The sequence below is a fragment of the Rhopalosiphum maidis genome, chromosome 2 (assembly GCF_003676215.2).
Source record: "Rhopalosiphum maidis isolate BTI-1 chromosome 2, ASM367621v3, whole genome shotgun sequence".
In the NCBI taxonomy this organism is placed as follows: Eukaryota; Metazoa; Arthropoda; class Insecta; order Hemiptera; family Aphididae; genus Rhopalosiphum; species Rhopalosiphum maidis.
Window position 1 is genome coordinate 11,347,759 of NC_040878.1, and position 72,089 is coordinate 11,419,847.

General features: G+C 27.7%; 8 protein-coding genes and 1 non-coding gene across 14 annotated transcripts in view; 2 read left to right on the forward strand and 7 right to left on the reverse strand.

Moving 5' to 3' along the window:
• Positions 1-1,363: 1,363 nt before the first annotated feature.
• LOC113551223 (ATP-dependent DNA helicase Q5-like) lies at positions 1,364-8,357 on the reverse strand. Its single transcript, XM_026953336.1, has 12 exons — positions 7,996-8,357; positions 7,038-7,162; positions 6,812-6,976; positions 6,554-6,730; positions 6,261-6,461; positions 6,094-6,199; positions 5,676-6,027; positions 5,381-5,587; positions 5,102-5,303; positions 4,248-4,433; positions 2,230-3,490; positions 1,364-1,672 (listed from the first exon to the last, which is right to left on the reverse strand). The coding sequence occupies exons 1-12, from the start codon at positions 8,135-8,137 to the stop codon at positions 1,566-1,568; spliced, it is 3,231 nt and encodes a 1,076-aa protein (XP_026809137.1). The 5' UTR covers positions 8,138-8,357; the 3' UTR covers positions 1,364-1,565.
• Positions 8,358-15,092: 6,735 nt separating this feature from the next.
• LOC113554007 (RNA 3'-terminal phosphate cyclase) lies at positions 15,093-18,538 on the reverse strand. Of its 2 annotated transcripts, none has more exons than XM_026957634.1 (10): positions 18,034-18,538; positions 17,789-17,906; positions 17,036-17,168; positions 16,856-16,979; positions 16,724-16,782; positions 16,500-16,659; positions 15,805-15,917; positions 15,589-15,742; positions 15,383-15,487; positions 15,093-15,295 (listed from the first exon to the last, which is right to left on the reverse strand). In XM_026957634.1, the coding sequence occupies exons 1-10, from the start codon at positions 18,070-18,072 to the stop codon at positions 15,218-15,220; spliced, it is 1,083 nt and encodes a 360-aa protein (XP_026813435.1). In that variant the 5' UTR covers positions 18,073-18,538; the 3' UTR covers positions 15,093-15,217. The 2 variants fall into 2 exon arrangements, with proteins under 2 accessions (XP_026813435.1, XP_026813436.1); XM_026957635.1 differs by having other exon boundaries at positions 18,027-18,538.
• Positions 18,539-20,335: 1,797 nt separating this feature from the next.
• On the reverse strand, positions 20,336-20,539 carry LOC113555329. The gene has a single exon (XR_003405353.1). It is a non-coding gene; the product is annotated as a small nucleolar RNA U3 (small nucleolar RNA).
• A 1,194-nt stretch (positions 20,540-21,733) lies between these two features.
• On the forward strand, positions 21,734-28,728 carry LOC113551508 (cytosolic 10-formyltetrahydrofolate dehydrogenase). The gene is made up of 16 exons (XM_026953777.1): positions 21,734-22,007; positions 22,065-22,206; positions 23,663-23,897; positions 23,959-24,124; positions 24,219-24,323; positions 24,392-24,616; positions 24,733-24,944; positions 25,011-25,290; positions 25,430-25,764; positions 25,847-26,040; positions 26,114-26,307; positions 26,376-26,495; positions 27,081-27,331; positions 27,425-27,624; positions 27,704-27,776; positions 27,905-28,728. Exons 1-15 carry the CDS (start codon positions 21,954-21,956, stop codon positions 27,757-27,759), a joined length of 2,769 nt encoding a protein of 922 aa, XP_026809578.1. The 5' UTR covers positions 21,734-21,953; the 3' UTR covers positions 27,760-27,776; positions 27,905-28,728.
• A 1,681-nt stretch (positions 28,729-30,409) lies between these two features.
• On the reverse strand, positions 30,410-36,983 carry LOC113551002 (cell-death-related nuclease 7). The gene is made up of 8 exons (XM_026952990.1): positions 36,830-36,983; positions 33,934-34,114; positions 32,346-32,520; positions 31,635-31,878; positions 31,353-31,556; positions 31,045-31,150; positions 30,828-30,972; positions 30,410-30,745 (listed from the first exon to the last, which is right to left on the reverse strand). Exons 2-8 carry the CDS (start codon positions 34,038-34,040, stop codon positions 30,641-30,643), a joined length of 1,086 nt encoding a protein of 361 aa, XP_026808791.1. The 5' UTR covers positions 34,041-34,114; positions 36,830-36,983; the 3' UTR covers positions 30,410-30,640.
• Positions 35,586-44,180, forward strand: LOC113551003 (UPF0547 protein C16orf87 homolog). The gene is made up of 4 exons (XM_026952991.1): positions 35,586-35,980; positions 42,560-42,735; positions 42,848-43,087; positions 43,818-44,180. Exons 1-4 carry the CDS (start codon positions 35,860-35,862, stop codon positions 44,055-44,057), a joined length of 777 nt encoding a protein of 258 aa, XP_026808792.1. The 5' UTR covers positions 35,586-35,859; the 3' UTR covers positions 44,058-44,180.
• LOC113551000 (protein arginine N-methyltransferase 5-like) lies at positions 37,476-42,292 on the reverse strand. 4 transcript variants are annotated; one of them, XM_026952988.1, is made up of 3 exons: positions 42,076-42,292; positions 39,207-39,505; positions 37,476-39,071 (listed from the first exon to the last, which is right to left on the reverse strand). In XM_026952988.1, the coding sequence occupies exons 1-3, from the start codon at positions 42,096-42,098 to the stop codon at positions 37,732-37,734; spliced, it is 1,662 nt and encodes a 553-aa protein (XP_026808789.1). In that variant the 5' UTR covers positions 42,099-42,292; the 3' UTR covers positions 37,476-37,731. The 4 variants fall into 4 exon arrangements, with proteins under 4 accessions (XP_026808789.1, XP_026808787.1, XP_026808788.1 ...); XM_026952986.1 differs by having other exon boundaries at positions 37,476-39,505; XM_026952987.1 differs by lacking the exon at positions 42,076-42,292 and adding an exon at positions 40,293-41,169 and having other exon boundaries at positions 37,476-39,505.
• A 2,331-nt stretch (positions 44,181-46,511) lies between the features above and the next one.
• Positions 46,512-58,136, reverse strand: LOC113554402. 2 transcript variants are annotated; one of them, XM_026958228.1, is made up of 6 exons: positions 57,814-58,136; positions 57,517-57,739; positions 56,631-56,894; positions 52,698-52,824; positions 49,478-49,657; positions 46,977-47,973 (listed from the first exon to the last, which is right to left on the reverse strand). In XM_026958228.1, the coding sequence occupies exons 2-6, from the start codon at positions 57,608-57,610 to the stop codon at positions 46,977-46,979; spliced, it is 1,662 nt and encodes a 553-aa protein (XP_026814029.1). In that variant the 5' UTR covers positions 57,611-57,739; positions 57,814-58,136. The 2 variants fall into 2 exon arrangements, with proteins under 2 accessions (XP_026814030.1, XP_026814029.1); XM_026958229.1 differs by having other exon boundaries at positions 46,512-47,973; positions 57,517-58,135.
• A 12,830-nt stretch (positions 58,137-70,966) lies between these two features.
• The window catches only part of LOC113551497 (monocarboxylate transporter 12-like), a 21,107-nt gene continuing 19,984 nt past the window's right edge, over positions 70,967-72,089 (reverse strand). Inside the window, exon 6 of the mRNA XM_026953765.1 lies at positions 70,967-72,089. This exon is cut by the window's right edge and continues 3,222 nt beyond it. The gene's annotated coding sequence lies outside the window, so the exon portion shown is untranslated.

Sequence of the window (72,089 nt, forward strand, 5' to 3'; positions counted from 1 at the left end):
AGACAAAAAATTCAAATTTGCAGACATAGGGGCGTAGAGTTGTAAAGTATCTCATATAATAAAAATAAGTATAAAATACAGTTAATGGTGGGAGGCATAGGCCCCTCCCATCAATACGCCTCTATGGACTTGTAACCCCTATAAATCTGCTTAGGTTGCCAAAAGTCAACATTGTTAAAAAAAAAATATATAATATAACAAATACTTGCGTACCTACATGATAATTGATGGAACATAAACAGTAGATATACTAACTTTTTCTAACAATGTAGATCCCCAGATTGAGGGCACTATTATCAGTCCATTTCTTTATAAATATATGGGTCAAAAACAACTTATTATTTATTACATATATTTATTTATAACAATTTAATTTTTTTAAATAACCTACTAATACAATTTTTAATTTTCAACTTATAAATCAAAATATAATTAGGTACTTATTTAAAAAAATTGTTTTTATGTAAATAGTTAAACATATTTAAATAGTAATTATTATAAAGGGAACATTAACAAAATAGATTGAGAAACTATGATTTGAAGATTAAATATACAAATAAATTTTTTGGTCAGTATTTTGTAGATTATTCAGGTTCAACCTGTTTTATCTTTATTCCTATAATTCAAACATTTTTATTGTTTTGACATCAGTAAGAAAACCTGCATGTAACATAAGACATATATATATATATATATAGAGAGATATAGATATAAATATTAAGATAGTGTATCAACAAATGAACTATGGCATTAAAATATGATTTATGCCTTGCATGAATAGATATAGCTTACCAGATGATTTGTGGTGAAGTCATCTATTATAATAATTATAGAAAATAATTTTATCCATATTCATAAGAAATTTAAATATTTGCATTAACAAGTTAAATAATTAAAAAGATAAAAGTAAAAAAAATTAAAAATTAAAATTGATCATAAAAAATGCAACCATTAAAATAAGGATATCAATCATAATTCATGTTAATCTACATTTTATATTAACATGAACAAGTATTGACTATGTGCCAGTAAAATAAAATTACAAAATATTTTTAATGACAAATAAAAAACTGTTGGAAGATGTTTTAATTTTTATTAAATCATATAGATATGTAAAACATGATAACTGATAAACTGATATTGAAGTGTAAAAGTATTTAAATTTGACAAAGTCTATGTCCATGTTACCAATATAAATTAATTACTGGACTACCAATTTACCTATACATAGGTATATTTTGATATATTACATAAATTATGTCCAACTATTCAAACATCAAGTCACATAATAATATTACAAATTTATAAATAAATTATACTTATTTTAAAAATTATAGAAATATTTAAAATCGTCCTTTTAACTCTTTCATTACAAAAAAAAAATTAATTAAATATAACTAATATAAGTCTTTTTTCAGCAAAATAAAATAAAATTAAAAAATATATAAAAATAAACTTAATTTTATCACTTAAATCTGATAACACTTACTAAAGTAAAATTATAAGGAACAAACACATTATTCAACAAAAACATCATAACAATTTATAAAATTAAATATGAAATATTAAGGAATTGATCTTAATAACTTCAATATTTGATCTTCAGATTCAATCTTTATTTTCTGTTCCTTTGGAAATAATTTTCTGATAATTAATTTGATGTTTTGCTCTTCTGTAAAAATAAATAATTTATTTTATACAAATATAATTAAATTGCTAAGTCAACAATACATACATTGCTTAAACTATTAAAATATATATTTTTTTAAATAAATAATTGAATTTAAAATTTAAAGTACAATGTTTGATAATTGATATGTATTATCAATAAATAAATAAATAAAATAATAATTGCTTTCATAAATAGTTATTAAGTATAAATATACATTTAAATGTGTACATTTTTTAATTTTAAATGTACACGCCCTCAAGTTTGGGAACCAGTAGTCTAGATAATAGTTAATATAACTTAATAATGAAGAATAAAATTCAATGATGAATATAAATTAATATTTACCATAAGCAAATAAATTCTATTTTTATAAAATGTTAAACAGTTTTTTCATTTTAAATAATTTTAAACATTAATGGCTAATGCATATAACAATTTTATTTTTTTTAAAGTAAATGTTACCAATTTTCTTTAAAATATTAGTAAACATATTTGTCGCAATGATGCTTATATACACATCATTTAATTTTTCACTTGCATTAAATATATTAATTTACCTGGATGACTAGTAGACTCCAACAGTTTATGAACAATTTGTCTTGCCATAAATTTAAATAATTCTTTAGTTTTAAATAAATTATTTTTGTAGTAAGGATTTAATAATTTTACAACCAAATTTGACAGTTCAAATTTTTTTTGTTTGTTATTCGGATCCTCAGTCTTATTTTTATTTATTTTCATTGACTCGTGTGAATTTTTGTTTGTCTTATTAGTAAAATTTACATTTGATGACATACCAAGTCGGACACCTAAGGATTTTTTTTTAACATCAACTAATGCTAATTTACTTTCATCATCACTATCTTCACCGAACAGATTATTCATATTCTTTATTGCAGATATTTCAGCATTTTGCTGAACATGTAATCTATGTTCAATTGATGATTGTTTTGTATCATTTTGCTTTTGCTGTATCAGGAGTTCATTGTTTTGTATAGTTAAATCTTTTTCATTTTCTGATGGAGTTAAAATTTCTGAAATTTCCTTAAAAATTTCAGAAATATTTTTTTCTGACATAAGTGATTTGTTACTTTTAGACTGAATATGTGATAAACCATTTTCAATATTTTTTGTACTATTTGAACATGTGTTATTAGGAGTAATAAGAATTTTTTGGTCTTGTTTTGTTGCTGGCATATTATTCATAGCTAAATAGTCACTTTCAACGTTTAACAAATCTTTAGAAGAATCATATGTTGAACTGGATTCATGGTTGTTTTTTATTAAGTTAGAAGCCATAATTATTTTGGGTACTTGTATATTAGTAGATGTAGTTTGATAATATGATTCATTAAATTTAGGTTCAATGTTAAATGCTACATAGTTTGTTTGCTGTTCAGGATATAATTCTTCTACTTTAATTGGAGTTTCTGAGATTTTAGGATCATTTATATTAGTACTTTCTATAATATGAACTTCATCATCTGAAGATATTTCCATGTCACTATCAGTATTCTCTATTCTAGGTTTTTTTGTAGCACATTCTTCATTCTCTGTTACAGAAGTAGAAGTAGTCGAAAATACAAATGATTTCATTGATTGCTGCATTAAATGATCTCGTTTAATCCCTCTTTTGATTTTTGGCTCAGGCGTTTTGTTTTTTATTTGAGCTTGAATAAGATCTGAAGCTGTAACAATAGGAGGGAGTTCAATATTTGAATTAACTTTAGATTCTTCTTTAATTTTCACTGGTCGTGTATAATTTTTAATTTTATCAAATATGTTTGATGCTCTTGTTTCTGCCTTAATAAGGGATACCTAAAATAAACAAAAAATAAATATTTAATGCCGTTATTTAAAAAAATTATTTATCACTTCATACTATCTGAGAGTATAAAATTAAATTTTCTGTTTGCCCTTTAATAATTTTAAAGAATCAAGTTTATTACAATAAAAATTTAAAAAATTTATGACAAATAATTTTTCAACATTAAATAATTTGTTTTTATTAAATATAAATATGTTTTTTTGACTATAAAAATAAAATTATGTCAATTATATCTCCTTTATTCTGTACATATTGATTAACAAATGCCAAACAGCGACATTTTGATTAAAACTTATAAGTTATATTATTGCAAGTATTAAATTTCATTAGCTATCTTGAATTTTTAAATACCTCATACTAATAGTAATAATAAAAATGTCTTTTAGGTTTGCCATACTTAAATTTAAATAGGAATAATAAATTTATAATATCAAATTTTTGTATTTACCTGCAGGTTGTTTTAACTAAGAATAGGTAATTATTTATATATTATTAAAGGTTAAGTATGAACATATAAAATTATAAATGTATAATAAATTATAAAATAATTGATAGTAGTACACTATAAACCATAAGATCAGCCACTTTTTTTAACCAATTAACTTTATTAGAAATACTTTAATACTATTATTCTTTGGGATAATTGACAGAAATACTACTTTGGAAACTGCTGCCATATAGGTTAGATGTAGCAAAATGATACATTTTTCCAAAATAAATAACTTAAATGTTTTAATTTTACTCAACTGTTTTAGCAATTTTTTTCCGATAAACAGCTACAACTTTTGAACTAGTAAATGCTTCATATTCTAAGTCCACTGCAATATTATGAAGATCATCTTTTGTTATTTCTGTTAGTGAATCAAATAAAGAGCATGCTTCAATATTTTTCTCCAAATACTCTTCAATGAACCTTAATAATTCTTCTCTTACCTTAATTAAATAAATTCACATATAAATATATATATTAATTATTAAATTAAATTATAGATTAACATAAACAAATTATGACTATGGTTAAATTATAAACTAAGTAATTTATTCTTATTAAAAATTATTTTTAGTTTTCACTTACAATCAACAAGTGACTCATTTCACTAAAAACCATATTCATTATATTAGGTATATTTCATTAATTTATCTTTTGACTATTTATATTTAATAATAAACTAAAAAAAATGTTCAACCAGGAACACAGTGACAAAAAATAAACAAATTAAGACTTTATTAAATAAAAAATATTAGAAAGCCTCGTGAAATTTAATTTCAATTTATATTTACTACTATAACTATTACTATTTTATATTTTATATTGCTAGTTATACTTATTCATATGAGTTTAATATTATTGACTTATTGAGTAACTAAGTAATTAACATTTTAAACGTTTAGGTGCATAAAATACATAGATAATTTGACTTTTTTAATATAGTTAGAATATAATTGATTGTTTTAACCCAATCTTCAGAATTAGAAGGATTATTATAAGATTGTATATTGAATTCAAATTATAACTACAATTTAGATTTTTATATTATTATAATTTATAATACATCCATATATTTGTATTAAAAGTGTTAAAGAATAATTGAGATACTTACTGATAACTGCAAACCATTAACTTTTTTTATTGTAGATGCAGCTGCTCTAACTTTTGAATTTTTTACTAATTCTTCATTTTCTTTGATAATATTTTGTATATTAGCTCTTCTAATTTCAAACTGCCGTTTTATTTCTAATTCTAGTTCTAAATTTTTTTTGTGCTCTTCTCTTTCACCCTCACGTGCATATTCTTCACTTTCCCTAAACAAATATTTACATTTATATAATAAGTAACTAGATCAGTGATTGAAAACTTTAAGGTAAGGAGTAAAGTATACTCATTAATAGCATTGCGTCCTCCTCCATAAAAATCACTAGATACTAATTGTTCATTTGATACAATTGTATGATTCCTGTTATTTATTCCATACATAAATACATCTAAATCTATTTTTACAGCTTCTTTATTTGAGCATACATCACATTTATCAATGCATTGGGGTTTGGTATCTCCAAAAAAATCAGCAAAAAATTCATGTCTACATCTAGTTTATCAAACAAAAGTTAAACAATTATTAAAATGTGTAATTAATTTAGTCTTTAAAAATTATTAAAATACACTGTAAAACATACTGTACACTTTCACAGAACTGTATCATCTTAAGAAACATGCTATAACTTCCTTTAGCTTTTTTTTGTTTATCTTGAGTTTTAGCTTGAGTTATTGCAGATTTTAAAATGAAATCTAATGAATTTTTTGCTTGTTTTGAATGGTAAATTCGACATCGAGCTAATTTTCCATCTCTTCCAGCTCGGCCAGACTCTTGATAATATGCTGGTATGCTAGATGGTATACCCCAGTGTACGACAAACCTTACAGTTGCTTTATCAATTCCCATTCCAAAGCTTACAGTTGCTGTTATAACTTGAATATGTCCACTCATAAATGCTTCTTGCACCACAAGTCGTTCTTTATCTTTTAACCCTATATTAAATCATAATAATATGCTGATTATTTTAATTTATTAAACATTATATTATATGTTTTTACCAGCATGATAAGGGGCAATGGAAACACCTTTCCGACTAAGAACTGTGGCTATTTCTTCAGTTAATTCTCTCGTTCTACAGTATATTATACCACATGGTTGATTCAACTAAAATATTTGTTATTATCAATATTTTATTTCAATAACTATACATTTAAAAAAAAATTACCGGATTTATATTTGGAGTATTTTCCAAATAATTTATATCATCACATAAACATTGATCAATAAAGTCTTTCAAATGTTGATAAGAATTTCCAATAGAATCATCAAATATAACATCATAAAATAAGTTAGATCGAAAACATGGTGTTGTAAACTTTGAGACTGGTTTTTTTAGGCATAATACATCCATAATGTCCTTAACAACCTAAACAAATAAATTTTAAATTATTCTAGTAATATATTACAGCCTACAGGATAGTTTAAACAATTTAATAAGCATTTATTTTTATAATTTACATCGGCACTAGCTGTAGCTGTAAGTGCAATCCATGGAATATGAAGATAAAGTTCCCTTAACAATCCCAGTTTCAAATAGTCGGGTCTAAAGTCATGACCCCATTGGCTTACACAGTGTGCTTCATCTACCACTATATAAGCCAATTTATTTTTTCGTACTAAATAGGATAATAATCCCTGAAAATTAAATTATATTATAAACATTTTTATTTACTATAAAATATTAATATAAATTGTAAAAAAATAAAATTTACCAACCTTAAAGAATTCTGTAGCTGCTTGTTCAGGGGTTACATAAAGTAATGAAGTAGATACTTGTACAGAATATAAATCATTAATAACACGTTTTCGTTCAGATTCAGTCATTTTTGAATTAATTGTTTCAGCACGAATTTTTAAATGTGTTAAATGATCAACTTGATCCTGTAAAAATTTTGAAAATTATGATTTTATTGAAAACTTATGTAAGAAACTAGATTTATACCTTCATTAAAGCTATAAGAGGAGAAAAAACTATTGTAACTTTAGGCGAATGAAGTACAGCAGGTAGTTGATAACATAATGACTTTCCAGATCCAGTTGGCATTGATACAAATACATCATATTTTCCTTAAAAAAAAAATATTAAATTTATTAGTGTTAGCTGTATCATTAAGATTGTATACATTATTCTCACGGTAATGAATGAGTGAACTTATAACTTTTTAATAATTTTTACTACTTTAGAGTAATTTAATTATTACCTACATAATATAATATTTATATGAATTTAGTGTTTATAAATAATGTTTATAACATCATATCTATAGCTGTAGAGTATAAGACAATATCTCCTCAGGAGTTTGGCGGAGTAATACAACATTTTTATAATACGTTTTTCTGTATAAATATATAAAAAAATTAAAGGAAAATGTCCTATTTTACCAAAACTAACTGAGGGGAACTTTACATTTACCATACTAATAATATATAATTACTCCATAAATATTTAACATTTATCATAACATAACTTGTATTGTTTCTAAAGTGATATATTATTATTTTATAGTCTTACATGTATATATTTCTTTACCAAATGTTGATATATAAGATTCTTAAAGATTCTGAATATAATGTAAATCAAAATGTGTATCTAATTAATTATTAAATTCATAATTTAACTAGGTACTAACCTATAATATATCAGTTATTACCAGTGTTAACATTTTTTATATAGAATAATGTATTGTCATAAAATATAATAACCTAAATTTGATTTTTAAAAAAGTAGTAGGCCTACCTATAACATAATATGTTCAAGTTAAGAATAACATGAAATTAATCCTATTCACCTATTGTATTAGTACAATATAATTACTAATAAGTATTATACTTTATTACTTTTTGAGATTAATTTACCTAACAATGCAAATAACATTAAATAATAATTATGATACACTTACGCTTTAATATTGCAATAATGGCATTCTTTTGTAAATCACTTTTGAAGGTCTGGTGATGGAAATAATGCTTCAATTGTTTAAGCAATGTATTAGTGTCCATATTCAACATTTGTTCAGAATTTATTCGTGTTCCTTCCGACATTTTAGTATTTTATCTACTACCTAAATATTTAACTTTTATTTGTAATAATAATACTCAAATAAATTGATAACTGATTTCAAACATTAAATAGTTTGTACGATTCTCATTAATCTAAGATAATCAATATAATTCATGTTACAATTATATACTTAAACCTAATTTAGTTGTAAGTGAATTTAAAATCAATTATTATTGTTAAAACAAAACCTACATTTTTCAAAATGAAAACATGATCATCACTACTTTTATCACAATGTTCACCTATATTATAAAATACGTTTGTTGAGGGCTATATTAAATGATAAAGAAAAATAGCATTAAATACTTTGGATATACCTTGATAAGGGTCATTATGTCTAATATCAACTAAGTCGAATTTTAATTTTAAAATTAAATTTGTTATGAATGCTATTATTCTGATTTCTGTTCAGTTAGAAGCTACATATGTATATATTTTAAAACGTTTTACTTACATTAATTTTTCGTAGATAGATTATACTTGTACAGTTGTACATCAACCTAAACTATAGCAAGCCAGTTTTTATTTGAGTGAATACTGAATACATTTTAAGCATTACATGTATTTTAATAATTTTACTTATTTAATAAATGTTTTTATTACTATACGGCCCCAGATTTAAAAAAAAAAATAATATGTGGTCCACTGTTTAAAAAGGACTTAACTCTTCACCCTGTTAATTGTTATTACTACCTACAGTAGGTAATACCACTATAAGTACAGGTATTTTTTATACCTATCTAAAATAGTAAAGTCTAACTATTAAAAAAATAGTCTTTACTCTACTTTATTTTTTTTATTAATTGAAATGAATGGATGATTATAATCATATTGAATTTTAACCACAGTTTTAAATATTAATTTTTAATTATTATTGTCTAATGCAGTGGCGTAATTTGGTCATGTTTATAGGAAGGGATAAGATGTACATTTTATCTATTACTTCCTAATAATAATAATAACTCAAAGCTCAATATCTACTCATAAGCATTTCTTAACAGGACGCCATACCCGCATGTCTTACTAACATACATCATTAGCATAACAAATTTTCATTCAGTAGAACACATTTTGTGATGTTAGCTTTAACACAGAATATAAAATATTATAACTTTAAAATAATAAAATCAATAAAAGCATATGTCAATGTCATTTTCTAAATAATATTCTTACCTTTAAATTTGATAATAGGTAAATTTACTCTAATATTAAAGCTAATATCACAAAATGTGTTTTGCTGAACGCAAATTTGTTATGATGTACGTTAGTAATAAGACAAACAACACATGCGGGTATGGGGTCCTCTTAATACAATCATTGTAATATTATAATATAAAGTAATATATATATTATAACAATATTTACACACACGGTAACAAATATATATAATTTTAATATAATAATTAAATATTCTAATACAATTAAATAATTGATCTTATAATTACGCATTATACGAAGTTGCTGTTGTGCATCGTTGCCCCGCGATATGTTCAATCGCTCTGTGAATTATTTTTATACCACAAATCACAATATTCAATAATAATATAATATTGTATTGTAACAATAATTGAACAATAGGAAGTGCTTGTTATGAAGAAATAATATTTTAGTTATGACAGCTATATGCACTAGCATTTTATTTATTCAGGTTTTTTTTGTTTATTTCTAAATTTGGTGTACATGTATCATCCTGTCTTTTAAAAAAAAAGTCATGGACTTAAAATACCCAAATGTACATATTTCTCATAATTATTATTAGAAATTTAAATTGATAATCATATAGTAGATTCGTGATTGGAGATTTTGAATATTAATAAACTAATAATTGATACATCGTGTAGAATCAAAATAAGAAATCAATAATATTATGTAGATCTTGAGAAAACGTCAAATACATATAATCTATTTCATTAGGAATTTCTTCAACTAGTAAAAACTAAAAAAAGGTGGGCAAGTGGGTATCAATCTGCTGCATAGTAGTGATGGAGAGTAGGTCACTAGTCACTATAACGGATGTGTTAAATTTGAATGCAATGACAGGTATCATTGTATACGAAAAACGATTCTGAACAGAGATGATTTGTCAGTTAATGATTATTAGTAGGATATATTATATTATTACCTATATTTAAATTGTAATATATCATTATTTTACTTGATTTCGAAAAAAAATTTTATTTCATACGCTCATAACATTTTTTCTATATTGACGCTGGAATTTTTTTTTTACAGTTACTCGAAGAAAAATTTATGAATAACCCTGTATTGGGTTTTTTAACCTTAGGTATAAATCACAAAAATGTTATGAATTTTCAACTTTAAAATTCCTTACAAATTTTCGCGATTTTGTTATATTTTATAAATATTTGAACTTTAAATGTTTATAAACAAAAATTGTGACCAACGATTTTTTATTTTTTTTTATTACGATAAGTACAGCTTATAATAAACCTTATATTCAATTTTAAAGATTTTTTAGATAGCCAAGTTTTTTTTATTGGTATTTTAAGAAAAAAAACTAAAAAAGAATTGTCAAATTTCAATTGTCTATAAGTAGCTTAAAAAAGGTCAAAATATTTTGAAAATTTAATCGTAAATAGATAACCATAATATAAACATGATTCGTTTTTGAGTTACAGCAAAATCAAAAAATCGATTTTGTCAAAAAGTGGTTATGCGTGAAAATTCCCGTTTTTCCGTTATTTTTTCAGGGTTTTTCCCGACGCTTTTGAAAACTACTGGAAATCATTCATTTTTGACCCTCCCCCGTCCCCCCCAAAATACCAACTAGATGAATTTTCCTTTTCAAAGAGGGACTGAAGTCGAAAATCTAACCATTATTACTACTCCAAAACGTGATGACAGTCACAATAATAAAAAAATAAATCCCTTTCAATCGACTATTTATATTTATTTTTATAATACTTATCCATGGATTAGGTTAACACTATGCCGAAAATTACACCATCGCTATTAATTGCCATAAATGAGGCAATGAGACATTTGAAGAAAAAGGAAAGAAATTATCTTTAAACAGAAAGTTAGCGGTACATCCCTACGGGGGAAAAGGCCAATTCAATGTGATATACAAAGACTTACGACGATTTCCAGAAAAAAATTTTAGTTATTACAAAATGCCTGTAAAAACATTTGATAAACTTTTAAATATTGTAAAAAGTGACTTGGAATAAAAGCAAAATGTTAAAAATTATATTATAGTATAATACCGGCAGTGGAAAGGTTATCCATTACTTTAAAGTAAGTACCAATTTTTTATTTGAATAAATAGGTACTTTATTAAATAATATTAACATATTATAATATATATATAATAATAATAAATAATAAAAAATAAATAAAAAAAAAACCTATGAAAAGAAATATTGACCTAATAATAGTGGGGTTGCCAGTTGCTACTTGAGCTGGGAATTACTTTCTGGGGAAACTGCAAGCCATAGTCGTTTATATAGTAGAATACCTACGATGAACCGATGAAGAAAATATATATCTTTGAAATACTTATATTTATTAGGTATATATTATTATTTATTGTATATTATATATTTATATGTCAGTGGGTGACTATATAGTATATACGTCTACAAAATTTGGATACACGCATTAGTAAAAGAGTTTCCTAATCCCAACGCAAACGCAAATGATAATAATAACTTATCGTACACATATAATATAGTAAATTTAGAGATGTAATAATTGTATTATTTTTGGCTAAATGGACATTAATTTCTCTCCAACCATTTGACTTAGACTTGAGTATCAAAATGCACAAATAATAAAACAATTCCTCTTGAAGTCTTGATTGTAATGGAAGAGGAACCAGAAGGACCAAGATCGATTATTAATTATACGTAAGAGATTAAAAGCGGTCAGCGAATAGATTATTTACAAATAGAATAAATAAAAAATTCAATCAAAACGTTATCTTAAAATTTTTAACAAATAGATTCAGGAAATAGAAACGGATTATTGACAATTTAAATATATTTAGTATTACACTAAATGCGACTGAAATAGATTGTCATAATGTATGCCATTTACCGATACTCAATAGTTATTCTATACTACTATCAGGCACGTATACAAAAAAAACAATTCCCGGGGGGGGGGGGGTTAACCCCACCCTTGTATACGTACCTGACTACTATAGTCATCTATACTATATAATATATTATAAATGTGCTAAATTTGTATTGCCTATGTATATTATTACTATTGATTATAATTATTGTATTATTTGTAATCAATGGTATAAAAAACAGTAATCCATACTCTATTTACATATTACACAACAAAAATTAAATTCCATACTCAATATTTTACTCAAAACTAGTCATTTTCAATAGGTCAGGACAAAAAAAAAATCAAAAAGAAAGATGTAGGTATTAACGTAAAATTTAATATTATATAGGTACAAGTGAACAACATCCCCACAGACCCCAAGTCACGGGAGGATTTGAAAATTACAATACTTTACTCTCGAGTCTCGATAGACTGATCTAAATATTATAATTATTTTGTATAATTCATAGAAATTAGAAATGCTATCTTATAAATGTTAAGTTTGCGTAAATAGTAAATACACTAGTATTTGGTGTCCAAGATTAGGTTCGTATGTACTCCATCTACGCGCGGAAATAGAATCTTGCGTTGACATCGCAATCGACGGGCGCCATGTGAATAATGTGTTGGAAATCTGTAGGTATTTCTAAATACGCGCGTTCATGTGATTATGTGAACCTGGCCTAAGCCCTAGGAATTAGGATATAGCTTGTAGGCACATAGCACATTATGAATGGGGTACAAATGAATTTTCGTATGTATTAATAGTGGTGGCTGGTGAACCCTCGTCCCTGACAAAACTAACCATTAACCATAAACCACTACCCCTGTAACAATGGAACAATAACGGTATTGTATACTATTACAGTATTGCGTCCATGATAAAATATTTATGATTTATCCACAGATATATCTGTGGATAAATCATAATCACTGTATCGTCTGTATTATCTTAAATCGTGATTTAGTAATTTCGTATTGGTATTTGATATTTCTTTGGATTTCATTAGAAGAAAAAATAAATTATTATGAAGGGTTTTTATTAATCTACTTCTTACACACATTAAAAAAAATTGTATTGCTATTTTTAAAATCCTATCACATGTTTTTATGTATTGTAATAGTATGGACGTACTACGTATTTACTCGTAGTAGTCAGTAAGGCATTAAGGCCTTTACCGTTTGTTATATACTTATATATAATATTTTACGAATATACCTATTTTGTTCCCGAAATATCAACGAGTTTACAACATTATTCCAAACGAAAAATGATCAATATGAATGAATCCCGGAAAAAAAATCCCCATATCAATTATTTAAAAAATTATAGTCAGATTAGGTTCAGTCGCCCAGTCAGTTTGTTTTCTCATATTGTTAGACACAACTGTCAAAAAGTCTCCGATGCTTAATTTATCTTCACTGTATCTTGTAACTAACTCTTTCAAGCGGATGTTTGATTTTGTCCTTAATTTTTTATTAATTTTTTTATTATGCAAGTTATATATATATATGCATATTTTATTAGAAGGCTTCAACATCACAGGTCATTAGCTTAAAGTTATATCTATATACCTATACAATGATACACATGGGTTGCAATAAACCAAATTTTATCATTAAAAATGTAATCGTATTTTATACTTAGGTAACTAGGTAGTTTTGATGGGCGAAGTCGCAACGATTATAATAATAATAATAATAATAATATAGAGATGGATATAAACTATAGGTTCTATTAAATTTTGTAAAACATTAGTCGTCAGTTACGTCTTGATCGTTCGACGTGCATACGCGATACTTCACAAAAAATTAATAATTAACTACAAATAATTGACTTTTTATAATTTATTTATACTTAATTAATTCTAATTTGACACTTTAAAGTTAACTGCATTTAATGTTTTTTGTCGTGTCGTATACTATTCCATATGGTATCTGTATAATTTATTTTTATTATTATTTATTTATTTTTCGTTTTCTTTTTAGATTCGAGACAGCCTTTCTAGCCACTAAAAACCTATAACCAACAATACCATTGATAAAATATCATCAAATAACATCTTCACATCTATCAAAAACAAAATCTTCTTGTCATGGTAGCACCACTGGGATTCCATCCCTCCTACCAACAAACTTAAGTCTATAAAAAGTTCAGTGAAACAGTGGCATAAACCTCCAGATCTCAGCCGACGTCAAGATATCGCTATCACTCGAATAAGAATTGACCACACTTTAGTTACACACTCTTTTCTCATTAGCAATGACTACCCACCTATATGCAATTCATATCAAACTCGCGTCACTATAAAATACATACTTGAAGAATGCCCCATCTACGAATCAACACACACGTCCCTCAACTTACTGCACAACATCAAAGAAATCTTTGACGAAGGACAAACTTCAAATATCATCAAATTCATCACCAAATGCAACCTCACCAACAAACTCTAATTTAGTCAAACTACATTGTTAACACGCCTTATATTAACTGTAAATACATATTTTGTCAATCAATTATTCTTTGTAAATATTACCTTTTTTTTTCTTTATTTCTTTGTATTTAGTTTAAAAAAAAAAAAAAAAAAATAAATAAAAAATCATTGATATTTTTTATTTAATACCTTTGAAACCACTTAAAAGTTCACCACTATTTGGTAACCAAATTTTAAATACAGACATTATAAAACAAAAATCTAAAAATCTGATAAAAATTATGTTAAATAACAAATTCAATCTGAAACTAATTTATTTCAAGTATAATTATGTTCTTTTACTAATTATAAAATATAAAGGTACTTATTTTATGCATTAATATGTTAAATATTAAAAAACTTGAGCACAGTCTGTATAGTGTATGAATAAATAAAATTAATGGCTTTAAATATTATGTATTTGTATTTAGTAGGTATTTAATTAGAAAAAGATTATAGACAATTTTTTAGATTTTAAATTAATGAAAATTATGAAATTAAGAATTAGAAAGTTTTCAATCCAATGCCTTCACAGGTGACTTCATTTAAACCATCGTTCAATTGTTTGATACTAAATTTAGCCTGGAAAATGCATTTTATAACATTCATAAATACATCAAAGAAATATTAAAATTGAATTATCGACTATAATTCATTAATTTAACTCACATCGGTAAATTGCTCAGCAATATAAATTGCAGTTTTAGTGTGCAAGGTGATTTCTCGGCATTTCACTTTTGATTTTCCATTTGCGAGTGCCATGAAAATAATGAGCTTTAATAAAATATATTAGTTAATATTTTTAAAACATTAACTTTTATATGATGACTATTGACTATTAATATTTAACCAATAAATATCAATGTAATATTTACATTATCCATTGCATTAGGGTCAACACATGACTTGACTTCCAAATCTAATAAAAGTTTGTCACAGGCTTCATCAGTGATACTGTTTACAGTTGATTTTCTCATATCATACAGAGCAGATGAACCAATCAAGCCGGTTCCAGTATTGGCAACCAACCTATAAATATATTAGATAATATTTATAAAATAAAAATAAATAAATACCATAATTTAATTTACACTACACTTCCACCAGAACCATCTGAATCTCCAACCTCGGTTTCAATTGTAATTTTATGATAACCGGAAAGGTTTAATTTATTTTTGACAGCTGTTGCTATATCTTGAACTATCTAAATATTACTATTAGATTAAAAACATGTTATGAAATAATTTACTTAATTAAGTTTAAAACATAATTATTTATTTTATATGGAATATAATGATTTTTGTCCATAAAAAAATAGTTTGTCACTTTGTAACTAGTCCATGCGTACTTGATGATTTAAGTTAGCTATTGTTAAATTAGATTTTGCTTTAAAGTTGTAAGAACCTAAATTGTGGAAATAATTTAGTTCATTAGTTTTAAAAAATATATATTTTAGCTCTATAATCATTAATTTTTATTTAATAATTTAAAGTGTCATGATAATAACATATATGGGTATTATTTTTTTTTAAATATTAGTAATTTCTCATAACCATAAGAGTACTTTTTTATAAAAAAGTATCTCATGACCATATTATAGTAACTAAATTATTTAAAAACTAAAAAATTGTCAAAAACAATATTTAAATCATAAATAATATTTTTTAGAAATTTTAAAAAAAAGTTATAAGTAGAAATTATATGGTTACTATAAATAAATTATATATTAATCCGACAAATAATGTGAACCAACTATATTATAGTATTAAAATAATATAATACATACTTGGTTATTTTTATTATTTTGATGTTTTGGTCCAGACATAAATACAAATCCTTTAATAGTTGGGTGATCTCCAAAATGAATGATTTCAACAGGCTTTAAATATTCAGCAACAGGATTTACTGTCAATACCACTTCTCCGCGACCCTTAGGATAAAAACCTCTATAATAAAAAATTAGTTAAATGAAACTAATACCATTGAATATATTTTTAAAAGACCTGTTACCGTTTAGTTATAAGTGCATCACAATGAACACCAAAAAGCTTGTAAATAGGAAATAAAACCTATTAAGTAAAATGCATAACATTAAAAATAAATAATCCTATATTAATAGTAATAGCTAATTCTTTGTATTACATTTTTAACATAATCCATTGAAGGAGAAAAATTAACATCAGTTCCTCCTTTCATAGTTATACTGGAGTTATGATTACTAAATATTGCTACAGGTAAAGCTGACTGTATCATCAAGGGAATACTCCTATAAAATAAATGGTTAAAATTACAAATTTATTTCAAATTTTTTTATAATCATACGCAGCAGTTTGAGAATTGACATTTAAATTGAAATTTCCCATTTTTAGAGATTTTGGTTGAAATGTTAATTCACAAGAATTCTGCCGATCTCCATTTGTAGTTGCATAGCACATTTGTTTAATTAATTGGATTCCTATAACACAATTAATTTTGTATATTGATTGAAACTTAAAAAAATACATTAATATTTTTAACATACTTGAGTTATGTATTATTTATAACTAACCAATATCAAGCTTTGAATTTATTGTTAAATGTCTACAGGTTTAAATTATGTATTTAATCTTATACTGTCTCCTCTTAAAATAATTTTTTTAAACTTAATTATCTAAGAGACTTTTTTTTGCAAATTCCAACTGTATAATTATGTATCAATATTAATATATAGTAATTATATACTATTATAAAGTATAATACAATTAAAACAAGTTTAAAATTTTTAAATAATCTAACTATTTAATCTCTTAGTTAGGTAACTGCTTTGGAAACTTCACGCAATTTCATATTTCTTAGAAAGCTACATATTAAAATTCTGATAAGATACAAATTTATTTTATAATATAGTTTAAATTTAAAAATGTAAGAATATTGGTTAATTGTTTTTTCAATTTATTTGATTTTGCATACATATTAACTAAAAGAAATAAAGGACCTATTAAAGAAATCTATAATTAAAGAGCCTTGTTGCACCTGGGAGTTGTCTATATTTTGAATTATACTATAAATGTTTATTAATTATTTATTAACACTCACCAGCTAAATGTTGAGGTTTCAAACCAGGATTAGATCGACCCGCTCTTATTTTATTAATTAGTATAGGTTGCTCCAAAAGACATGAAAATGCTACAGACAATCGTAGAATTTGGCCACCCTATTAAAATATCATAAATATAAGTACTACAAAAAATAAATTCTAAAATAGTAATTAACAAACTACAAAACAATATAAATAATAATTATTATAAGATAATTAACAGTATTTTAATTTTACCACTTACACCTTCTAAAACACTGCCATCAATTATTTTCACTGACATATTTCTATCAGATATAAAAGCAATATCTTTATTCAAATGATCAAAATTAGAAAACAGAGTCAACCAAAACAACAGATATGGAATAAGAACTAAGTTGTCAATGTTGACAAATTGGTTTGAACAGTGAACCAAAATAATAGCTACAGAATCAGCATTATATTTTTAATCTCATACAGTAGTCAGTAACTTTACTATAATCGTTATTTCTATAAGTAAGTTTATTATTACTGATAATTTATAATTAGACTATAACTAAATAAAGTACTAACTACTAAGCAAAGAAATATTTGAAATTTGTTCATCTCTTTTATCATTAACTGTTAGCGGTGTTTTTATTTTTTATCACCATATTATCATAATATCATTTATTATATTTTAAACATAGAACCGTGACATAGACCTTATACTAGTTAAGGTCTATGATTTTAAAAGGAAATACAGCTGACCCCAAGCACGAATCACGGCTATAGATAGTATAGGTGGCATCTATAGCTGTGGCACGAATTCACGGTTTATAGATTATACAGGTTGCCTCATACCGATATTTCGATAAAAGTGGGAGTGGGAGAAATTGTGCCGCGACGTCATCTGTCGTACAAAATTGTTTGCTTGCTATAGCACGTATAATGTTTACACGCTTTTTTACAGGCTTGTTTACACCGTGGTGTGATTTTTTTATGCTCCTGGTAAACAAAATAAAAAAATTTATTATTGAGATTTTGTTGTTTTATTTAATAAATTAGTTTGTTTTAATGGCAACCCCGAAATATAAAGGTGGTTAGTTTTGTGCCTAGTGCAGTTGCCGTATGCAACAACGCCAATAACTATTTACTATCCAGGGTCCAGGCAAAGCCAAAAATACTGGTATAGAACCGATTTGTCTTTTCACTGGTGTGATGCAAATTTTTTAACTGTACAAGGTGTATCATGAAGTTATGATAAGTTTTTGTAAAAAAAAAAAAAGAAATAATTCAAAATCGCTAATTTATGATCATATTGAAAAAAAATAGTTGTAACTTTTACAGTATTTTATTTGAGTAATCCGTTTGTGACCGATAAATATATAAATATTCGTTTAACTTTCCGCTTCATTGTAATTTATTAAAATCAAAAGTAAAAACCAGTAGGCAGTAGTCAAGACGAAATTTTTATTTGGACTTAACTGAGTTAATTGGACTCAACACTCGCATATGTTGCTCCGTCTTATAAGTGCGTAACAGCAAATATACGCTCAGCAGATCACGTTTAGCTCCATCAGTTTAAAAATTAGAGTGAATCGATCTATTATTAAACTTGATTGTGAGAACATTATTTGTATTCGTATGTTGGTTTTTTACAATAGATAATTTTTTTAGCAAGTTATGCAAATAAATATAACGTAAATTAAAAATACTCATAACTCACTTAAAAACTAATTTCCAACAAATTATTCAAAAAAGAAGAGCAAAACCCCAACTTCAAATCACAAGCTTCAAAAACTTAAAAAACTGATGACCTAATTGTAGCCATTTATAATTATTAATATTATACTTTTGTACAATAATATATTATACCCTTAAGGCCTTAACTATATTTGTACACTTATTTTTATAATTTGCAAAAAAAAAATAAATAGTACTTACAGTAATATACTAATATATAGCACTATATTTTGGTACATAGTATAAGAAAGTGTAAGGTGTAATATTAACAATTTAAGGTAACCATGAAATGTTGTTAAAAAATATTTCTATTTTTGAATAAATTTAGTAAAATTCTTAAATTATTAGAACTTATGGTTATATTAGTTAATTTCACCTCACAGAAAATATGCATATCTTTCATTAATGATAAATAAGGAATATTACGATTAGTTTTGTACAAAAATGGTGCAGTTGGATTTCAGGGCTGATTATATACTGATATACAGATATACTCTATTATAAGTAGCTACTAGCTAGTTACAAATTGACGAAGATTTCAGAGTTATAACAATAAATACATAACTTTTATTCATTCAAACCTTAAAACCTTTGTCATACAAGTACACAACGCCGACATAGTAATATATCGTATTAATATAGTGAAAAAATACAAAAGAACGAAAAATAATACAGATCGCCATGCAAATTACAATGCGAATACAAATTGTTGTGTCTTACTATTTTTTTTATTTTTCAATTATCTGAATCATAAACATTAGAATTTGAGAAGGACATTAAATTAGCTTCATCCTAGTGAAAGGATTTTAAGAGAACTAAATTAAAAACATTAATAATTGCGGACCACTCAGACGGTCCAATTACCATCCCAGCAAAACTGGTTGCGATCATCGTTGCTGGATGATCAAACTGCGAACAGTTGATCACCAGCCATCTCACGCTCCGGTAAATGGACAAGTCTCATCATCGTGGCTGATGACGACTCCAGATTTGCACCTGGAGGGGACGATGCATACTACAGAAATGATCCTGTGAAGTATGATCTTGACGAGACCTATGCCGTCGGCCCTTACTTATAACGGACAACAATTGCTTGACACTATCTGCACATAGACTCATACATCAGATTTTTTACACTATGTGAACTAAACTTATTAGTTAGACCCAGTCTTTTAGTTTTATTGAGTGATCTTCTTGTTAACAGTACTCAAGTAAAGCTAGTAAATACGTATCGACATCGATAATGACATGATTCAATATCCTGCCACAGTGGACGTACAACATTAGTGCTATCTAGTGGTATGTTTTGGCATAATTATTTTAACTAGTTGTCCACTGTGTGTGTACGTTTATGGTTTCGACTATAAAAAAACTATATTACAAATATTATAAACACATTATAATACATTATAATATGTATATACATATATTACAATAATATATTAAAAAAATAAAAATAATATTGACACTACAATAAACAAAATAGGTAGTCTTCTGTATAAAATGTAATGATTAGTCTTTATAGTTTTAAATGTTTTAATCACAATTTAGTACCATAATTGTTATTAAATTAAATATGAACATAATCAATACCTATTACAATATAACTACCTATTATAATTTATGTTTCATATTCACGATTTTGATGTAATATAAAAAAGAAAAAATTGATTGACTCAATCACAGCTATTTATCTATAATAATTTAATAAACACAATAATCAGGAATTTTAGGAAAGACAACTAAGGAACATCAAAAATATAATGTTATTTAATTAATAATTTTTAAATAAATATTATAAAGAATTTAAAATCAATAATAAAGTTTAATGTAACTTTTGGATTCATTTTTTGTTGTCTACATTTATTTCAATTAATACACACGATCCATACTCTTATACGTAATATAATAAATGTTTTACACATTTTTAATTTCTATAACAGTATGACATGAATTTTATTTTAAAACAAAATTCAAATTTTTGTATGTATTTTACTGACATGCCACTTACGAATATAGACATATAGTGTATTTAGGAAGGTCGAAAGTCCTTCCAAGCCCAGTGCCCCGATGGCTGCGCCTTGGCATTCTGTGGTTAGGCCACTTATGTGATGGCTATATTGTGTTTGTGGCGTATTCATTGTAATAAATTGATAAACCTTATCTAAAAATTACACGTCCACGTGGAGGTACTAACAAGTTATATCATGTGCGTCCTTATCGTCAAACGGTGATCAGTCGCCGGATCTCGATTGTAATAGTTAGTAGTCACTTGTCTTCCAACGACCAACAGTCGTTTATGAAATTAGATCATTAAAATACTAGTATTTAGATTTTAGAACTTACCACGGTCGTGTCAGTAATTTTGTACTAGTACACTTTTTTTGGGGGATTAAGTTAATAAAAAAAATTTAATAGTTATTAGTCAAGACTAGTTGAGTATAAGGGTCAACTTTCAACATGCTTATGCTTAGAAAAATTGCTAAATGTCGACCAATAAGCCGTTTTGGTCTTGTAAGTATGATTTTTCAAATGTCATTTATTGTTCTAATGGCCTATTGTTCATTGTAGATCAACCAACGAGACCTAAATGTTGCCATAATTGGTCAGAGTACTTTTGCAGCCGAAGTGTACAAGTTGTTGTTAAAAAACGGTCACCGCGTAGTTGGTGTATTTACAATATTAGACAAAGGAAATCGGCAAGATCCATTGGGTAGGTATCAATTAATTCCATATAGTTATGACCTATACCATTGATTATAGTCTATTTTATAGATTATAATCAATGCTTATACACTATTGATCTTTAATTATCAAAAAAAACTATGGGATAATTTTTATTTTTACATATAAATAGTATTTATTTTTGTTAAAGTTTAAGGACCAAAAAAAGAATGGAATTATTAATTAGGTAAATAAAGTTTTGAATTATTCACAAAATATATTTTTATTATCCTAGTTCAATATTTAATAACCTAATTAACAATTACTAATTTAGTCATATAACGTTGCATTAAAACTTTAGTACTTAATTCTTTCAATTTTAAGTTTGTTTTAAAAAAATCAAATTTTTACTAGCATTTTTTTTAAGATAAATTTATATTTGCTTGATAATAGTTTAAAAAAAATAATGAATAGATATAAAAAAATTAATTTGCTTATCTTTTATTAATATTTAATATCTACAAGTTTATAGTTAAAATATATTCAGATTTAAATTGCAAATGTTAAACTTTGTACTAACTTCTCATTATTGATAATTTAGTTCAATTAGTTTAGACTTTAGTATAACAAGTAATTTTACAGTTAACAATATTTAATGTAAATAAAAGTATAAAATAAATCAAATTGGTTTTATTTAATGATTAATTACATTGATTATAATTATTAGTCAATACTAATATTAAATAAACCCTCTAATATAATTGAACTTTTTTAGACAATTAAATATTAAATTGTTCTCTGTTTCAAAGAAGAAATATTATACAGTTAAATTTAATTGAAATATTCTTAATCATTATTTTAATAGTTGGAGTAATAATTATTATTAATTATAGGAGCTATCTAGAAATGATTATGTTTAATTTCAATAATAATTAATAAAAATTTCAACAAAGAATACCAAAACCAATAGGTAAATTACAAATAAAAAAAAATTGTAAACTCATTAATAAGCTGAAATGAAAAGCAAAACGGAATAAAATATATTTTAGACATATAACATTACATGTATTACGTGTAAAATAGAAAACTTATCAATAGTTGCCTACATAATTTGTATACCTAATCATTAACATTAATAAAAAAAGGCAAATTCATATAATAAAAAGATTAGACTTAAAAGAAAAAATTTAAAAGTATGATAAAATCTTTAACTTTAACCGATGGATATTTGATGTTATTATTAAACTTTAGATTTATTTTAAAATAAATAATTCAAAAACTGAATATATTGACTACTGACTCGTATCATAAATTATGATATTATAGTGAGTTAACATTATATCATGTAGGTATAATTGTTATAGTTGATCTATATTAATTACATTTATTTTTTTTATAGGTTGGCTGTTAAATATAGACTGATTTTCTATTAAAAATATATGTGTAGTCTTTTTTTAATTTCATTTATAATTATTTACTCATCTTTTCTTTTTTTTTGTAATTAGCGGCAGTTGCTTCAGAAAACAATACTCCTGTATTTAAAATTAAATCGTGGCGTAAAGGTGAAAATGCATTACCTGAAATTGTAGCACAGTACAAACAAGTTGACGCTGAACTCAATGTGCTACCCTTCTGTTCACAGTTTATTCCTATGGAGGTCATTGAACATCCAAAACATAAAAGCATATGTTACCATCCTTCGATTTTACCTAAACACAGAGGAGTTAGTGCTATAAATTGGTAAGATAATATAACGAGTTTCATTTTTCATTTATAATTAAATATGTATGAATTGTTGTAGGACGTTGATGAATGGAGATAAAGAAGCCGGGTTTTCTATATTTTGGGCTGATGACGGCCTTGACACTGGTCCAATATTGTCTCAAAAATCATGCCCAGTTTTACCAGATGACACTGTTGATTCTTTGTACAATCGGTTTTTATATCCTGAAGGCATCAAAAGTATGGTAATTAAAAAAAAATTAATTAAAATGGTTTTTCCAATAATAATTCATACATGTAACCATTTGAAAAAAACAAATTATGTTATAAACTACTTAGGCTGAAGCTGTTGATATGGTGGCCAATGGTACAGCTCCTGTTATACCTCAATCTACAGAAGGGTCTTCTTTTGAACCATCTGTAAGAAAAAAGGCTTTACAAAAAGTAAGTAGATACTGCATACATTGTACAATTGTGAAAGATTTACTGTCACATTTAACTTTTGATTCTAGGTAGATTGGTCTAAAAATGGAGTAGATATTCAAAACTTCATTAGAGGGTTAGACAGTTCTCCAGGCGCTTGGACTATCATAGATGGAACAGAAGTAAAATTATATAAATCGTCTATTTGGAAAAATGAATTACCTATCGGTGACCAAGTGACTGTTGATACACTTCAAATTCCAGCTATTGTTCATGATAAAGGTTTATTGATTACCTGCAACGATGGACTTAAAGTAAATATATCATTTATGATTTATTAGGGGGCATTAACTTTGTCCTAAAAATTGTTTTTTCTACAATGTATTTAAATAATATACTAAACGTAATTTTTTTTATTTTATCTTGTTAGATAAACATTGAAAGGTTGTCTGTGGATGGTAAAATGATGGCTGCGTCAAATTACGGTAATGCAGATACAGTCCAAGAAACTATTGATTACACAGATCAAGAGAAAGCATACATTCCTGTAGTAGAATCCATTTGGAAAAATATCCTGAACATGGAAATTGGAAAAGATACTCATTTCTTTCAATCTGGAGCAGGTTCTATGGATGTTGTGAGGTAATAAATTATATGTCGTTTTAATTAAACAATATAACTAGTGATTATTATGATCAAATAATTTAGGTTAATTGAAGAGATCAAGGATAAATTGAAATTGACGCTAAAGAATGATGATGTATACATGTTTCCTGTTTTTTCTGATTTCTGTGACATCTTGGTCAAGAGGTCTAGAGGTTCAACCGACGAAAATAACCGTGTAGAATATGATCCAGTAGTGGTTGAAGTCAACAATATGAAATTACAGTTTGCAAAACAATTATTCATCAATGGACAGTTTGTAGACTCTGAGTCTGGAAAGACCTTGGAATGCATCAATCCTGCTGACGAATCAATTATTTGTTCAGTAAGACTTATTCACAATTGTTATCTATAAATAATGAATATTTTTAACTTTTTTGATTTATTTTTAATGTATATTTTTATTTTATGAATCGTATAACAGTTTACTTGGTTTAACTTATTCAACAATTGTATGACTTTAGATTCAATGTGCATCTGAAGCTGATGTAGATCAAGCGGTTATTGCGGCTAGTAGGGCATTTGAAGGAGAATGGTCTGAAATGAGTCCCAGAGATCGTGGAGCAGTTATGTATAAGATAGCAGATTTATTAGATAAAAACAGAGAAGAATTAGCAACAATAGAGTCCATTGATTCCGGTGCAGTGTACACATTAGCGTTGAAAACTCATATTGGCATGTCTATTGATGTTTGGAAATACTTTGCCGGTTGGGCAGATAAGATACATGGGCAAACAATACCGATATCACATGCTAGACCCAATAGAAATTTAACATTTACAAAAAAAGAGCCATTTGGGTATGTTAGTTTAAAATGGCATCTTTAAATAAATGCAATATTATAATATTAAATATTATTTTATGATTTTGTTTAAAAATAGTGTTTGTGGAATCATTACACCATGGAATTATCCATTGATGATGTTGTCTTGGAAGATGGCAGCATGTTTAGCAGCGGGTAATACAGTAGTAATGAAACCAACAGAAGTATCACCCCTCACTGCATTGAAGTTTGCTGAATTGTCTGTAGAAGCAGGTTTTCCAGCTGGCGTTATTAATATACTTCCTGGACTTGGTATTATTATAGTAGATTTGAGTGAACAATTGGGTTTTATAATTGTAATGTGCTAATACTTATGGTGTACTAGGTATTGAGGCTGGTAGAGCAATAGCTGAACACCCAGATATCAGAAAAGTAGGATTTACGGGTAGCACAGCAACTGGTCATGCAATAATGAAAGCATCAGCAGAATCGAATCTCAAAAAAGTATCTTTAGAACTTGGTGGAAAATCTCCTCTGATTATACTCGATGATTGTGACTTAGACAAATCTGTTAGAATGGTATGTTTCTTTGTTTTTCTGAAAACATTTGATTAATTTAATAAACAGTTGACTTTTGTTTTTACTAGAGCATGGGAGGAGTATTCTTCAACAAAGGAGAAAATTGTATAGCCGCAGGTAGAGTTTTTGTCGAATCAAGCATACATGACAAATTTATTGACAAAGTTGTTGAAGAAGTAAAAAAAATTGTAAGTTAATCAAAAAAGCATTAAACTAGGGGAAATTACCTTAATTTCTTTTTGTAGGCACATAATTATTTTATTCCTTAAGTAATAACTAATAAGCAATAATTTTTCAAGATTAGTACTCACCAAAAATAATTTTAGAATAAAAATGAAAATTAATTATTAGATTAATTAAAAAAATACATACTCTAAATAATATAGTTAGTTAAGTTGAATTCTTGGATTATATACTAGTACATCACTATTAAAACAGAAAATTCTCAAAATTTTACTGTATTAATAGTATTTCATATTATATTAAAAGTAAGTTTAAAAGGTATACAGATTATTTTATTTTAATAAAATCTCACTAAGGTCTCTTTAAATTTAAATGAAGTCTAGTTGTATCTTTGCAGTTCATTATTAACAAGTAGTTTCTAGCTTAAGTTTAATTTACTTAAAATATTTATAATTTAGCATAGTTTTTTCAATCAAAATTGTTTTCAGTTATTTTATTGCAATTTATTAAATATATTTAGTAGTATCAATGGTTAATGCTTATAGTTTAAGCAAGTAATTAATACTTCACATTTTTTTGTACAATGTTAGAAAATTGGAAACCCATTAGAACGTGACACTCATCATGGACCTCAAAATCATAAGGCCCATTTGGAAAAATTAATTAACTATTGCAATAAAGCAAAGAATGAAGGAGCTGAACTGAAAATTGGAGGAAAACGTCTTGATCGACCAGGATACTATTTTGAGCCGACTGTGTTTACAGGAGTTGAAGATCATATGTTTATTGCTCAAGAAGAATCATTTGGACCCATTATGGCTGTAACTAAATTTAGTAGCAGGTATAAATACAAGTTTTGTGTAATTATAGAACACCATATAATTCTTTGAAAATTAAATTGTAATTAAATATATTACATAAACTTATATATTAGTGATCTGGATGCAGTTATTAAGCGAGCAAATTCAACTGATTATGGTCTGTCTTCTGGCATATTTACAAAAGACATAAGCAAAGCATTAAGATTTGCTGAAAAAATTGAAGCTGGTACTGTATTTATAAATACTTATAATAAAACTGATGTTGCCGCACCTTTTGGTGGTTTCAAAAAGTCTGGATTTGGCAAAGATTTAGGTATGGTTTTTCCTTTTTTGAATTAATTCATTTTGTTATTAAATGTATATATGTTTATATTCTTATTTGTCTGCATTAGGTGAAGAAGCTTTGAACGAGTATTTAAAAACTAAATGCATAACAGTGGAATATTAAAAAACAGTTATTGTCAGGTGAGGATCAATACTCAGTTATTTATATTGCTCCCATATTAGTATTGATTTTATGCATATTGTTGTTTCACCTCCATGTTTTATCGCTGCTTCCTAAAAAGTAATATATTTTTATTTTTATATTATAGTATTTAAAATGTAAGCATACATTCGTTCGATTGATGTCGCCAATGCAAGACCAATGTACATTGTACAGAATTCTTTTCAGTCACAACCCATTTGGAATGGTCCACAGTCGAATTGAACCATACGTTTTTCAATCCTTTTATGTCCTTCTTAGTCAACAATCTAATGTTCTTAAATCATAAGTACTCATAAGTCATAACCCTTAAAAACATTATTATTTAGTAGTGATGCACAACAATATCGTGTTTCCATATCGAAGTGACTAATTTATCAAAAGTATATGGATATTCAATATCATTTAATTTTCTATTTATTGAAGTTTTGAAAGTTTTGTCAAGAATGATAGGCAAAATTTTCTATTTTTCCGCTAATAAATTATTTAAGTATTATTGTATTGATTTTAGTCTTATAAAGTATATTGATATAAATGAATCAATATCGATAATTGAAAATATTTGGTTGTGGAACACTATTACTTAGTAAAACAATATGCTCATTATATTTCTACCTCAACTTACTTATACCGACTGGAACATGATGAATTGAACTGACCTCTATTATTCAACCAAGTCTGCGTGTACATTTAACTGTGCCATGAATTTGATTAAGTCTTTGTATAAATGTATAACTTAATATGTACATTAAAACTGTTGTATGATCTTATCAACAGATTATATTAGGAACAAGTTAAATGTATTAAAATTCATTCACTTTTAATTGCTACTTAGGTATTTCTCTACTTTTTTACTCATACATTGATTTTGTCAGACATGCATTCAGTTAAGTACATATTATTAAATGCATTTTGTGTTAAGTTTTATGTTATATATAATTTTTTTATTGTTTTTATTTGTATCTTCATTCCATATATTAATAAAGTTAAAACACATCTTTAACATAATAGGTAGTCTATATTGATACATGCATAATTTACCTTTTCCAAGTCTGTTCTTTGAAATGGGAAAAATATTAATGTCCTTTAATAGGGCAAATCTTCAAATCTGACATCAGACAGACATATAATATATTAACTTTGAACTCTTGAATAGATAGTAAAAGTCATCATACAAAGTACAAACATATAGTAAATAACTAGCCTAGACTGCCTAGAGTGAACAAATCCAATAATAAAAACATTGCGGGATAAAAATATAAAATACTAAAACATTTTGGATACACGCTCCTGATCAGTTGAAAAAAGTATTTAAAAGTCCTTAATACTGTCAAAAGTTATTGAATAATCTTGTGGAATTTTATAACTATGTTAACATTATTTTCAAGCTTGATAGTAGCATTAGAAAATGACGTTATAATTTCCTAGATAGGCATGGTTATTTTTCTAATGCAAAATCCAATTACTAATAACTATTAAGATGATAGGCGGGGTGGACTAGAGAAGGAATTTATTGTCAATTCCTTGTATCTTAAGACTTGAAAGTTGTAAGTAAATACCTAGATAGATGTGTAGGAATAGATAGGTCTAAAATGTGTTTTTATATAAGCTTCATTGATTTTAAAGTTAAGAATAATTACAAATTTAAGAATTCATAAAAATAATTCTGTTCCTAATTAATAACCAAATATTATTATTTTATTTAAATTGAATTTAAAGAGAGATACAGTAATAATTGTAATATATTTCTAACTTTTGAGTTATTAACAATAATAGGTATAATATAGTCTAAAATATTTGTACCTGATGTATATTGTATATCATAATAATAATTAAATACTCATATTAATAATATAAAAGTTCAATATTTTAACATACCGCAATAAATACTAAAATTACATAGATGAATTTAATAGCTACCAATGTACAAAATATAAAAAATATACTTATACGTAATGATATAGGCTGACCTACGCTCCGGATAGTTTTTCGTATAATATGTACCTACAATGAATATCATTGAATAAATGATTGGAATTCAAATTTAACACAGTAACACACCCATACATAGATTCATTCAATATCTTATGCAGAGCAGTACCCATTTGCATACTATTTTGATATTGCAATTATTAAAGTAATTTATATATTACTATTAGTATAACAGTAGATTGATTTTATTTTTCAAAAATGTTTTATTTATTTTTTGTTGGTTTCAATATAAACTAGACATAACAGCTTATTTTTAGTTCAAGTTATAGCTATTAAAAATTCAATAATAATTTATAAATTGCGAACTACGAAGTAAGTTACAAATTATGTGATCTCGACAAATTTTGTGAACATTTAATTTTCAAAATCTTAAAGAAATGTTTGCCTTTTATACTTTAATATTTTTAAATAGCTATAGTAAAATCGTATATGAAAGCTCCGAGCTTGTATTAAATTAATAAGTTTCTTGACCTAACAAACAAAATGTTTCGATAAAAATTTTAAAAAATTATAAATTTTATTTGTTCTAACTAAATTTTGATTATTTTGAAAAACACTGGGAACTTATATTTTGACGTCTTAAAAATACATATTATATACTAAATTCAGAAACCACTCACAATTAAACATCAAAGAATTTTTTTTTTATTGTTTTAAACTTCTTATCGTACATACTATTATGTTCCATATAACATATAAGGTAGGTCGTAGGTACATACATAATCATTATACAATCAATAATGAATGCATTGCCCCGCTCAGAACTTTGAATATACTTAAAAAATTAAATACATAACAATGACATTTTTAATAATAGTAATACTTAGACAAGATCCGGATAATAATTATAGCACTAGGATTTACACTTTTCAATACTTGATACTAGTTGTTTATAATGATTCCATATAGGCATTAATTTTACGCATACTGTTCCACCTCCACGTTTTTTCTGGTGTTCCTAAAACCATGAACATTTATTTGTTAAATAATACTGATGTATTTTTATTTTTTATACTATAGTATTTAAGAAATAAGCATACAGTTCGATTTATGTCACCAATGCAAGTCCAGTGTACAGAACTCTTCCCAGTCACAACCCATTTGGAATGATCCAAAGATGACTTGTACCATACATTATTCAACCCTTTAATGTTCTTCATGGCCAGTGACTTAATGTTCATAGTCCTTAAAACCATTATTATTAAGAAAAAATGAATCTAACTATGCACTTACTGTATTATTTCTACGTCAACTTACTTGTAGTGACCAGAACATGACGAATTTAAGTAATCAGGCGAATTCAACCAAGTCTCTGTGTACACATTTGACTGTGCCATCTGTGTGATTAAGTCTTCATATAAATCTACAACAATTAACTGATAAATTACAGTTGTATGATGAAAGTTAATTTCATTTAAATACAAAAAAACCATTATTACTACTGACCAATATTCCGATTATAGTATTTTTATTTCGTATATTAATATGTTAATAATGTGTATTGACTTTTAAATACCAACATTGTAACATAATAAGTCGCTCATATTGATACGTGCAAAATTTACCTTTTTCAAAGTGCCTGTTTTTAGAAATAGACAAGAACTCTACGCCCTCGGCAGATCGAAGAGGTTGTAACCTCGCTTCATCATTTTTTACTCTTGGATTTTTGTGCGGCAGAGTGGCGTTGTACAAACCCGGGTACGTGGATTTCAGATCACCTCCGAAGTGACTGCCGTATACCAACGCCTCGTTTTTGATTAATTGATTGCCTGCAGGGTCGATAAAACAATTAATTAATACTCAATCACCGTTCAAACATGTTATGCTAGATGTGTTTAGATACTTACCTACTTTATCCAGTTCCTCGGCCGTCATGGACATGCACAGAAAACTTTGGCCGTATTTAACACCGGTTTTGGGATACGTGTACGAATTGTTGTTTTGGTAGGGTAACTGCGGAAATAAGGGCACGCTGTGCACTAGCCAAAAACCCGAACTGTTGTCGGCTACCACTATACCTTTGGAGTGGCCCTTCGTAAATGTCGTTGGACCATTTGTCGGTTCATCGTTGTATACGATCCACATTATCGACTGCAAAATACACGGATGTATTGGTGTAGCTATAATTTACATTGTATATAATCGAAATTCGAAATCCACAGGGATCTATAGCTTTAGGTCTCGGGGGTGACGGAAACGTGTAATTTATACAATTCAAGACATAATAATAATACTTTAATATGTATAACGTATATATTATATATCATGGAAACCATGAGAAATTTTCTAACAATTTAAATTTATTTAGATAATTATAAGTGGTATTTTTCAAATACCAGAATGTCAAAAATTCAATTATAATTAATTATTATGAATTATGATAATGATAATATTATCTTCAACTTTGTATTTGGAAGAGTTATACCTAAAACGGCTGATACATGTATTTAAGTTATTGGTTTGATATTATTGTTATTTAACTACGAAACTTTATTCAATAAATGTATATATAGATGAAAATAATATAATAGTTATTATTGTATTACTAAGAAAATTACCTCGTTGTAGGTTTTGCTGGTCGTGTACATCTGCGATACCGTGTGTCCGATAGCTGACTTTTCGGTTATGATCCCTGTAAAGTAGGTCCATTCCTGGTTCTTGGCGTCCATATAGACGTAAACGGTTCCATCGGACAAATTTGACTTGAGATTTGGCAGCTTGATAGCCGTAAACCTATTTTTAACAAATTAAAATAAAAGTTTGTTAATTAATGAATAATATATGAGTATAATAATGAATAAGTAATTATTATACATTAATTAGTTCGTAATATGTTTTATTAGTTAGACTTGTTGGTGTTTGTGTGATTGAGGTTTTGCGTAGGTACATTGCACATGACACATCCATGATCCATATTACATATATTATATAATTTTCACTAATGTTTAACAATGTATAATTATATATAGTATATATACATATTGATAGTATAGCATAATTGTATTAATTTATATTTTTACTTCAACCGCGTGAATAGTGTAAATTTCTCTCCGCCATCATGTTGACAAAATAGATCAGATTATGTAATTTCATCGATGTTAAATACGAAAGGAATTATTTCATTTATCCATATACACACATCAGGACTTAAAGCGGGAAAAAGTTCTAGGGGGGCTAAGTTCTCCATATATTTCCATATATAATTTTATATATTATATTATTATGTCTAATGCATACTGTATAATTACATTATATGTTATGTATAAGCAATGGTATATTCATCCCATTTTTATTCCTGAATAATATTCAAATTTGTGGTTTATTTCGTGAAAAATGTAATCAACAAATAATACTACATTTTTAAGAATAATTTATGTTTTGTACGAATTTAATATTTTGAAAGAGAATATTTTTTCTCATTATATTAAGTTGTAAGTATTGATTGTCTTTTAAGAAAACGTAATTAATCACCCAGACAAAAAATATTTATATCATGAAAATGTTGTGTTTTTATTACTTTAAGTTGTACAAAAAATTCAAATTCTACGCATGGTAGGGTAAGCAAGCTTAAAAAATCACACACTCACACTTTACCTATATATATATATATATATATATATAATATATAGGTCAATATGTGAATGTATGAAACTTAATTTTACATAAATAAATAATTATAAAGAACTATTTAAAAAAAAAACAATTATAAATATTTGAATATGAACATAAATTGTATTTTCATTAGTAAATGTTTGCTTTAACATTGAATAACACGATTTCATAAAAAAGAATTTACTTATTTATTTATTTATTTATTCGCTTAAATACCTATTTATTCAGCTTTATTTTTACATGTCTTTTGATTATTTATGCATTTTATATTATGCCGATGTCATATGCTAATATAATATATAAAAAATAAAAACCATGATTTAATCTCAATGAAATTCTGAGTTATATTAACTAATGTTTAGTTATAATTGAAGCGTTCCGGCATACCTTACGAATAATTTGTTAAAGGGGATGTTTTTTAATCATCATCTTCTAGAGGTAGAAGAACCGAGAAACTGAGTCCACCTGTGTCCCCCTACTTTAACCCTTATTATACTAACTATAATATTTAAAAACGAAATCGGTTTTATTTACCAGTCTATCGGTTGTCCATTCGGGTCTTTACATTGTAGTCGATCGCCAAATGCCACCACAATGACGGTTATTGAGACGACCATAAGTATCGAAAATGCTCGTTCCATCTTGTAACTAGACAATTATTTCAAAAATGCCACACTGGCGACTTCAACAATAAGACCCCCAATTGTATGCCTTCCTTTTAAACAAACATTTTATAAAAATAGAATAAGTTTAAACACGGTACTAATATATATTATAGTAGGTTATATAATATTATATCTATAATTAACAAAATCTGTAGTTTTTATCTGACATAATAAATGTCAACAATTTACAATTACAATAAAATTTCTATACTACGGAATTTCATAATTAAAATAAAAATTGTTTTTCATAGAATTAGATAAGAAGATTTTGTTAAATTTAAATTTATTGTATAAGTTTTATATGACCATGTCTATTCATTCGGGTAAAAATATTTCAAACAAAATTTATTACGCCTCGTTGGCCAATGTTGCATTGTTGCTTTTATCACTTAAAATTTAAAAAATAGCTTTAAATAATAAAATTGTATTGGGCATTGGTTTAAACCGGTGCCGCAACTAGTATAGGTAACAGGACAGGCAGGGCGAAGTTTTGCCAAAGGGCGTAAATTTATTTTTTGGCAGGGGCCCATAATTACTATTTTTTCCTAGTTTTTAATTATTATCTTATTAGGTATCTTATTTTTTTCGAATTAAAGAAATATGTCTCACAGAATTGTGTTTATGACGTATTAAAAAAATTACAATATTTAGACGTTCAAAATTGTCAAGACCATGATTATAATAGTGCCACTGACCCTCAATGATGAGTTGAGCTTATTCAGGAGAGCAAAAAATACGTGTTATGTACAATACTGCGCATAAAACATAGTGATTTGTGATGCAGCAAAATTGACGCAAGTTGCAACCAACTATTTTATAATATTACAGACTACAGCCTGTATTTAATTTTTTTTATTTCTAGCCCTAGATGGGCGTCATTTGCATTTAGTGATGAAACATTAATGTAAAAAATTAACAATATATAAAATATTGGACAGTTGTCAGTCGGCCTTTAAATAGTTTTTTTTATATCTTAAATTTTGAAAGACCATCATGGGGTTGTTAAACCCTCCGGCAATGTTAAATAAATTATACATGCAATATGCTCCTAATAAATAAAAAAGAATAACTTGTAGCAGTCATGGGCAATTCTATATATAGTCAGGGCAATGTATAATTTTGCCTACATTGCCCAAAAGTCTTTTTTGAAACCAGCGCGCGACGACGGTGAGAACCAACTTGTATTTAACCAATGTTATTTTACGAAAATCATGTCGGCTACCCTGTAGCCTAAACTAATGAACCAATTGACTTGAAACTGTCACGAACAGCTCAGATAGGTGTGTAGATGATTCTGTGAAAATTTCTATCTGAGTATTTCATCCTTAATTATACACTAAAGTATTGGCATAATTATTTAGCAAAACGCTTTTTTTTTCAACAATTCCACTATGTTTGTGTTTGTACTGGCCGCCCATTAGTCCCCTTCCACGCGTCGGTTGCAATCACTCGTTGCGTAATCGGTCGTCACGGCACAACGTTGAAATATCTGACCGCCCGAATTTCCCCCTCCATGCAACGGGCTCACGTTGATTTCCTCTTATGTGTTTTGTGTATGATTGTAAATATTAAATGAAAAGTTCAAAAGTTCTCCTTTGTCTCAGGTCTGCCTCGTGTTCACGTTGACGTCTACCACGTGTTTTGTGTCTATGACTTATAATTAATAACTATTATTTCATTGTGCGTTTCGTGTGTTTACAACGGTGTTCGTTGAAATCATTGAAACGAGGGCGTTTTGCGGTGAATAAATCGCAATTTTGTGCATTTTAAACTGTGCGAAAGTTAATAACGTAACATGGTGTCCAATGCTTACAAAAAAAAAATTCAAAAACGTGAAACAGCGATTAAATACAAAGACAGAAGAGTAGATCTTCTTAAATCTCGCATTCTATCTACGGAAAATCGTAAATCCGAGTGTAATTAAAACTTTAATTATTTAATAATATACCTCCCCTCTCCCGAACAAATACATTTCATCACCGCCTGATAAAAATTAACTATATCCAAAATTGTAATTAAAAAAAAAGAGTGATATTTCATCAAAAACATTGCTAAGTAAAAAAAATCACTTAAATTATAAAAATTGGCTAAGTAATTTTATAAATTCATTAATATAGAAGTATTTATAACTGTTTATATTTAATGTATCTTATGTATTTATTTGGTGCAAATAATATTTTACTTAGCTTGGCACAGTTACTATTATTTATGTCTCTACAGCTAAGAAACCAAATGCACTATGTCTCGATTTCTACATAAATATTCGCATCATTTTTATTATTGTTGAACTATAGAATAATACAACTATTTAAATACATCCTTCTAGTAACCGCCAAGCTAAGTAAAATATTATTTGTACCAAATAAATACACAAGGTACATTAAATACAAACAGCTATAAATACTTCTATATTAATGAATTAAAGTAATTTTTTTTTACTTAGCGATGATTTTACACGGAGTGTTTTTGATGAGATATATACCTACAGGGAGGAATGAAAAAATATAAGTATATTTAATCATTGATTACAACGGATAAGTAAGTAATTTTGAACGAATTATTTTTTAAATTAAGACATTTTTAAAATGTTACAACAAAATTGTAATATTGATTTAAGTTTCTTATAAAAATAAATAGATATTATTTGTCTATCACCTATCTACGCAATCGCCAATCAGATTATTCTTAAAAATAAAACCTTTAGAGAAATACCTGAAAACTTAACATAACCTTTTATTTAAAATTAAGTAGAAATAACAACCTACCTGTGTAGAGTATTAAGACGACAAAACGTTCAAAATGTATGTATCAACAATACTAACTGTTTAGTGTTTACGTAGTTTTGATTTCATTAAATCTCAATTATCCCTATCTAGAATCCCTCTATTATCTGAATTACCGTCTAAAACCATGTCCTTTGTTATATTCATGATTTTACTTATCACATAACAGATATGTGCTCAGGTTTAAGGTTATGTAAAAAATATATAGGTTGGTGGGTACCTACTTGTTTTAAATCTTTTTATTACTTTTTTACTTAAAGTTAAATTTAAAATTTGTTGAAATTAATATAGAGTACCCGCAGAAGATGTAGTGTCTCCCGCTGTCTTTCATACCATTATCAATTTATCAAACGATAAATTAATGTGTTTTCTTCGAATTATAGATTTTTCTTAGGCGCTCAGGGGATACTGATTTCCGATGCAGCCAAGTAGTTGGAGTGCCAAACTATTTCAAAATCACTACGGAATTATTCAAATACTTGTACGTTACTATTACCTAACGACTTACATAAGTCACTCAGCATAATTGAAATATACAATTTGTTAAAGCTTTAAAAATTTATTAAAAAGCAAGTGTTCTTAATGGGAATTTATTTTAAATATTAGTTTCTTCTTTTTTTTTTTTTTTTTTCACTATTGTGCCATCAATTTCTTATATAGTCAGTTTGTAGTTGCTTAATAATAATTTGTGTACAAAGCATATTTAATATTTTAATAATTAGTTTAAAATATTTATTGAATAACTATAGGTAATCATGTATTTATGTTTAAACTTAATTAACACATGTTCAACATAGGTATTTAGCAACAAACGACTATTAAAATTTAAAAGATAACATCAGTCAATGATACACAAAAATTATAAAAATTAAATATTTAATAAATTACAGTCTTATAGAATTTGATTTTCCTTGGCAATTATAAATAGGTGTTTGGTTTGGAGAAGATACACACCATTCATACCATACTTTATATTCGTCACAACACCGCCAAAAGTGAACAGATATAACATTACCCGATTTAACAAGCATTGTATCCTTGATTGGAAAATAAACAGGGAACCAACTGAACATGCCAATACTCTCAGTTAATGGTTCTATACTTATTACAACATTTTTATATAATACTGCATCAAAATAGCCACTAAAACCATGTAATTGCATGTTAGAAGTTATTTTAAAATCAAGGCATTTATACCGAGCATTGCTTTCTAATGTTTTTTTGGGGTGATGAAATGTAAATAATTTTTTGGTTTTGGTCGGCTTGTAGCTATTGGGCTGTAAAACAATGTACGACTGTTCAAATGCAGCATCTTTTGAATTTGATAAGCATGACTCATCAATAGCTTTATTTCTTATGGTCTGACTAAAAAGTTTATGTGACATTAGAGGTCTTAAATAGGATGAATATTCACAAGGTATACTAATACCATCGTCTTTCAAACACTTCTGAGCTCCATCTAGGCATTCTGGTGACAATTCATTATCACCAAATGATCCCAGGAGTTCAGACACCATTATATCACACTTTTCAGGTGGATCCCATTCTCGTCCATCACTAAAAACTACATCAACAGATTTACCCCAAATGTTTTTTTGATACATAAGAAGTGTCGGTATGGCATTTTCATTTTTTTCAACTGCATATATTTTAACATTTACAGCTGCTATATCTGCAGCTCTCAGGCTGGCTTTAACTAGAGGACCTCGACCAGCACCAATAACAGCTATAACAATATTTTTTACCTTTTTGTCTATGATTGCTAAATGTATAGCTTTTTGGTATTGCGTATATTTAACTGGATCTTGTTCAAATACATGATACACACAAGACATAAGATTATCTCTGAGTGGTTGTAAAGGTAGTTGTAGAAGATCATCACACTCTAATATTGGAGATGGGATATTAATGTTCTTAGAAACAAACATTATATAATAAAAATAATCCTTCATATTTGGTAGTGGTTCGCCTGATAAAATTATTGTCCATTTTTGTTGTATTGCTATTTTCAAAATAACTTCATGATCTTCATTAAGAACTGGATATCCTTTTTTGTTTAAATTGAAAAGATTTGTACTAATAGATAATGCAGATATGGGTTCACCAATCCATCGACATATCTCATCACGAGTTGGTACGTATTTGGTAAGGTATAAAACTATGCCAATTTGTAAACTATAACCAGTCATGTTCCTAAAAGTATTCCAAGAGTCCCAAGCATTTTCTAATGTTGGTACATGAAAATAAAACATAATAGGTTTATTTGAGTATTTACAAACCATTCGAGCCAAATTAGCAGAATTGTTTTGTAATTTAAAATCAATTAAAAACTTTTTAATATTGAAATTATACAACATACTAAGCTTTTGATTAAATTGATTTTCCATGTCACTTTGAAGTATATAATCATCACAATCCACTGTTGGCAATTTTGCTATTACTTTTTGAAGTAAATCTTTATTTAGTATTGTATCTAGACTTAAAATTTTCTCATTATCAAATAATTGGATACAGCCCATTTTACAGTACCATGCTGTGAGGTATTCTAAACACTGTTGTATGTCAGTTTTAGAGATGAAATCAAACGCCAAGTCAACAGGAATGTATGATGTTATTAATGAAAATCTATCTATATTGGCCATACTGCTATTATTCATCCTATAAAAAATATAAATAGCTATTACATTAAATTATTAAACAACACATACCAATAAAATAAAAGGTTTATGTATTAAAATATAATTTTTCAATTAGATGTTAATAACATTATATTTTAACTATGAAGTTATTTGAACATTTCTTTTTCATTTTTTTATTTTAATACATTACAATATTTAAAGAACTAATAAGCAAAGCAATAATGAGTATGACATCCATGGACAAAGAACATGTTTTACAAAATGAAATAACCTTAAGTCAGTGCTTTTTATAATTTCATTTATTTGTGATATATTCAATAATATTTTGAAGAATCTATAGATCAACATTTAATGTAATATAAAGTGTGAAAAATGAAACTACTAACTGTTTTGCTTGAATAAATTTCATTTTAATCATAATAAACCATAGATCACCTACCTATTTATGTTAGAATTTATAGTACATAAATACTCATTAAAATGCCAATCAATTATCAAAAATAAAATAATTATTATGATATTATAATCTTCAAAAAATGGTCTGTTCCATATTTATTATCGACCAAAACAAATAACCACAGGTTAGGTTTTTATAAAAATTTTAACTAAGACTAATTTAATAAATAATAAATTTATAATACATAGGTAGATACTAAAAATATGATAGAATATTTATTTTGTAATTATGTTTTAATGCTGAAAGTATTGTTTCCTTCTCCCCCCATAAAATGCTAATAAATAAATTAATTGTGATGCAGTCAAAATGAGAATCTATTCTTGTATACTTGTCGTTCAAAGATACTTACATTCATGAAATTGATAAGAAATATCAAGTCACTTAAAAAGTTAATATTTTTATATTCTTGGTAAATTAACTATGGTTGCCACTTGTCAGTCGTCGAAGTTCGAGAAAACGCACGTGTGCTTAGTAGTCAGTGCAACTGCCATCTACAATATTCTACCTAGTACACGAGTCGACGTTGTTGAACTACACCAATACCAAATTAGTACTATACTCATACTGTCCATACTGTAATAGTTGTACAGTAGAAGTAAAAAATATTAACTGACAAGTGATAGGTGTTAATGTGTAAAACACGACAAAGTGGATCAATTGAATGATATAGATGATAGATCGCATAAGCTCGGCAGTCGTCGTACCCATACGACAGTACAAACATGTGACACAGATTTAAGCTGCGTCCACACTAAGAGAAACTCGTCAATTGTCAGCAACATTTATTATTTTATTTCCGAAATTCCGACTAGGTAGTCGTCGAGACTTATGTTACCGCTTAAAAGCGGAAATCAGAAACATAGTCGAAAATATGTTTCCGACAAATATTTCTTTGGTCTGGACGCGGCTTTATATTTATTTATATATTATTATTTAATATTATATCCTAGGGCATGATTATTGGCTATTGAGCAATAATCAAAAGTAGATACTAAAGACGCAGGGTACGACTACTAAGATAATGTAGTATCATGAGTATAAATAGTATAATTTATAATAAATATGCAATTCTAAGATCTATAAAGATTGAAGATAGAGAATATAGATCTGTAGGCTTTATGCTGTGATCATATGCATCGAGCTGTGTTGTAACCATCGAAATTGCAATTATAAAAATTGTATTACAACAGTCATCAGTGACCGAATTCAAATTCGAAGTAAATCAATGTCATGATAAACACCATGTCTAGTAATTTAAGCTTATCAAGTTTGAACGTTGTGTTTTGGGTCGTTGGGAATTTCCATTAGCTAATTTTATTATTTTTGATCTACGCGATCCTTAGTCGAAGTTATCGCGACTCCCTGGTTGATAAACGCAGGTCTATCCATCAAACGTCAATTCATTTTTTCAGAGTACTTACATCGAGGAAATTTCGAGTTACGGTTTGCCCATGGGGTGGGGTCTCACGATCACCAGATATTCTGTTCCTTAAGATTATTTTTTTTTCGCGTTACCTTGATGTGATAGTTATTATTGAAAAATCTCGTCCTCTTGAAGGCTAACAGTAATATTAGTATATTACTGTATAATATATATTCAATATTGTATAGGTTAGAGAACACAAAACAAAATTTAGTCCTCGATTTGATTTTTTGATCAGTCGTGTTAACATTGAAACTCAAATAATCCACTCAAATTAAATAAATAACGTGATCAAAAGTAAACATCTGATGTTCATAATTTATTATATATATTATTAGACATTTGTGTATTTACTAATTTACTATACCTAATCACTTAACGTATCCACGTATCGTACTATTGTGCATTAGCGCATAATACTCTTGACATTATGAACATGATTAGATGTACAAGAAAACATAAAACATGTAATACCAATAGGTTTTTTTTTTTAACTTTATTGTTAATTAACGATTTTTACTTTTTATATAATTATTCATTATTTAGGTGTTAACTATTACCATAGGTACTACTGATTTATCATTTCTTTTCTTTTTTTTTTTGGATTGTATTCAAAGTATATTAAAAGATAAGCTGAACTGTACTCACAATTTATTACTTATTGTTAAAGGGTTTAAAACCCATTTATTACACATAAATAAATAAATACCTGCGATAATTACAACCTTGCATATTATATTATCTTGTTTTCGTGGTTGTTCCTCATTGGTTGGGTGTGTTGTGAAATGTGAACTTAAACATTTTCAATTTCTAATTAGATTTTTCTCGTCAAAATCAAACATTCAACATTACATAATTCAAATTTCATACCGGAAAAACTGTGATAGTGTGATATCAGTGGTATTATAACTGATGATAACCGGGAAGACTGTGTAATTTTTTGAGTATTGCCAACGTGATGATCAGCCAAAGATAATATACAGTGATAACCGATAACTATGAAGTAGGAATAGGGGAATTATGGGTTATTGAATATGGATCTTGATGGTTGATGTTTTGTTCATCAGAGGTCGCTAACAGCGTTTAGATTAGACGACAGACGTCGTCCTTTTTGATTTAAAATGGCAATAAATCAACTTTTTTTGTTATTTTCTTTATTTTTTCATTAAAATAATCGTCGACCGACTTTTTAGATTTCACACAAACCGTCAACGGTGATGCCGGATCGTCGTTGCTGACATACCGTGCCACAAGTACACCGGAGCCGGCCGGTCATTTTTCCACCGTCAAATTCACATATAAAGATCAATACATGTTAAAACACAAAAAAGTTTCCGTGAAAAAAATTTGCCCCGGTTGTGGCTTACAGGTAACATTAAAATATTTAATTACAACCCGCGGTGGATAGCCTTATAGGTCGCTGTGCTACTATCGCTGTAAATTGTTTGTTTTCGTAAATTGTCATTAGTTATTAATTTTAGTACCCAGTTGCTGTGAAGACTTGTACCAAATGCAAGCATTCGTTTTACCTGTCCAAAAAAGACATTACCCCCAAAGTTGCCCCTGCCAAGGTGGCAGCGGCGACGGTCGTGTCAGTTCAGGAATCCAAAGATGTTACAACCTCTTCGACTACACGTTCAGACGGCCGCCGTAGAACTGAACGTGTACGCCGTGAAAAACCTAACTATTACGATGCTTCTGCATTCATACGTAAAACTCGGGTAAGTAGATTCATCTCTAAAAAATATATCTAAATTTTATCCAACTTATATAACTAAATATTAGTTGATTTTTATGTTTTAAATAGTTTTGAATTTGACAAGTGTTAAATTTCTAATTGACTAATTTATTTTTAAAGATAATATTAATTTTATTAGATACATATCATATTTTTCATACATAGTTTTATTGTTTTTAGATAAGTATTCATTTTACTATTAGAATTAAATACTTTATTATCAAAAATATTTTTTATCATACCTAAAGAAATTAAATTGTTGTCAAACATTAAAAATTACATAATTATTGATTATATATACATAATTGTAAAAATGCAAGTCAATTAAAAAAATTATAATGTTTTTATTACTTGGTCAGTGTTATTTTATAGGTACCTATTTTTAACATTTATTTAAAATATACTTTTTAATGCAAAAATTTAAAATACTTTTTCATTTTTTTTTTTTTATACATTAGTATACTTTTAGCGTTTAAATGCTCATTTGTACATTTTCAAAATTTTCAGTATTAAAATAAAAATAATTATTCAATAAATATTATAATATTTTTGTAATAACTTGAATATTTGTTATTGTATTAAATTCTATGCCCTACTCCTAAATCTATCATTTAATATATTTTAAATTCATAAAATTATATTAAAAAAAAATTTAATTCTATTTATTAATACAAAAAAGTAATCATATATCTTTAATTTAAATATTTTTACAGAAACGTACTGAAAAACCAAATGCAAAACAAAAAGATAATTATCAAGGTCGCCGAGGTGTACAGATATCACAACCTAAAAAAGGTGTTGCATCTTTAAAACAAAATTATAAAACAAAAGTTGTACAAGATCCAGAAGATAAAATATATCATACTATTATGAAGAATGAAAAAGCAAAAGTATGTGCTATCATTCTATCTGAATTGAATGAAAAGTTAATGTTAACTTCTTGGAGGCCGTGAAGCAAATGATTTCAAGACTTATTACTTTTTAGTATACTAATTATAAGATATTCAAAAACATTTAATTTTGAATAGTTAAAATTTTTGAATAGGTAAAATTTTAAGTGAGATGTATTTAAATAAAATAATCAAAATTTCAAAATTAGATTCTAATTAAAAATGTTTGCTAGATATATTTTACTATTACTTGCAGTTTGAAATTCTGAATAATTGATTTATAAAAGTAAGTAAATATTTCTTCCTAAAATACTTTTATCGAAACAGGAACGATTTGTTCCTAGTTAATTTTTATTATTTAATGTATATTTTTAAATAAAAATGTGCCATGCATTTCCAATTATTCAATAAGCAATTATTTATTTTGAGAATTCCTGTTAAATGTAAAGTTAAATATTTCTTTATGTCTGTATAAGTGATTTTGAAAGGGTATTTAATCCATTATACTATTTGATATCTTCATTCAGTTATCTAATAAAAATTATAAATAAGGTTTATTACTTATATTCTCATACAATATATTGATTTGTAAATATTATATTTTGAAAAAAGTATGTGTTCGAATTAGTGTTTAATTTTTATTTTATATTATTTGTATTTTAATCAAGATAATATTGTAAAACACTTTCTTAATATTTGTCAATGTATTTTAATTTTATTAAGACTTAAATTAAGGTATCATTTTTTTTTTCATTATTATTATTATATTCATAATATTTTTAATTTATATTATTAACGTGTCATGATTTTTTTGTAAATCAATATTGTGTTGATTGGCGTTGTTAATTGAAGATAAATTTACAAATGAAAGAACTGAGTATAATTATATGTTTCAATTTTATGAAGTTAAAGATACAGTGTTATTATTATAATTTGAATAATAACCTTCGTTTTTATTTTTTTTACTGCAAACTAATGCCTCTCCCACCAATTGATAAATATAAGATTATGGACAATATATTATATAAAAAAAAAGTGATTGGTAAAAAATAATATGAGTAATAACTAATATTAATGAAATAAATACCGTTTTTCTTAAGAACGCATTTGTTATAATTTATTATCTATATACAACTGGTGATAAATTAATATTTTTCCATGATCATTAAATTCAATTTAATTTTTACATAAATAAAAAAATGAAAAAAAAAATCAGTTCTCAGTTAGTTGTACAAGTGTCAAATGGTTGACATTAATCGGGTACTAGTTCATAAATCTTATGATCATATATATATTCAAGTATATATACACATAATTAATTAGGTATTAATCAACAGAAAAATTTTATAAAAAATAAAAAATTCTAATAATTCTACAGTGTTGAAAACAATTATATAATATTGAGAGGACGCAAATTCGTTATAGTTAGTAACGGAAATTGAAATATGCCTGCGAACTTTCAATAGGAGTTAAGCCTGTAGTATATTGGAAATTATGGTCAACCACACACAGTTCTATAGGTGCCATAACTGCTATGCGTTAGAATACATATATTTACCTACACTGAGTCATTGATAAATACACAATATTAAATATATATATTTAATCAATGGCACGATCGCACAAAACGTATTAGACTTCGTTTATGCACCCCACGACTAGTACTTACCTACTTCAAGCACTCTTGTCTCTAGTCCTACAGATTCTAAAACAATTCAAATATAGATATTAATGACACATAATATCATTACAATAAACGAAAGCCTTGAATAGTAGAATACTTCTATTATCTACGTATAACCAGAATTTTTATTTTTTATTGTTTCTACCTATTTTAATTGCTCTGTCTCTGAATGAACAATTTTAAATGCATATAATAACTATTTAATGGCTAAAATCTATTTATCATAAACAGGAATACCTGTGACTTTTTACAATAGCTCTGGTGTAACGTGTAGGTATATCAGTAGTAGCCTAGGTAGTCTGGACATTCTGATCTTTATGTATATTGCGTTGATTTATTATTAATAGATAGTTATATACCCATGGTTTTGTTTAGTTTTTAAGATATTTTGTATAGTCAATGAGACAGTATGATAGTGAAAATTGCATAGAGATGTTTTGAATGCATTTCAATATTTCATGATCACGAAACCATCAAATGTGTGGCTACCTTCTAACATAGAAAATGGAATATTTCCATATAGCATTTTGTATTAGATAGGTAAGTATGTAATATTTTTCTGTTCTAAATTTTCCATGCAATATAGACATTTGAATACAAAATTGGCTATCGCCTACACGTAACTCCTATTAAAAGTCGTATTTATTTTTCGACAATCGCGAGTCATGTACCTAAGCGTCCTAAGCAACTTACAATATTAAACACGTTGCACCAATAATCGTTGGCAGGAGAAAATATTCCCCCGACGTAAATTATAGTGTTTTCAAAAGGCGCCGGATAAAAAAAAACGAGGAAACAAATCACGGATTATTTGAAAGAACATATAATGCAAGTTGACGTGATTGGGTGTTATATTTGCAGGTTATAATCTGGCGTTGAGTTTTGGATCGCACCGATTGTGTTCAATTTTCTCGTCTTACATACTATATATATATATATATATATATATCATACACAGTACTTATACATAGTTATGAATAGAAGTCACATACGCATAGATGTGTTACTTTCACGCTTATACGAGCTACATAAATTACAATATAACCTCAAACGTGGATCGTTGTTAAGCCTTTTAAGACTTTAAAAAATTCGTAACCGTTTTTGACGTTTTCCAGTGCAACGGCGTAGGTACTTACGTATAGGCGTATAGGTATTACGATTTGTCGATTTTACAGTGAAAAAATAGTCCCCGAAGTAAAGTATGACTGTACAGTCCGGATATACCTACTATACACGATATAGTAGGACGACGACGACGGTTTCGCCACTGACGGTGACGGTGGCCGCAGTCGTAATAGTCAAGCGGTTCTCACGTAACGGCTGCACCCGGTCTTGGTGGCGTAGTGACGCTTGACGAGGAACGCGGCCGTCCAAGCCGCCGCGGTGGTAACCATACAGGAACCGAGAGCGTAGAGCACGCACGGTGAGATCGGCGGCCATTGTCCACCGCGGACCGGGGTGGACGGTCGCTGCAGGAACAGATCGGCGGCCAGCTGGGCTGCGCCCTTGCCCAGCAACGTGGCGGAATAGGATGCGGCCAGCCATTCGCGGCCCAGCACGTGGACCGCGATCAGCGGTTCTAGCCCGACGGCCGCGCCGGACGCCAGCCCAAAGGCCACGACCAGGGACCCTGACCATTGCGTCGGCCGCGGCCACTGGAATGGGTCGACGTTCGATTCGGCGGCGGCGCCGGTCAGCAGTACCGTACCGCCGATGGCCATCACCATTGCGTACAGATAAACGGACGCGGAGCCGCCGGGCGACAGTAGGTCCGAAGCGGTAGGCGCGATGAGGCGACCGGCCGCCTCGGCCGCGGCCAGCTGTAGGGCAGCGCCACGCGCGGGAACGGCGGTGGCGTACGCCAAGTGGCTGATAGCGTGGACGGCCGACACGGTCAGAAACTCGGTAACCGGCCTGCCGCCAATAAGCCTCGGGTGTCGCCATTTTAGCCACCGTCGCCAACGGGTGTTTTTCAGGTGTTCGTCGTCGTCATCGTCTTCGTCGTCGTCGTCTTCGTCGTCCGTCGAGGATGTCGCCGCCGCCGTCGTTTTGGATTTTAACAGCGGCGGGGACGGCGATGACACCACTGCGGCGTAGTACAGGTCCGTGGCCGCCCTAAATGCCGTCGTCGTGACCGCTCTCGCGTTTATCGACGACGTAGGCGACGACGAAGCACTTGGCCTCGCGCAGGTCACCTCGTCCTGCTGAACTGTTCCGTCCGCGACCGCGGGTTTGTAAGTCAACGAGCACGCCATAGTGTTCAACATCATTCCGGACACGATCAGAATACCACCTCTGCAGGAAAAAACGATACAAACGCTATTGATAAGTAATAATGGCAAACTTTAAAGGCCCTCGGGCAGGGCAATAGGTCAGGTTAAGAAATCTAAACGAATAATAACAATATATATCTAGTAGTTATATAATAAGGTTTTAGCAGAGCGCGTATATTTGTGCCATATATAATATTGATGTTGTATCTACTATCTATTGTTATTTGTTAGTTCGTATTTTACAAATGCTGATAGGACCTTATGTAGTAATCGTATACCTAATGCCTATTCTAATGATGCAAGTGTGATCATTATATAGTTTAGTTAACTAATCATTTTAACACCTTACCTACAGTAATTTTATTTTATTCTTTGAATTTAATTGAAAAACATATAATATGAATATTAATGGTTATGATTACTTAATAATACTTAATGTAATAAAAACAACTACCAAAACAATAAAGTGATTAAAAAAAAATTCATGGCACTGACAGGATTGCAGTAAATTAAGCATTAATTACAAATATTATTCTTTCAAATACCTATACAATGTGACAAATGTGTGCAATTTAGGTCACATTAGAAAAAAAAATGGGTAAAATCTTAAAAGCAAAATTAAATGCAAAATGCTGTGTATTTTATTCAAAAAATATGAATTTAATTAAATTTATTGTAGACATATCTTCACATAGACCATAAACCCCTATAAAATTCAAACTAGGTATAATATATCATATACAGCGTGATTCGTTATGCATATATTTATTCCCATTTTTGATTTTAATGATAAATTTATTCGAATTTTGATTTTTGGAATTTTTAAATATACCCAAAGACTATTTTCAAATTCTCGAATTCTGTTGTATGTATTTTAGTGTCCTGTGACAATAAAAATTTCTATTGTTTATATGAAAATCTCTTTTTACTATAAATTATTAAATGAGCAAAATTTTAATGTACTTATAAAATCCAAAATTCAAACATGTAGTAACTTAGCAACTAAAATGTTTAAAAAATAACAATATTAGTCTAATAGTTTTAGATCACATATAAATATAAAATAGATTTAATGATTGTTATAGGTATAGTATTTATTATTCTTGGATCATTATAACAAATTATAAATATTAATAGATTAATATTAATTACTAGAATTTTCAAATTCCCAAATCATCCATAATCATTAAAGTACATATTATCCAAACCATTATCCTTAATATAAAAATTAAATAACTAAAAAATTAATAGTTCAAATTTTAAATTTTAAATTTAATACGTTAACATTTTCAAATTATCTATAGTTTACAGTAGAAGAAAGTGGAGGGAATTGTCACTTGAATAACAGTAGTTAATATTTAGTATTTTATTTCTTAAGTAGTAAAATAATTTTAAATTTTAAATTATGGTTTTGTTTTATGAACCATTCTGTATAATATTATTTACAATTAATATTGCTCATTTTTTTTTCTATAGTTTTCGTATATTAAATATTAATGAATATTATATAATAGAATATTATATACCTGTAGCCGTATGAAAACGTCAAGAACTCAAGGTACGTTGGCAGGGCCAGTGCGCCGATCGCGGTGCCTGCCAGCGACAAACCGTTGGCGAGTCCACGGTGCTTGTCAAAATACTCATTGACAATCAGTATTCCAGCTGAATAACACAAACCCGCGCCAAAGCCCACCATTACGCCGTAGCTGCGGAAAATCGGGAAAATGGTCATTGGTCATGTATAATACGTACATAATATATTATGTGTTTATATGTATAGTATAATATAAATAACAAAAAAGATAAAATAATAGATCCAGTGGCGTATTTACAACTAATTTTTTTTTAGGCCGAAGCAATGGTGTATTTAGGGGGGACCAAGGGGGCAATTGCCTCGGGCAGCACTTTTTTGGGAGCAGAAAATTTAACTGGGACCTTTTTTTATAATATTTATTTAATGATGTTTGTTTCATAAACATATTATGAAAATAAATTAATAAATTTTACAATTGGCTTTGATTAATTTTTATCATGGGTACTACTAAGAAAACCTACGATATTCAACATTTTAGGACACTCAATAGATTTTTATACTGCATGATAATATTAGCATATCACATGTATTATAAGTTTTTTTAGGGTAAGAAAAATTGCCACTATAAAAAAACCGGCGAGAGGAAAAGGGCATTAAAAAGATGTGTTCCCAGGGCAGCAAAATCCTAAATACGCCACTGGGCCGAAGGGGTGTAGAAACGTGCAATTGGACTATTTAATTGTGATCTGTATACATTTTAGAGTCTACAAATAAATTGCACTTAAAACATTTTACAATACCTAAGGACAATTTATTAGTTATAATAAATTAATAAACTAACCGATTTTTTGCAAGTATTAATAGTTAATACATAATATAATATAAGCTAACTACCAAATTTGCGAACTTCGAAAAATGTTCGATGATTACTGATTTATATATCTACTATCAAACACTAACTAGACGATAATTATGCAATTAGATAATTACTAATTGATTATTCGTTTTTCCTATAACTATAAGAGGTAGAAACTAGAAATATAGAACTAATATCTAATACCACCATCCACTTCAGAAATAAACAGAAATAATATACAATTTTGAACTTGGATTTATTCATAAAAGTGAAAATTGTTTAGACCTGCCAACTGCATTGATCTATATTATATACTGAGTACTGACTATACTTTACATCATATTAAAGTTTATGCCTTATGGCGGATTAAAAAAAAAAAATGTCATGTAGATATGAGTCAAATTCAATACTTATATAATCATGGCGCTTTTGTGTTGATTGAAGGGTAGTAAGAATAAATATGAAGAACAATAATAGATATCTCCCTCAAAAAAATATGCATATTATTTCAATAAAAATGTAGGTGGGTCTGATAAAATATCTGTTAATATAACGTTAATAAAACGTTTGTTTATTAAGAAGTAAAAACTTGGTTAATTTAATTCAATTAACGAATATTTAAAATGATTAAATGGTTTGTCGATTTCACAAGAACCATTATTATTAAACGATTGTTTGAGAATTAAAACAAATAAACTAATGTCTTGTTAATTTAAAAGCATATGATATTGTTTATGAACATTATTCTATTAAAATATATTAATTTAAATTTTAAATATATGTTATTCAAACTAATTACTTATAAATCTTTTGTTAAATCAATATAGCATTTTTATTTTGAAACAGGAAAAATCGATTTTTGAAAATAGGATTTTGTTATTTTTAGAAATTTTATTTTTTGAGGCATATAACATGCAATATGTATTCGTCAAAAGACCCATATTCCAAGATTTTCTAAATGACATGATAGCAAATTTTTGTGACTAATTAATTATTATTATTTTTATTTGGGTAACAAAATGTTATAACCTTATTAAAATATTTTTTAATGAAATAATATTTTTTGATAAATAAATATTACATAAAGTTTAATTTATTTTTATAAATTATTTGTAAATAATTTTTTTCAGTTTATCGGTAATTAAAAAATAGATAGATCGGTTACAACACCAGTTAACTGTAGGTTAGGTTATGTGTCATAACATCATGGTTATCTGTATATGTATGGCTATTTTGTTAAAGTGTACTTTATCTATAGTAAAATTCTATGTTTAGAAATCTAAAATTAATGATAAATATATTGGCTTTTGATTAGATTACACTTTAAATAAATACCTACAATCATTGATTATAGAATAGACTATTGTATAATCAACATGCTACAATGTCACGAACTATTTCAATTTAGTAGGTACTTACTGCCATTGACTTAATTATAAAATCAATGGTACACAGCGTTGCTAACGTATTATTATCAAGTAATAAAACATAACTATGATAAGTGTAATGTAAAGATTATAATGTGAATCTACTTTTTACTTTTTCCATTTCTATTTAAAATACTCGTAATATTATATTATCAAATTTCCGATATTATCTCGTCAATTAATGTCGTATCAAAATCATAGGCGCAATTTCAATAAAAAACTGAGGGTGCTTAATTTCTTCATTTTCCGGGCATAGCGTTGAATAGTTACTGATTGTAATAGTATAAAAAAATATTTTAGTGTGCTATTTTTAAAATTGGGTGTGCTAATACCCCCTAAGCGCCCCCCTATTTGCGCCTATGGTCAAAATCATCTAATATGACTTGTCAGATTAACAAAATAGTCATAGTAATCATACATTTAATGTTCAGTTAATTGGTTTTAACTTTTAAGATATTAAAATTATATCTATAGTTGGAAAATTTAAGATTTTGTACCCACAGTTACAATTCAAATCATGTTGAATTGTTAGTATATTATGTAGATTGTGTAGCTGTGTAAGTACCTACTATTTGTGCAGTGCAATTATGTACAATTTAGTATTCTGTAAAAGTTGAAATCAAATTAAAACTGATAGAGCAATATTCAAAAAATAAAAATTTGTAAATAAAAAAAAAATATAATTAAGACATGTATTGATTAAAACTAAGCATTATAAATACGTTTAAAATAAATCAAAAAATCATTAGTGTATAGGTATTGAACGTTATAGATCAGGCAATATTCTAATATGTATAATTTTGCCTACATTGCCCGTCAAAATCGGATAGTTTGTTCAGTACCCATAATGTCTGGGCAGTGTAAATATTGTCCGATAGTCATGCACTTTGCCCATCATAACAAATGCGTGCCTTTACGGTTTTACATACCTAATGTACAGGTGCGATATGGAATTGGCGAACGAACTGGACATCATACCAGCGGAAGCCAATAGTCCGCCCCAGAACGTTACGGCTCTGTGCGAAATCAGTTTGTATAGTAGGCAGGACAAAGAACCTGAAATCACCGATTGAAATTTGATCGTATTAATATTTGCCTGATAAATTGTGCTGAAAAAAAATATAAACACACTATATTGCTATATCCTATATGATATCTTCAATAACATATTATGTAAAAACGAGTATACGCAATTGCGGTCTACGCAGAAGAACGCGATTTTAAAGTCAAAGAATATTTGTTGTACCTACTAAAATGTCGTTTGTAATAGGATTTCTGAGACTTCAGGGTGCAACGGGAGCCGTTTATTTAATACAATAGTACTATTGGCGATGGAAACACGGAGCATGGATAGAGGCTTCAATTACGTTGTTTATAATTATATTATATTCTTTTGTTCGGGCGAAGAACTTACGGCTAGGAAATGTGATAAAGATACGTTTTCCGCAATAATAAATTTTATAAAAATTGAATTTTGTTTACTGGATACATGTATACAGGGGGATTATTTTAACAGTAAGCATTTATTATCTCAAAATGTTTTAAGAGGATGCCAGCTAATATAATTTTTTATCTATATATACGACCTACGAGCAGCATATATAGTAAAATTAATTTCCAAACCGATCTTATGTTGTTTTAGCTAGAATACAACAAAGTGAATTGATCTATTATCAAGCCTATAGTTTAGAAAATTATTCGTGTTTGTATATTAGTTTTTTTACAATATTTAATTTTTCTATGCACGATATTTTTAATCGTAAAAATGTATTACGATTCAAAAATTGTCAGCGAATAAACCTAAAATATTATAAAAATCCCAATGTAAAAATAATGTACAGATAATGTTATATTAATGTATATTACATTTTAATGGATCAGTTCACTCTACAGTATTGAAACTAAAGTTGTTAGCCTAACAACATTAGAGTAGTTAATATACGAAATGAAAATTTGCTACGTTTACGTGCAGGATCAGAGAGAGATAGATAGAGAAAGAGAAAGAAATAGATAAAAATAATGTGCTAACATTCTCTTAATAGGCTAAATAACTATATTTATATTTAATTTTTATTTAGGACTTTAACATAATATAATATTAGCATTTCTAAAGAGCGGTTAATAATTTAATATGTTTATATTTACAATTTAAATGAGTGAAGTAGTGTGTACCAACCATTTTTGTGGTATAACCCTGCGCTACTTCACTCCGCTCAAACAATCTACAAATATTTACTATTATAAGTTACGAATAATTATTTATATTCGTTCCAAATTCAATTTATACGAATTGAAATATAGTTTTTTAATGACTTCAAATGATTTAAAAGTATTTACAAAACCATTAACACTTAAGATAAGGAGTGTTTTAGTGTCTTATGTGATTATAGGAACTATTAAAAAAAAAAATCGTCCTGTATAGTCAATATATAAAAAAAAATAATAGCTTAAACGTTTTAATTAATATAGTTCTTTGTGCTAACCTGATTTATATGTATTTTAAATTGTAAATAATGCACGCGAAGCCAAATCATAAAAAAAATAAATATAAATTAAGAAAAAACCACGTCGTTAAAAAGACCCTAAACAAATACATAATTATTATATGAGCGTATTTTTTGTAAATAATAGACAAAATAAATGTTTGTAGTGCACTGATTAAATATTTTAGGTCACACTGTGGTATTTAATTAATATTATGATTTCATTTATTTAGTCTGTAAAATATATTATGATTTATGACCATCGCATTATCGGAATAAACGCTATAAAACGTTTAATATTTACGGGTGTGGTGTGTCCAACGTATGATGCCGTACATCACAACAATATTGCTTGCAGAAGCCAGACATGCAGTGATTTTTTTTAGATGTCGTCTTGGTAAAAAAAATATATGCAATGGATTTGCGTGACTAAATTCAAGAAAAAGAAGAGAAGTGGATAGTTTTATAAGCTGTAGGGTCGAAATCACGTCCAATGACACTTAAATTATAGTAATAAAAAAACTAAACACGTGTTGGTGTACGATTCGTGTGTAGTGTACACAGTATAGCTTGGTGTGTACACGTAATACATTTAATCGATACAAATGATACAATGCGTATATTATAATATAATTTAAGGCCTCTTCTATTTAATATTTTCCGGACGGAACTTATTATGATCAGTATACGATATCGACAGAATCTGGTTTCCGGGTCGATTGTTTCTCTATACAAATAAAGTCTTGACGGTTCGTGCAGTAGCGTGAGAAGTGAAGAAGAGGCGACGTTTGGATTTTCTGGCACGCGTCATAAATTACAAGTGTTGATACATTATACGCGCATAGTGCATACACCGAGCATAGGTGTATGTAAGTGTTTGTGCTCGACAACGCCAAAACATTAGACAGTATAGATATATTATTATGTGACATGAAATAGAAAAAAAATCCCGACTGTCGATGGAAATGTACTCAGCACGTGACTCACAACAGATATAAGTACGATTTAGTATTTATAAGTATAGATACCACGTACAGTATTCCGGACTCGCGCGAACTTGAACGTCTCAAGTGCAGAGGACTTGGTATTTCCAGTGCATGTTTATATACAGAGTGATTCACCATGTAAACATGCTCACCCCTAATTTTTAATTTAATAATGAATTTATTCAAATTCTGATTTTTCTCATTTTTAAACATCCTTAAAGAGTAAAGACCATATTGTATTCAAATACTTGAGATTTTTTGTATCTACTATATTTATAAGGAGTGTCCTGTGTCAATAAAAACTTCTGTTTTTCAAATAAGATTTAATTTTGATATGTTAACATTTAATTTAAAAGGAGTGATGTTATTTGAAAAAGAAAATTTTTAATCTCCACTGTCCATAGGCCACTTTTTAAATAGAATAAAAATCTCATCAATTGGGAAATATAGTCTGACCGTACAGTTATTGAAAATTAAAAATAAGAATTTTTATAAAGTTATCATTTAAGGCAAAAATGAGGATGAGCTTGCACTGTGAATCACTCTGTATAATATAGATATGCACTACGCGATTATCCGAAATACATATATATATATTATATATATCAGCGAGAATGCAATGACACACGTGCTACACACATACACGCAATATTTTTTTTATGCGTATATGTAAAGAGAAACAAATAACTATAATATTATAATATTTTATACGTGAATAATTCTACTTTTTGAACGCTAAAAATAAACCGTGAATTGTAAATAGGCATTTCCGTTTTCCTATAAAGCCGAAATTAGGTGAACGATTGTGAATTCCACCGATTGTACCTTTTACAGATAAGATTTTTTTTTACCAATGAAAAATATGTAAATTCCACTATGGTGCCTATAGACTTTTGACCTGTAAATAGATCTAAACTCCATCGATATTAAATATTTAGTTTTATGATTATTTTCGTTTAGACTACAACAATTATAGTAATAATACATATTTTGTTAAATTGACATTCTGTAATTTTTTTTGTTATAAAATGCGTAACACTAAATCTTCAAATCTTTCCAACTATACATAATTATAGTTTTCCAATTTAGTTTTAGTCAATTGAATTTTATTGTACACAATATAATATAATATATATTTACTTGTAGGTATAATTTTGCTTAATAATATGGATTTGATTTTTTTTTATGATATCGGTGGAGTTAACATATTTTTATTTTTGCAGGTGTAATGATATGCTTTTTGCGTTATTACACAAGTCAAAAAATATACATGTCATAATCATAAATCCCACCCTAAAATAACTACTTGAAAATCGTAATGGAATTTACATCCACCCACCTGCATGTATTATTATGTCATATCATATTAACAGTCATCGTTTTTGGCACGTACCCGCTATGAAAAACGTTAGGTGGAACGTGGCCGGTATCCAACGGCAACCGACGACGGACCGGTTCTCGAACTCGAGCTTGTGGACCTCGACGAACCCATCCAAGACATCCGGCCCGAAGGATCTCAACATGCCGGGCAACAAGAAATTGGCGAATGCGCAACCACCCACCACGTACCAGGCCCAGCTGTCGTCGAACGTTTTTTGTTGACGTTTCTGCTGCGGGTGTTCATGATGTTGATCGTGGTTGGTCAACGGCGACGTTCCTGAGGCGCGACATGAAACATATCGATATAATATTATTTAATTAAATCAATACGAGCAATGGACACCGGAAACGTAGAAAAAATATCTATTTTGATTGTCGAGGAAATGAAAATCGATATACTATTGTAATAAATATACGTTAAACTATAATAGATATGGTGTATAATAATCAGTGCAGGATAAACTACTGGTGAAAACGGAATATTGCATTGGTGCCGTGTCGCTTTGTAAATAGTGGGAGGGACTATCGACTAGGGCTCTCGATGGCTGATATAATGGGTATCAAAGTATTATAAACAACATAACCATAATGTCAAGTGCAGACTAGAATACTAAATAATGTATTAGAACTACAGTTATATATTATAACCGTATATGTAAACTATTTGTGCAATTAAAGATTTATCTAAAATTTTATATATTGTTAACAATTAATAATACATTTTTTTTTTCAATAAAAATAAGATACAATTAGATAATTTAATCTTAATGGTATTTTTTTTTAAGACTCCCCTAAATCGTCTCTTACACCGGGGCCGCTCTCTGTGTTCAAGATCTAGTTCTATGTATTATAGTAGGTATACATATTTATATGTAACAAGTATAAGTTTAAATACGCACTTTTGTCCCGGAGCATGTATGACGATTCGTCGGGTTCGGGTTTTGAATCTCCAGCCTCCGGTTCTCTGCAGCTCACCATCGTTTCGCTGGCCATTTCCGTGTCCGATTCCGGTGTGTAGGTAAATAGTGTAAAATTGCGACGGGTGTATTATACTATCAGCTGGCTGTTATACAGTACAAACTCCTACACGATGTACGGCTTTCGGTGTGGATTTTTGAACGTCTTGTCGAAGTATAATAATATATCACATGATACTATATTGTATTTTATATTATCTGTTATTATTGTTATATTACTCGTAAGACGAAGGTGGCGGCGGCGGCGGCGGTGGCATGATGCGCCCGTGGCGGTTATTGCTACCTGAACGACCTATCGAACGCGACTGATACGCTTGGTCCGGTGGTGCGTGTGTACACATACCGGTCGATGCGTCTGCGATAAACAATCGCCAGTTCGGAAGCTGATTCCGATTACGAGTATTACGATTTATGTAATACACATATGTATATGCACTAATGTAGAATTCAATAATGCGAGAGAACGTCACTCGATCTTCTATATTATATTGTTTTGTATTACCACGTATTGTATAATATGTATATGTAAATACGTCGCTATTATATTATTATTATTACTATTAATTATCGTAATCAAATTATTATTAGTATAATATTACACAATACACATATATATGAAGGTACGCGAGTATTATTACAATAATATCGTAAATATTTTAGGTACCTATCTTTTATCGATGAAATTATTTTTTACTCATCCGTTCGAGAAACGCTTTTGCGAATCCAATGTAAATATTAACAGGTGCCCATATCGTATACACACACGATGTATTGCAATATAATCGTAATTTTAATCGTCACGCGCGTGTGTGTGTTTTGAGATCATTCTCGTGGTTCGATAAAAATATGTATTACGTATATTATTATATTTTCGTTTCGCGACGTCCGTCTTCACCGCGATAAGTGGCGCATGTGACTGCTGCTGGTGTTCGTGCGACGCGACGTTAACTATTCGTCCGCGGCGTAATCGTAACATGCTTAACAGAATTCGGTTTGCGAGCTGCGCGCGTAATCGAATGACACCCGCCTATAATAGCTACGGCGTTCATCACTTAACTTGTATATACACTGATAACGGCCAAACTACACGGTAAAATAATATTATATTGTTTAAATGTCATTTTTAATTTTTCAAACGTATTATGTAAATGGTAAATAATAGATATTGCTCTTCGCTCTCCGACCATATATTTCGATCAATTTCAATCACGATTTATCATCAGCACATAGATATTATATTATATACAAATTATATTGTGTGTGCATATTATTATATTATTTGCAAAACGACGATTGTCACAGCGGGAATTTTCGTAAAATGTAATAAATTTTATTCTTTTTTCGTGATGTGATAAAAGAAACGCGTAAAAATATAAAAACCCGGAGATTAAGCATCACCCACTTCACCGTAGTTCGTTGACAGCGAAAAAAAATTCTTCGCTTGTTTATAATATTACAAAGAAATAATATTTTGATTCCGAGTCTTATTATGGAAAGACGTAAAACCGATTCCGGGTGGTTATCATGGTCGCACGGGTTATTCTAGTGTTATTACGACGATACAATATGACGTCGGTGAGCGGTGGTTTCAGCCAAGGTGGACGTGTATTGGCCCCATTCGTATTTATAGGTGTAAAAATCTGTGTGTCGAATAAAAACAAATGTGATCGATTCTATTCGGCGGTATGTTACTAAGAAATTGTAATGTACATTGTACACAATTAAAATAAACAGCACATTTTGCCTACTTCCGCCGGTGCCGGCAAAAATAACCAAAAATGGATACTATTTCATAGTCGAATAAAATATATTATATTAAATTAAAAATCATCATCGTAGCTAACCAAAACTAATATCATCAGACTCAGTTTATCATATCGTTTAATACGCATGTCACTTGAAAAGTACACACGTTTCATAACCTCATTACCTCCAATATATTACATAATAAGTTATTTTAAGTCATTGGTGGCTGAGAACTTTAATATTGCATCCCGGGATTTTATATATTGTTCGTGTATATAAATTAGGGGTGATTAAACAACTAATATTAAAATAAATAAGTAATAAATTGTCATTTATTCGTATATCGAACCTTTGATGTTATAACCTTATAGCTTATAATAACTTACAATTCAGTAGAAATTTCATATTGAATTTAATCAAAATTCAATAGTCAAAATTTTAAATTAACTGATTATTTTAAATAAAAAAACAACACCAACTTTTAAAAAAAAACCAAAATATACGAGTGATAAATATTTGTTACTTTCTTCAATTCGTCCCATATTCATAAGGTATAGCCCACGTATTTTGAATTTTTACCACCAAGATAGCATTCCAAATATGTGGACACCCTCTTAATAATATTTCTGGTTAAATTGTTTTAATTGCCCTGTAAATAGATATTTTAAAGCCGACATAAATAAAAACAATTTTAAAATCCTGGCACACGTTAAAATATTCTAAATAGTAGGATAAATCCAGAAGTCCTTGTGGGTAATTTTTTATACAACAACAAAAACTAAAGCCTCAGTATAATAATTAATAATAAAAGAATAATTACACCAACTTACTAATATACTCACTAATAAACCTTTTTTGTAGGACACAAATCATATGACCCCGTTCAAAGACGGTCATAAGACGAGAAACGATTCCAACCGAAAGTTATATATGTATAAAATCAAAACAATGTTTGCTCGTGATCCGTCATACTCAACTCGTCGAGTTTTTGCTTAACTTTATTTAAATTACGTATATATATATATACATATAGGTATATAGGACGTGTTTATAAAAAATCCATAACGATTTAAAAAACTAACCTGAGGGGTGAAGGAATAATGTAATCATCAAGAAAGTACTAATACACAATTTATATAATAATACCTAAATAGAAATTGAGTTTAATATTTTTGGTTTTACTGTTACATTTTTTAAATATATGTAAAATTTTGAAAAGTTATGACACTTTTTACACAGTTTATAATATTATTTTTATATTTTTAATACAATTCTATAAATGTTTTATATTAAACGATATGTAAGTAAAATTAATTTAATAAAGAATTTGAGATTGTTTTTTTTTTCATCAAGTCTATAATCCGTGAGAATAATTTTGATAACGTGCAACGTATATCATTTTTCACATTTTCGATTTCATTTCAGAGATATTAAACCATACAGTTACTTTATAAATATAAATAATATATATCTTTAATTATGTAAATATAACAAGGAAAAAAAAGAAATAAAACGATAAGACACGTTAGATTATGCAAAATACAATTTTGAATTCTCTTTTTTAAATTTTGCTCCAGGAGTTATGTCGTTACAAAATATATTTATGCAAATAATCCAAAAAAAAAAAAAAAGCAAACTAGTTTCTAATAATATAAGTTAATAGCTTCATTTATGTTAAACCACTGACATCACTATTGGAACTTTATTATACGATTCATACGTTTTCACTGTTTTCAGTGTTAACTAGAAACTAGAACTTGTATTGTATCGAAGATGGTGAATGTTGTATAACTAACTAAATAAGTATAACGCAAGCATATAGTTATCTTACACTGAACCAAAACAAACGTATTATATTAGTTATTCTAAGAATGTTATATTAATCGTGAGGTATAAAACGGAATAGTAAATTGTTTTTTTTTTTTATTAACTATCGAAACATAATACCTGGAATAAATGTGGTTTTTAACCAATCAAGTGTTCTTGAAGTCTTTTTAATTAATGTATTAATAATAGTTTTATAATATAAAATATATGTAGGTATTTTATACATTATATAGATCAATGTGCCTCGAAAATGTTGTAGATGAAGTGGCCGCATTGTTAAAAAGATTGAAAACCACTTAATCACTGCGTCACTATTATAGGTATATTAATTGCTAAGATATATTTTTAGTTTTTACGGTGAAAGCGGTCCTGAAATAAATATACAATTAGCAGAATAAATTTGATTTATTAAATTATATAATTGTATTAGACTTAACCACATCTTATTTTTATTTTTTTTTTTAATCAAAGGATTTTTTTAAAAGTTAACCCACTCAAAATGTAATAATATATAATTTTAATTTAAATTTAACATTTAAAAAACTTTCGATACTTTTTTCTTTATAAGATGAAAACCGGCCAACGTGCAGGCAATATACACCTTCGAATATTATCGATTAAGGTTTCGACAATTTTGTGTATAGTTCAAATCAAAAGTAAAAAGGTAGGTATATAGATAGATAATAATTACCTATTTGTACGTAAACACACTGCATACTTGTTAGTCTTAAACTGTATACAATTATTATTTGAAGCAATCTCATCAGTATTGTTGATGAGATTATAAACATTGTGAAAGTGTAAGGGTGCGAAAGTACACCTTATTATATTATTATTTGCAATGATGGTTCTAATGGTACCAATACAAAAACTCTCTATTCAATATTAATTAAGTGTACTATTGAAACATGCATCTCGAATATGCATCCCTTATTTAAAATATATTTAAAATAATTATTTTATGATTTAATAACCATGACAATTATTAGAATTTTTAGGTTTTTACATATTTAAACAGGACATGTGTGGCTGGAGAGGGAAGCGGATATAATATTATAATTTAAGGACTAACGACAAAGTAACCAAATAGAAATTATCGATTTCGGTAGTCGGGCGAATTTTACGGTGCAAATCTGAATAATCTGATAGTAAATCGATCAGTAATAATGTAGTCATCCCCGCCGCGGTACTAACGCTATACATGATAAGTATACGGTTATACGGATAGCAATGTTACATATTTTATTAAATGAATAATAATAATATTATTGTTTTAAACTGTTTAAACAATAACTAATAGTAATAATAATTATTATTAAAACACATTTTAACTCTGTAAAAATAACAATGCGTAGACAATCATAAAGACGTAATAGTAAATATTATGAGTGCGAATGGTTATCGTATATACTATATAATATAATTAATACGCGTTTATGGATAAATACTGAGAAAATAACTTAAGAATTACGCACATATATATTGCAGATAAAATTTATTGAAATATGTACATGGGTTAGGAGTCAATTTTTTATTTTTGAAATATTAATTATATTATGCGAATCTACGAGTGGTAATTTTTATTAGAAAAATAAGTAGATACCTACTATTATGAGTTTATTTATATTAGAGATTACAGGAGCGTACAAAACAATAGAATAAATTATACTGTAGTAGCCTTTTACATATAAACCACTTCGCGCATATCGTAAAATATGACGTGCATCTATTGTTACAATACGAGATGAAGAAGGCGTATCATAAAAACGAAAGGTCAAAGAAGGAAATCGATATCTCAAAAAGAATATTCTGAATAATCACTCACATATTAAATATTTTTATTTATTATTTTATAAACTCATGATGTGCGCAGTGCGTGTCTATAAAAAGTTCGATAATTTAATCTTTAGTCATTTGATGTAGACACGGCAACATAAAACATTATATATTATGTAAATTATATCACTTGTACACCACGTTTGTATATTATATAGATAAATACAATTATCTGTTTTAATTATCATTAGGTATAATATGTACTATGCAGGTACTTATACTTTAATAGGTTAGACATACAATATTAAAAACAAAGATTTACCTATACGATTGTATACTTAGTTATTTACGGTTATTAATGGACGATGGGTAGGCGTGAATTAAATAATATATTATTTCTATCTAGTGTTTTGTAACGATGATTGTAACAATTATTTATGTTTGGTACTTACATTACATACATTACTTATACGATAATTTTTGACTATCTTATAATATATTAATAAAATATAAAATATAAATTGCACGATAATTTGTTTGAAAACAGAAGTTTGTATTTTGTTAATACCGTAAGACAATCCTTAAGCGGTACGAACAATTTCAAATTCTCAAGTATTCGATAATATGGTCTTCGAATGTATTTAAAATTTTAAAAACTAGATTTGAATAACTCTAATATTGAAGAAAAAAGGAAGGCGGGCGTCCTTGGTGAATCATTCTGTATAATGAGTCAATATTATTAAATTTACGAAGAAAGATGTTTAATTCCCCCCCACCCCTCGGGCTACCACTACGAGATTGTTCTAATTTGTGTGCGCTAAATACGTTAATTTGTTCATGATATTAGATACACTGTTACATGAATGTAATGTAATATGTTATGTGTAATATGTACATTGTACAATATAATATATAGGTACAATAACATTACTATATATTAATGTTACGTAATATTAGTAATTTGTATGATAGTTTAATGTGAATATTGTTAACGTAGGTATATGAATTGGATTATCACTGTATAACACTGACTATTATTATCGACGTATTATTGTAGTAGAGTTTCAAAAAAATAGTCTTGATAGGCTGTTGTGACATTTTTTTAAACGTGTTTTAATTTATATTTTAATGTTTAGTATTTTAAAATTATTCAATAGTCAACCACGACGTGTTCGTTGGCAGTTGAATCCACTGGTGATCCGTAAATCAATGTTTTTGTGTGTCGAGAGAATTTTTTTTTTATTATATTTGTGTTATTTTATATGATATAAACATTATACATAAACGTCATATACTATATAAATTATAAGGTGCTATTATCAACCACAGCAGAAAACAAGCACACACTTCACATACGTCTCATTATTAAAAATATATTTGTAAAATTATATTCATTATAAACTTATAGACTTTATAGTATAAAGTAATAAGTAATAAAAGTAATAAACAAACTTTTATTTTTTAGAACTACTTATTGATCCTGTAAAAGTGAAACCATGTGGGTCACAATAGATTTTCAGTGGAACATATGGGTCGTAGTCCTAAAAAGATTGAGAACCACTGCTATTGGTTTTAATATACAGAATGATTCATTAAGTAAACTCGTCCCTATTTTTTTCTTTAATTACTAAGAAAAATTTATTAGCAACGATAAAATTTACAGTAAATAGATTTAACATGTACATATAATATATAGGTACAATAACTAATTTATTTAATTACTGATTTTAAGTTAGTACATTTAAGTATTATTAATAATTTAGATTTTGATGGTAATTGAAATGAAAAATGTTTGAATTTGTAAAACTTCAAGAATTTGGGTTAACAAGGAAAATGATAAAAATGTAACTCAGTTGTAATGAGTAGGTGGATAATTAAGCTAGCTTTAGCATAAAATATTAATGATAAAGATCTGATATCACACCCAAGCGGTATAACGATTTGAATCCACAAAAACGTCGTCGTTAGGTTACCAAAATTACAATCCCAAAATGTCTATTTTTTAACTTTTCTCCAAAACTATTATAACTAAAAAGTTGGTTGATAGCTTATTAAAAAGGGATTATCAAGTAGTTACAAATTGTGAGATTAAACATTTTCAAAAAATATTATTTTGTTATTTGAGGTCTTGTTAGATTCACATTGGCTAGGAGAAGTGCAGTGAAGATTTTCAGAACTTTATCTTCAATCATTAACTCACTATAAAACTATAAAGCTAAAAAACATAAAAAACGCCCAATAAAATGTGTTTTGATATTTTTTGAAGCTGTGTAGTGAATTAATTATAAAAGATAAAGTTCTGAATATCTTCACTGCACTTCTCCTAGCCAATATGAATTTAATAAGACTCCAAACAACAAAATTCACTCTCCGGTTTCGGAGATCTATCTCACTAAATGAAAATGAAAATAAAATACATTATACATACATATTGCATACAATTAATACATTTCTAAAAATTGAAAAATAAGAAAGTTTACATGCCGTTCTTTGTCTTGGTAAGCGTTTATTATTTTATTTAACCCCAAAAAATATAATTTAAAATTTGAATAAACTCATAATTAAATTAAAAATAGGGGTGAGAATGCTCGGTGAATTATCCTACTTATAGGTATTATATAATACGTCAATGAGCTGTTATAAAATAACAAGGTTGATGAACTTTAAAATACCAAATATGTGTAGATCTACCTACGTATTAAAATTTGTTTATAAAAAATTATGTCACAACTACTCATTAAGATTATTTTTTTGTAACTCTACTACATTACAAATATTTGGTGTTGTTAAAAATTTCAAACCAACACGAAAACGACCATTTAAAGGTTGTATTATAAAATATATAATATATATAAATATATAATATGATTATAAAATCATACAAAATAATACAAAATCTAACGTTGCGGTGTAAGTGCACTGTCAGTGTATAATTATTTCCTCGGGGAATATACACGACCGGAGGTAGCATATTTCTGAGTTCTACAACAGGGAACTGAGAATTTATTTTTACGAAGGACATATCTAGTGATATTATATTTTATGTTATATAAAATTATATATTTACTGTTATAATAATTAACTGATAGGCAACACGTTTTAAAATAATATGTATTGTCAGTAGCGTACCCAGGAATTTTCAATGGGGGGGGGGAGGAATATAATAAGTAATAATACATTTAAATTTGTGGTCCAAAGACACAAATAAGGATCTTTATGGCTTATTAATTAATACGGGTCAATAATTTATAAGCAATAACTTATTACTAATAATAAAAAATAATGACTTATTGTTATAAACAACTCTAATGTCTAATAAGTTGTTTTCTGAAAGTCAGCAAAAAAAAAAAAAGTCAACGGGGGAAATACTCCCTCACGCCATTGTGTATAGCTGATTTTGATAGTGATTTCCGCGAACGAGTGTAGTAGTGAAGTAATGATTCTTAAATGTGAAGGGGAAATAAAAAACTTTATTAAATTTAAACAATTTCTATCAAGATTTTCCACGATTTACATAATATTATTATATCATGATATTATGATATAGTCCATCCATACACAGTTTGGACATAAATAAACATCTATAACTCTACGTGTTTAACACAGCATATATTATTACATTTTATATCATATTATCATCATATATTATTTCTAACATACTGCTAAGATGTTAATAAATACGAAATAAAGCTGATGGGAGAAGGAGTGCATGATCTCTTATTAAGCCTTTCACAACTATGCGACTGAACGAGTGTAAAACATTTATTTGTAAAATGTCTCTGCAAAACGAAATATTTTAGTCATTAATTTTGGTACTTAAATTATTTTTTATACTATACCTATATTTCAAAAGAGACCACTGAGGTGTATTTGGAAATTTTTTTATCGACAAAATGTCTTATCGTTTCTGCGACAGTGATGAATGATTGTCAAATAATTCAAACGAATACGGTTCACTCCACACACAAATTATGACACAATCTATTATGGAAGAAATGTACAACATTTATTTATGTAAAAAAAAAAAAATATATACATATTGCAAATAATTTTGATGAAAATACGTCAACATTTTCAAAAATTACCTGATTCACATTTTGCTTTAAAATATATATTGTGTTCTCATTTGAAAAACCAAAGTTGGTATCGTCACAAGATACTCATTAAATGTTGTGAAAAATCTAAGTATTCGAAAATATCTTCTTTAATTACATTTAAAAATTTCAAAAATCAGAATTTGAATATATGCATAATTTAAGCATAAAAATGGGAGAGTATGTTTAAAAAATAACCCGTATATATAATTAGTAATTTAATTGTTCGATTTAGATTTCAAGTGAACGATATGTTTAATGTTGTATTGCACTATAGTCAGTTAAATATAAGTTTGTACAGACTATAATAATATTTTTTTCTCAATAAATAGGTAGGTATATTATAAATATATTATTATTTTTAATTATCTTATACAATTAACATTTGCCACGTATTTGGCTTTACACCAAAAAATTTATGAGAAATGATATATTTATAATAATATTTGTCTACAATATGATCAGGTTGTATCAGCTGAAGAGTTTCTTAAAAAAAAAATTATAAGTTGGCTGTAGCTAAGAATCATCAAAATTCTTTCAATATTTGTAAATTATAATCGTATTGTTGTATATACCTGCTTAACAAACATTCAAACAAGTGCATCTGTGGTAAAATTAATACTTAAGGTAAATATTGTTGCAATGTTCAACACTTTGATGGTGGATGTGTCGGTTGGGATTAACTGTGAAGGCATTTCACAGACCGGTCAATCGTTTCTCATGTTATACGACTACAATTTATTTTTGGATTTTGGAGTACTGTGTTCTGATTATTTAATAAATTTGTAGTTCTTATGTTTGCTTTCTGTAAATCCAGAAATAATTTGCACATATTTTGGCATTGACTGTATATATTTGTTTCATAGTTCGAAAATGTCATCAACGTGCTCCAAAAATATTCTCGTGTTTAATAAATACTATTTTTCAACAAATATTCCAGGTCTATTCACCACTTCACTAGTTTACTACCAGCAATAAATTCTAATAGGTTTGACAAATCAATAGTGTTCGGTGCGTATGAAAGAAAAAAATAGTGACCAAATTGTTGCAGGTTGGTGATAATTAGATCGGTTAATTTTAATTATATTGGAATTTGCGTATCATCATTGTGTGGCTAAGTACAAGTTTAAAGCTTTTAAAATCATAAACATATTATTAATACATGGATTATGCGCATGCCATGTTAATTTGTATATTATCTTTTATACTAAGGATTTTTCTTAATGCTGATAAGAATAACTTAAGAGATTCGTGTATTGAATTTTCAATCCATATCTATATAAATTGAAAATTTTATAAATTATTAACTAAGTATATAATAATTTAAAAAAGTTCATGATTTCGTTAAAGTTTAAAAAAATCAAACGAATATAAATAAAAATCGTGCTTATGTATTATAATATTTTTATGTTTCAATAAGAGAATTTATCTGGGATATTATATAAGAATTTAAAAGCTATTTGACCGAACTTAGAATTGATAAATATTTATTATTTATTAATATCTATAAATAAATACCACAGAAAGATTAAAAATATTTTGAGTTAATGCTAATTTAAAAATCTTATAAGATTTCATCTTAAGTTCTAATTTTTACTTCAATGTTATTGTTTACATAATGGTTATTTTAAAAACTACTTTTTAATTAGAGTTTTTGATCCTTCAAAATACTAACTTGATCTAATTTGTTATCTGTAGAAGGCAGATAGGTACCAGTAAACCACCCTCAAAGTTTAAAATTGAACCATTTTCACTGTTAAAAAACGTCTTCCTAAAAAATACAAGGAAGCACTTATATCGCAATAAACAGTACTGAACAAGATAAATATAGATCTAATCGAGCATATTTAAAGTAACACTTAGTCGTAGAGTTCATTGTAGGGAAATAGAAATTTGAAAAAATGACTAGCAAAGAACTTTTAAAATCGGTTTCTTATTATTATAGTAAAACATAAATAATTGTATATATATATACATAAAAAAGTTTTAATTAAAGTATTATACATATATATATATATATATATATGCGCATTATTAATTGCAATTTGTTTATCGATCCCAAAAATGACCAATTGCAATTGTTCTTTAAAAAAGTTATTTTAGGCGCAATTGGGTCTTAGTATTGCAGATTGACATTATAAAACCTAAAATCATCACGGGCAACCATTTAGCCACTAAAAAAGCGCGTGCACCGTGCGGAATTGTGCAAAGTAGATGTTCAATAAATGCGGCATTATAAGTTTTATTCAGGGACTTACGTAAATTTGAATACGGACTAACCAAATATTAAGCACATGATAAGAATATCTGTTGAAAATTTATCTCAAAAATAAACAATAAAATGTATGTTTCGAAATCTGGAATTTACCACGCTCTTAGAGTGAGTTTTCTTAACTTGTTTATTAAATATTAAAATGTTAATTTTATTATTAGTTAAGTTTTAGGTCTATACATTAGAATATTAATAATAATAATTGATCAATTATTGATCCACGACTATTACGCACAAAATTTGTTGGTGACCAAACGTTGATCATTTAATTAATATTATGTCTGTATTATTTATAATATTAGGTATATCGTGTTGTTTACCATAAAATAATATGATTAAAAATATATACATTTGTTCAATTCTGTAAATTAATATAGTAGTTCACTTACATTATAATAATTAATAATATATTATAGAAAAAAATTGTTTTTTTTTTTTTGTTGTTGTTGAAGGGTAAGCGTACAGGCGAACAGTATTGTATTTGTTTAATAAAGTCCATTTTAATAATTAATAAAAATAACACAACCATAGTGTCTATATTAGAACGACACACTGTTCTTGTCGTTTCTGATACCTATTATTATTATAATTGCTAGATGCCGCTCAGTGACGCGCCTTTTTATTTTCAAAAGGCAGGGAATGTTATCTCATAAATAACCACGTATCATATTATATTTCAGAAAATTTTGAGGGCAGAAACAAAGATCCAAATAGCGGGTTTTCAAAAGTTGAATTGTATAATTGCAATTCCATATAATATTCAAAAATTATGTGTTTATAGATTGAGAATTCGACAACTTTTCGCCTATAGTTCAATTAGTTCAAACTAAAAGTAAAAATGTATAGAGATAGAAATGTTTTAAGTGTTTACTGCACTGTATATTTGTTAATTTTAACGTTTCTCAACAACATTATTATTTGGAATAACCTCGTCAGTCTCGTTGGTGAAATTAACTACATTGTGTAAGTGAAAGAGTTGCAAACGTGCACGACTACTCAGCTAGGTGTTTGTTATAACTTATAACTTACTACCATTGGTCATATCAATTTCATCGAAATATTTAACTTTTATATATTTGGAACGCTCCTATTTTAAACAGATCGCTCATATCAAATATTGAAGTATCCACCTATTGGTTATTTTAATATAATTCAAAAACAAGTTTCATAAAATGTATTTAAGTACTTACTTTGAATAGTATATGACGTATACCTTTAATATTTAATTTCTCAAATACTATTGTCGATCGTAGGGTACTCCGTACACACTGCTGAACGTCATCACACTAAGACCGTTATTTAGCATAACGTGTATTTCGCTTTATAATAATTATAAATCAAGTGGATTAAACTTAATATGATTGTTACGATTGAAGACTTGAAATAAAATATGAAGGTACTGTGAAAAAGACTGGAATACATTACAAATGTATTTATTTATTTATATAATATTTTAATTGAATAACATTGATTTATATATTTTCTATACAAGTATAATAAATTAAAAATAAATGACTATATACACTAAAATAATGGTCTACAAAATATTATAACGTTTACTATTATTATTACAATATTTTACTAGAAATATTCAAAATGTGAAGTACATTTCTCTCATTTCATTAGCTGTAATAATATAAAATATATATATATATATTCATATTAATTTATATATTTATCGTCAATTTGACTATTATATTTTATAGTATAATAATGGATGTAAATAAAACTCGTTCAACATTATTTAACGTTATATCATTTTAACTATGTACGGTATCTATCAGTTCTGAGAAATATTCTATACCTAGTAGAACGTTTAATATATAAATTCTTGACAAAAAAAAAAAAAAAATCAAAAAAACAACGTAACCACCAATTCAACAACAAAATAATATTGTGTTATATACTTATATAATAACCGACACGGAAGATTCGTAATAAACAACAGGTACGAAAAGACAAAATAATTAGACATTATATTTAAATTATATTAAATATATCCTCTGTGTTTAAATTCGTCATTTTGGTTCCAATAAAACATAGAATAATATTGACGTCACGCATCTCAGCATCTCAAATGGATGAAATGGGGACGGCCGTCGAGGCTCGTATAAACATGAGAATCTCATGATCCATGAGCATGAGAATAGGGAGAAGAGAGACTAACGACTATACGTGTAAAAAAATAATGAATATATCGAAATAAAGTATAAACTATAAATTATACACTTAAAAACATATGAGCTAAAACAAGTTTGATGTTAGCACACGTCACTGCAGATATTATAGGTCATCTGCGCGAAATAATAACAATAATATATGAGATGTGACGTCGGGGGGTTGGAAGAATCGGTTAAAAATTAGAATCGAAACAAAAATGGTTTGTCGGTGGGTAGTACCGTCGACCATTAAATTGCGCGTATCGTATTCGATATTTTATTTTATGATAGTTTATTATTTCTACGTAAAAACGAGGAACTCTTTATATGATAGCGATATGGTATTGTACACGCTCGTGGCAGTGACTTCCCTAGAGGGTTTTTTCAAGGTGATTGCTTCAAGTCTAAAACGGGTAGTGTGTGATTATACATTTTAGAAATACTTATATATATATATATATTTAACAATGTTGTTTCTTTGCTGTCCTTATTAGTTTTTGTTTTCGCCTCTAGTATAAAAATTGTTCATCGCGCTACTTGAATTTTAGGTAAACATTGTTTTTCGTACAAATTCCTGCGGTGGTGTTCGGTAGTTTATGAAAAACCAGCTGAAAAATTATA

Bases quoted from the DNA above. Each gene is read 5' to 3' on its own strand.
- LOC113551223 (XM_026953336.1), bottom strand. From the start codon at position 8,137: ATGTCGGAAGGAACACGAATAAATTCTGAACAAATGTTGAATATGGAC. The intron at 6,200-6,260 runs GTAATTTTTTTT...CAAATATTTTAG, and splicing joins ATACTCCAAATATAAATCCG to TTGAATCAACCATGTGGTAT. The intron at 4,434-5,101 runs GTAAGTATCTCA...TATTTAATTAAG, and splicing joins TTAATGGTTTGCAGTTATCA to GTAAGAGAAGAATTATTAAG.
- LOC113554007 (XM_026957634.1), bottom strand. From the start codon at position 18,072: ATGTCAGTGAAAATAATTGATGGCAGTGTTTTAGAAGGT. The intron at 17,169-17,788 runs GTGAGTGTTAAT...ATTGTGTTATAG, and splicing joins GAAACCTCAACATTTAGCTG to GAATCCAATTAATTAAACAA. The intron at 16,980-17,035 runs GTATGATTATAA...TTTATTTTATAG, and splicing joins GTCAATTCTCAAACTGCTGC to GAGTATTCCCTTGATGATAC.
- LOC113551508 (XM_026953777.1), top strand. From the start codon at position 21,954: ATGCTTATGCTTAGAAAAATTGCTAAATGTCGACCAATAAGCCGTTTT. The intron at 25,291-25,429 runs GTAAGACTTATT...GTATGACTTTAG, and splicing joins ACGAATCAATTATTTGTTCA to ATTCAATGTGCATCTGAAGC. The intron at 26,308-26,375 runs GTATGTTTCTTT...TGTTTTTACTAG, and splicing joins TAGACAAATCTGTTAGAATG to AGCATGGGAGGAGTATTCTT.
- LOC113551002 (XM_026952990.1), bottom strand. From the start codon at position 34,040: ATGGAACGAGCATTTTCGATACTTATGGTCGTCTCAATAACCGTCATT. The intron at 31,557-31,634 runs GTAAGTATCTAA...TCGACCCTGCAG, and splicing joins CGAGGAACTGGATAAAGTAG to GCAATCAATTAATCAAAAAC. The intron at 30,746-30,827 runs GTATGCTTATTT...TCATGGTTTTAG, and splicing joins TTGGTGACATAAATCGAACT to GAACACCAGAAAAAACGTGG.
- LOC113551003 (XM_026952991.1), top strand. From the start codon at position 35,860: ATGGTGTCCAATGCTTACAAAAAAAAAATTCAAAAACGTGAAACAGCG. The intron at 42,736-42,847 runs GTAACATTAAAA...TATTAATTTTAG, and splicing joins GCCCCGGTTGTGGCTTACAG to TACCCAGTTGCTGTGAAGAC. The intron at 43,088-43,817 runs GTAAGTAGATTC...ATATTTTTACAG, and splicing joins CATTCATACGTAAAACTCGG to AAACGTACTGAAAAACCAAA.
- LOC113551000 (XM_026952986.1), bottom strand. From the start codon at position 42,098: ATGCAAGGTTGTAATTATCGCAG. The intron at 39,506-42,075 runs GTATTTATTTAT...TATTTTTTATAG, and splicing joins CAAGGTTGTAATTATCGCAG to GATGAATAATAGCAGTATGG.
- LOC113554402 (XM_026958229.1), bottom strand. From the start codon at position 57,610: ATGGCCAGCGAAACGATGGTGAGCTGCAGAGAACCGGAGGCTGGAGAT. The intron at 56,895-57,516 runs GTGCGTATTTAA...GTCGCGCCTCAG, and splicing joins ATACATGCTCCGGGACAAAA to GAACGTCGCCGTTGACCAAC. The intron at 47,974-49,477 runs GTATATAATATT...TTTTTCCTGCAG, and splicing joins ACGTTTTCATACGGCTACAG to AGGTGGTATTCTGATCGTGT.